Source organism: Thunnus maccoyii, chromosome 2 (genome assembly GCF_910596095.1).
Source record: "Thunnus maccoyii chromosome 2, fThuMac1.1, whole genome shotgun sequence".
In the NCBI taxonomy this organism is placed as follows: Eukaryota; Metazoa; Chordata; class Actinopteri; order Scombriformes; family Scombridae; genus Thunnus; species Thunnus maccoyii.
The window spans coordinates 1,826,539-1,878,891 of NC_056534.1; the positions used below are offsets into that span (position 1 = coordinate 1,826,539).

At 40.2% G+C, this 52,353-nt stretch overlaps 2 protein-coding genes across 2 annotated transcripts; one reads left to right on the forward strand and one right to left on the reverse strand.

Moving 5' to 3' along the window:
• Positions 1-414: 414 nt before the first annotated feature.
• On the forward strand, positions 415-34,647 carry LOC121911257 (apoptosis-stimulating of p53 protein 2-like). Its single transcript, XM_042432573.1, has 18 exons — positions 415-892; positions 16,324-16,471; positions 16,627-16,740; positions 18,590-18,666; positions 18,961-19,062; positions 20,173-20,353; positions 21,571-21,773; positions 23,464-23,628; positions 23,726-23,945; positions 24,542-24,664; positions 25,116-25,222; positions 26,189-26,591; positions 27,673-28,442; positions 29,278-29,415; positions 29,770-29,903; positions 31,079-31,245; positions 32,456-32,655; positions 33,995-34,647. Exons 1-18 carry the CDS (start codon positions 884-886, stop codon positions 34,034-34,036), a joined length of 3,303 nt encoding a protein of 1,100 aa, XP_042288507.1. The 5' UTR covers positions 415-883; the 3' UTR covers positions 34,037-34,647.
• A 1,783-nt stretch (positions 34,648-36,430) lies between these two features.
• On the reverse strand, positions 36,431-50,208 carry gtpbp2b (GTP binding protein 2b). The gene is made up of 12 exons (XM_042398561.1): positions 49,841-50,208; positions 47,727-47,753; positions 47,078-47,262; positions 46,496-46,607; positions 45,587-45,784; positions 45,329-45,503; positions 43,064-43,283; positions 42,507-42,642; positions 42,080-42,138; positions 40,683-40,854; positions 40,418-40,582; positions 36,431-39,222 (listed from the first exon to the last, which is right to left on the reverse strand). The coding sequence occupies exons 1-12, from the start codon at positions 50,033-50,035 to the stop codon at positions 39,022-39,024; spliced, it is 1,845 nt and encodes a 614-aa protein (XP_042254495.1). The 5' UTR covers positions 50,036-50,208; the 3' UTR covers positions 36,431-39,021.
• Positions 50,209-52,353: the final 2,145 nt, after the last annotated feature.

A 52,353-nucleotide genomic window follows, 5' to 3' on the forward strand; every position in this document is an offset into this window, starting at 1 on the left:
AATCTTCTTTGAAGTCGCTTCTGAAAACTTTTATCATGAGGATTTTCTTATAATCTTTATTTATTTATATATTTCTAAATGTTGTATATGTGGGAATGTGTGTGTGTTTGTTTACTGTGTCATGTCTGTCCAGTAAAGCACTTTGTAATTACTGATTTTGATTTACACAGCAAATAAGCTTCTTTTTGTTTGATTTTTATTATTATCCAGGCTATTTATCAATAAATATTTATGTTTTCTATGTTATATCATTTATATATTCCATTATTTACAATTTATATTATTCATATATTTATTATGGAAAATCGGTTTAAATTGTTGAACAAATCTGAGATGTAGGTGATGATGGCAGTTTGGAATCGGTTACTTTAGTCCTACAAACGACGCTGTTATTCTGAAAAGCCGCACCGGAAGCGCTGTAGCTCTCCCGTACCGTGCCTCTGCCGGTCACCGGTCTGCGCTGATTGAACGGCCGTGATCCAAACACACGTACAGTCAGACTGATGCTCAGCAGGGAGCCGCCGCAGCTCCGCCCGCCGCGCTTTGTTTTCTGCTCACACCTTCAAAAACCTGCAGCGGCTTTATGGTTAAAAGCTGCTTCCTGCCGCCTCGTGCTCAGCAGCTCTGAACATATAAATCATCTTTTATTCTCTCCGGAGGGATCAGACAGATAGAAGAAAGGGCCTGCTGGTTCACTGCAACAGGTCGAGGAGGAGCTGAAATATAAGATATAAATCAGATGTGAAGAAGAAGAAGAAGAAGAAGAAGAAGAAGAAGAAGAAGAAGAGCCAGACGGACTGCAGAGAGGAAGAGGAGGATGATGGTTTGATGGTTTGATGGTTTCAGCTGCAGTCTGGATGCGACAGAGCGGAGAAGTGCCAACATGATGCCGGTGAGTTCAACACTTCATTTACTATTTGTCTCCATAGAAACAGACAGCTTCCTCTCAGCTTTCATTCTTATTCTTCTATCAACACAATCCGGTAAATTTACACGTTAAAGCTCCTGGAAAAAATATCTGAATATGATCGTGAATAGAGCAGGTTCTGCCCTTCTAATGATGATATGAAGTTTCTATCATTTAAAGGGCAAGTTCACAGTTTTTTAAAGTGTGTATTAAAACAACACGCAGACTGAAACTGGCTTTACTCGCTATAATTGTTCCTGTTGTTCATACTGACCATTAAATGATCCGTTGTTAATGTTCTTTCATTAAGATGGTGGAATAAATCCACAGCCCTCCTTCCTGTTAATGATTATTCTCATTATTGATTCATCTGCCGATTATTTTCTCGATTAATCAGTAAGTCGTTTGGTCTATTGAAAGGCTAGAGATGGTGAAAAATGCACATCACTGTTTTCCAAAGTCCCAAAGATATTCAATTTATTATCATAAAACCAGAAAATATTCACATTAGAGAAGCTGGAATCAGAGATTTATTTTGTTTGTTCTTAAAGAAAATGACTCAAAACGATTAATTGATTATTAAAACAGTCGCTGTTTAATTCTCTGTCGTTCAGAAGTTTATCTGCAGTTAAAATGAAGCTTCAGCTTTTCAAACGAGTCAAATCAAGTGTTTGTCTTCTGCAGTTGCAGCTTGTTTTTAGTCTTTTGTTACTGTTACAGAAGATTTCTACTATATTTGATTAATAATTAATACGGCTGAAGTTTCATATTAGCTTTTAATTAACTTTTAAATACATTTTTGTACAAACTGAGGACTGATGTTAACTGATGGATATGAATATCAAAACAAGTTAGACTCTGATACGAGGCTTCAGCAGTCTGAGTTATTCATATTGAACAGACGTCTTCTAAAGTTTCAGCCTTCAGTAACAAAAAGAAGGAAGTTTGAACTAAACAGACTGTAACTTTGGATAAAATCTACTTGGTTTGTTTAAGGTTCTTTAAATGTGTGTAAAGACTTTTAATAGCAGCGCTGAAACAGTTACATGTTTAATCACACGTTTCCTGAAGTAAACACATCATGACGGTCTGATCCAATAAAAAGTTAAAAGGATGATGAACTTTACTTGCAGGATCAGACGACGCTCTGAGATCAGCACTAATAATAGAACTATTGTACCATTGTCTTCACCGTGAACGGAGGTTTATAAGGAAAGAAAGAGTTTTGACCTTTTCATCCAGACTGCAGCGGCTCCTGAAGCCCCGTTTCACTGCGTCTCAACACTTTGACATTTTAAGTTTAGTTTAGCAGCCGGATTTAAGACAATAGTCTGTAGTGTAAGAAAGGAACTAACAGTTAGTTTCAATATCAATCAATATGTTGATTATTTTCTCCATTAATGGATTCATTGTTTCATCTGTAAAATGTCAGAAAATAGAGAAAAATGCACATTGTAATTTATTAAAGCTCGAGACGACGATTTCAAATGTTGCTTTTTGTCTGATCAACAGACCAAAGTCCAAAGATATTCAGTTTATTGTCACATATGAGACAGAAAAGCTTCAAATTCTCACGTTTGAGAAGCTGCAACGACTGAATATTTGGTATTTTTGCCTTAAAAAAACTACTAAAGTGGATCTATTATTTTAAACTCTTTTAACTCTTTGACTCTGAACTGTCAGTTTTGCTTCCATGGTTACAATCTGTGACACTAATCATGTCTAATAATCAGTGGTTTATTAATAACGTTGTGGAGGGAGTAATAAGAGTAATAAGAAGAGTTTTTACAGGAGCAGAAACTAGTTGGAAACATTCAGCAGTGAAGAGGAAGAAACTCTCCTGAGTCGGACTGTTGGTTTGCAGAAGTTTTGCCACATGAACAAGTTTCAGTCTCTCAGTTCTGCTCCGACGTTCAGTCTGAACAGAAATCTTTTGTTTTGTTCTTTGCTGAAGTGTAAAAGTGTAAAACGTCCTCGAAACTGTAGAATTAGACATCAAACATTTTCTGCTGGAGTGAACGGAGCTGAATGTTTTGGGATGGTTACGTCAGCCATGTTTTTTTTTTTTTAGTTTAGTTTAGTTAATTTACCCAGAATTCATAGCAAAGTATTCCCACTAAAGACATGTTAGAACTGGATGGTTTTGTGCTGATGTGACGTCTGTTTGTTGGATCTGAGCCGCAGTCAGTCGGGTCCTGATCTGGTCGATGATTATTTTCCTCTTTATGATTGTCTTAATGAAGCTGGGTTGGGTTTGTGTGATTGTTCTCACCAGTTTAACCATCTTACTGGACCAGAAACAGCTTTTTTATGAAGTGAAACTTTCACAGTGCAGCTTTATGAAAACAGTAAAAACTTGTTTCACTTTTTAAATACTTCAAGCTTCCATTTATTCATCCATAAAATCAGTGGAAACCACACCGACCCTTACACAGACAAACAGCAGTAACTACAGAAACATTTCTGTTCTTCACAAGAGTAAAAACACCAGTTTGACACTAATTTGATCTGAAACCATAATGAGTTCTGGTGAAGACCGACTGGAAGCAAACAAATCACGCATCAAGGCCTCCGGAGATGTTTACATCACAATAATAACACGTTTTATCCTGCATTTCTTAGCAAACATTGTGTAAATAATCAACTCACCACTTTTCTCTGACAGTTTGTGCTACTTTGTGCCAAGTCGCATTTCTTCTGTCATCTGGAGAAAAGTTGGATAAAAGCAGAAACTATTACAACAATCTTCCCAGAGCTTCCTGGTCTAAACCTCTAAACCAAGCTACAGTTTCACTGCATCATCACCTCCAGGCAACGTCCGCCAGTCCTGCGTTGCTCAGAATCCCATAATGCCTCGTGAAGCAACTCACTCGTGTCCCATAGAAGATGAATGAGGGTGAACTTTGTCTTTAATCTGGATGAATCTGGAGTTTAACTATGATACTAAAATAAAATATATAACTAAAACAAACATGGCTGCCGGTTCACTGAGAGCTTTATTTGATGTGATGTTTCTGTCGATAGTTCAGCATCATGTTGTGTTGCAGCTGACTGTAACATCACCTACTGTAGGCTGTAATATTCTCCTCTGATAACTCTGACTGTCACATGACCGCCTCTCATATCAGTGATGTAGCGCTTTGCTACGTTTTTTAGCATCTAACTTCATGTCAAAGTGTTCTCTCTTTATTTTGAGGTTACAGTAGAACATGTTTTAGGAGCATCAATGATGCTGAAATCTCAGGAACCTTCATGAACAGGTGACGTTCACCAGGCTGAAAGCAGAGATTCACTTCAAGTTTGTGACGTTGAGATAGTTTGTTAAATCCGACCTTGGCCCGTGTGTTTGATGTATGGTGGTTTATCTTTTACCTTTTCATCATGAGTTAAATGATCAACAGGAGCAGCATCTGATGGAGGAGGAAGGTCTGTTTTGAGGAAACTGAAGCACAGAAAGGAGGAAGTGAGCTGAACTTCTCTCAGCAGCATCACCGTTGTTATTCACACAGTAAAATCTACCTTCCACATAATGACTAACATTCAGCTGCTTTGAGAGTGTGTGTTTGACTGAAGGTGAACTGCTGTGTGTATGTGTGTGTGTGTGTGTGTGTGTGTGTGTGTGTGTGTGTGTGTGTGTGTCCTTCAGTTGAAAACACTTAAATGATCTCTAAGTGTTTCATACAGGCCTCCTCTCAAACACACACCCTGATCATTGTCCTCATCATCTTCCAGGCAGGGCTCAGTGGAGCTCGCCGTGCTGCTTGGTAACTGTTGCCACAGTGACCAGAAACACACACACACACACACACACACACACACACACACACACACGCTGTTCAAGGTCATATGGGAACAGTATTATTTTAGTATTCTTGAGCCGATGAGGAACTAAAGCGGGGAAGTTGTAACCTTCCTGTTCATTTGTAGTATTGGCCTGATGTTGACCATAAAATCAGATATCTTTTTCCAGCATTGATCGTGTTTCACTCGGACCGTTTTCACAGCCAGCAGCACTGTAGGGCTGTAATGTTCATTCTCTCTTTCCCGTATGAAGGGCAGAAGATGTTGGTTTGCTCTGGAAAACGTTAAAGGGGATGTTGAGGAAGCAGGTCAGTGAGCAGGTGTACATGCAAAAATTTCCAGCTCTATATTTATATTCTGGGGCTCTACTGGAATATCTTTACATGATTTCCAGTTAAAAACTCCTTATTTATCTTCTACTGGTCCTTTATGCAGCCCCTCAGTTCAGCCTCTGTCTGAAACAGGCCGTTTTAGCTCCTGTCTCTTTAAAGCCCCGCCTCCTGATGAGCCCACTCTGTTCTGATTGGTCAGCTTCAGGAAGCTTCCTCCAGCTCCGGAGGCTACGTAAACAAACTATAGTAGCAGGATTTCACTTCTTTTTCTCCTTCTTTACTCCAAATGTCAACTTCTCAAATCCATCCGTACATGTTGGAGCTGAACAACACATGGAAACACCTTAGCAACCACCTTAGCAACCACCTTAGCAACCAAGGCTACAGAATGGACATGTAAGCGAGGTAGAAAAAAAACATAGCAAACAAAGCGTTCAGAGCAGGTTGAAGCCCTGACCTGCGACTTGCAGGCAGCATTTCTACAAACATTCACCTCAAGTTTTAGAACTTTGACCATGTTTAACATCTGATGTCACAACAGGATATAAATGACAGAAAACCACAAAAGCAGAATATGTCTCCCTTATCAAAATATATCAACAAAACAGAGGCAAATATGAACTCCGGGAAATTCAACAGAGATAACTCAAACACCGTCCGTCTACTCTGGTAACCACAGGATGAGCTGGACCAGTACAAAGCTTTAAAGCATTTAGAACTACATTGATTCGAGGATTTCTTTGTTACTGCAGACACAACATACGTACACACACATACAGCCATGAATGCACCAAATTTAACAGAATGTAATTTACTAGAAAACAGTTTTCCACGGAGCCCCCCTGGGGTCACATGGTGGAAGGAAAAAACTTGATGTGTAAATCCGTGTGCACAGATTTCTGCCCTCGGATTCACAATCTGTGCACACGGATTACGTTTTGTTAAATCATATTGTTAAATCTGCAGATAAATCGAGATAAAATTGAACTTACTGGGTAAATGTGGTCACCGCTGTCCATGCAAGGCAGGTCCATCCACTGAAGAACAGAAGAGGACATGTAATCCATGTGTATGGATTGTGTGGATCCGAGGGAACAGTTTAGAAATCTGTTAGCACAGATTTATACATCGAGTTTATTTTCTACCATGTGACCCCAGGAGGGCTCCGTAGTTTTCTCCTTCCTAAAACAAAAACTTGACAGTCTGTCAGAGTGCCAGGTTTGCAATTTTTCAAGTGTTTTAAACCAACAGTCAGGAGCTCAAATGAACATTAAAGCTGTTTTTCTTGCTGTAATCATTCCTCCTGTTCATACTGACCATTAGAAGATCCCTTCATAATGACCTTACAATGGAAGTGATGGAGGACAAAATCCACAGTCCTCCTTCTGTGCAAAAATGTATTTAAAAGTTTATCTGAAGCTAATATGAAGCTTCAGCGTCCAAATGAGTCAAATCAAGTAGATATCTTTCAACGTTACAGTCTTTTTAGTGCCAAAGTCCCTTTTTTTGTTACTATACTTCCACCTGCAGCTCAACAGGGAAACACTGTCCGAGGAAACACAAAGAGGGAATTTGATGCTAAAAAGACTGTAAATGTGTCAGATATCCACTTGATATGACTAAGTCAGACTGCTGAAGCTGAATAGAAGCTTCACACAGACTTTTAAATGACTGTGTGGACACACTGTGTGTTTTGGCCTCCATCACTTCCATTGAAAGCACATTTGAAGGGGATCTGATAGATTGATTGATAGATAGATTGATATGTACAGTTCAGTTCAGCATATCAAGTAGCCCAACAGACAGAAAGTACAATGATTGATGTACCAAGTCCAGTCTGAGTTCAGTCCAGAGCACACAGAGAGATTAATATCCAGTATGAACAGGAGGAATGATTACAGCGAGGAAAACCTCTTTCACTGTTCATATGAACACTGTAAACCTGCCAGAACACACTGTGTGTATCCTTGAGGTCTAACAAAAATATTGAACACATTTCCTTCCACAGAAAACATTTTCAAAGCCACATTTTTAAGTATTTTAAATCCTGCATTGTTCAGTCTTCTTCACTGCCTGGTGCTGGTGCAGAGTATAGGAACATGCTAACTTTAACCTCGTTAGTGTAATATGGTAACAATGATGGGAATATGTCTATTAGGTTTATAGGTATGTTTTAGTCTTTATCGGCTGCTGGTTATTTGTTTTTATTGGTGACGTCTTCAAAGTTTGTCAGAGCTTCAGAAGCCAACTGATAACTCAGCTGTTAGTGACTATAATCACCGATACGCTACACCAGTCATCTGCTGCTTGGAAAAATGAAAAATATGCGATTTTAAAAACAGCTGGCAGCCAATCAGAGAATGTTTCTGGCTTTTCAGCATCCTGAGTTGTTGATGTTGTTGTTGTTGGTGGTGGTGGTAGTATCCTGAACAGCAGGCAGGGTTTAGGGCTCTGTGTGTGTGTGTGTGTGTGTGTGTGTGTGTCTTGTTAATCCAATATTGTTGCGTCACATGATGCTGTCGGCCATATGGCTCCAGCCGTCCACGCCGCCTACAAAACATTTGGGATGTGACCTGCAGCGTGCCAGCTGCCACCACGTTTCCCCCGAGCAGAAATAGAGCAAAACTGAAATCATGCATCTTACCGGCACAGAATGTTTGAGTTCATTCAGTTTTAGTTCTGGAGCTTCTTCTTTTTTTTTTCCTCAAATCATTTTTCCCTCATGTGCCTGATTTTCTATTTCAGTCCACTCATGTAGATCTGAATTCTGATTGGACAACAGCTTCTCTGCTGTTTACTCTTAAATTAAAGCTGCCATATGTTTCATTTTGAGAGTCTAAAAGGGGATTTTTGTAGAAATCATCAGAGCTGCAAAGATAATAAATTGATCAATTAGTTGATCAACTGAAAGATAATCTGCAGCTGTTTTTGATAATCAAATAATTATTTCAGTCATTTTTATAAGTGAAAATGTCAAACATTTGCTGGTTTCAGCTCCTTAAAAGTGATGATTTAATGCTTAAGATAGTAAACTGAATATCTTTGACTTTTGGAGCTTTGATCAGACAAAACAAGACGTCATCTTGGTGTTTAAGAAATTACATTTTTCTCACATTTCAAATGTTTAGTCAATCAATCAAGAAAATAATCGGCAGATTAATTGATGATGAAAATAATCATTAGTTGCTGCCCTAGAAATCATATATCTAATATAATATATAACTTCTTCTCAAAACTTCCTCACAGACTTTAAAACAGAACTAGAAATGGTTCAATATTCTGAAGTAAATGTTTGTGCTTCTCTTGTTTTGTCCAAAATCCAAAGATTCAGTTTATTTTCATGTATGAAACAGAAAAGCTTCAAATCCTCAAATTTGAGAAGCTGCAGCCAGGAAATATTTGGCATTTCTGCTTAAAAACAAAGACTAAAAATGATTAGTTGATTAAGATAGTTACTGATTAGTTTCCCATTGATCACCTAATCGATTAATCTACTAGGCAAGACACATTTCAACAAGAAGGCAATTGAAAGTGCTTTACATAGAGTATAAAAGGCATCAAGATAGAATATAAAAGCAACACAAGGTATCATAAAAAGACAGAATAAGACATAAAACAGGAGAATAAAAGTTACAGTGTCGTGCGTGATATTAAACAAACAGAAAAGTCTTCGGCTGTGATTTAAAAGAACTGAGAGTTGCAGCAGACCTGCAGTTTTCTGGGAGTTTGTTCAGATATGTGGAGCATAAAAACTGAACGCTGCTTCTCCATATCCAGACCTGATCCAGACCTGATCCAGACCTGATCCAGACACTTACAGTAGTCGAGTCTACTGAAGATAAATGCAGGACAAGTGTTTCCAAATCCTGCTGAGACATAAGTCCTTTAATTCTTGATATATTCTTCAGGTGATAGTAGGCTGACTTTGCAATTGTCTTAATGTGGATGTTGAAATTCAGGTCTGAGTCCATGACGACACCAAGATTTCTGGCTTTGTTTGTAGTTTTTAATATTGTCGATTGAAGCTGAGTGCTGACTTTTAAATGATCTTCCTTGGCTCAAAAAACAATTACTTCAGTTTTGTCTTTGTTTAATTGAAGAAAATTCTGCCACATCCAGTCGTTGATTTGTTCAGTGCACTTACTCAGTGCTTGTATTGGACCAGAGTCCCCTGGTGATACGGTTATGTAAATCTGTGTGTCGTCTGCATAATTATGGTAACATATTTTGTTGTTTTCCATAATCTGAACCAGTGGGAGCATGTAGATGTTGAACAGAAGAGGCTCCAGAATGGAGCCTTGAGGAACTCCGCAGGTCATTTTTGTCTGCTCAGATGTGTAATTAACTATTAGTCATAAAGTAATCCCTGTCCTTTAAGTTTTTGTTATTATTATATTTTTATCTTTTTTATTTATTTCTTTTAGTCCTTGCTAGACGTGACATAGAACTGGACCAAGTAAGACCAACATCTCAAAACGTCATGAGGATCAGATTTACATCAACAAAATCACTTTTTAGATTCTTTTTCTCTTCTGTGTTTTTATGTTTCATGTTTTTATTGTAAAGGACTTTGTAACTGTGTTTTGAAAAGTGCTACAGTATATATTATTATTATTAGTAGTAGTAGTAGTAGTATTTATTGCAGGATTGTTGCATTCAACTGCAGTAATTTTAACAAAAAGGACCTAATAAACTTAACAATGAAACAGCAGATGTTAATTAAAAGGCTCCTGTCCAAAAGAAGCATCTCATAACAGAAGAGTTTTTGTTGATAAAGTTCGACACACAGATGTTCTTTTGTCTCATTTGTGTAGAATCAGAGGAAGTCGACCTGTCGATGTGAACGTGTCGGTCTGTTACAGCTGGTGATGTCTCAGTGGTTGACTGCGCAGCGACAGGATTAGGAGACGACTTCGTGTTGATGAGTCTTCATTGTTCTGAAGAAGCTGCTGACGTCTTTCAGACAGTCGATGGATCATTAGTTTCCTCCTTCACAGCGGTGGGGGGTTGTGGGTGGTGGTATTAAAGCTGCGTGATGCTGCGCTAATTCCTGGCTGGATTAAGAGCTGCAGCCTCAGGAGTTTAATGAGGCCTCAGCCTGTTGACAGACAGACAGGCGGACAGACAGACAGACAGACAGACAGGTGTACTCTGCTGCTCTGTCAGTTCTATTGCAGCTTCCTGTTGTTAGTTTTCACTGTCAGCATCATGGTGTTTATGGCAGTATGCCAGCGACTCAGCCCTTCACCCTCTGCATATGTTGGAGAAAAGATTATCGTTAAGCTAAACTTAAAGGCCTCGTGAAATGAAAAATACATTTTCCCAGTTTTAATCCTGCGTCCCCCGTATTAATAGTTCATTTATCTCTTGTTTTATGCCAAATATATGTCACAAAATCAGTATTTTTATGTCTTTTCTCTTCCTGTAAAACGGTTTCAAATGTTTGATGACTCATCCTGCACTCAGGGGTGTTTACAAAAGTTCATCCAATCAAATGTGACTTTGTGCGAGTAGCAGCCAAACCGCACGTCATTGTTTGTGTGTCGTAGAGGCTAACAGAGCGATGAGGGGAGCCGAGCGTCGACCTCCTGATCTAACAGCAGGTGAGGCCTCCGCAGCTCCGTAAGCCCCGCCCACATTTTAGTGGTCCAATCAAATGCGATGATTTGATTTAAATAGCTCTTGTAATTGTACACCGCTCAAATATTCGGTTTCACTGGGAAATACGTCGCAGTACAGAAGCTAAAGACGCTCTAACTTGGAGCCTTTAAAGGGCCACTCCACCTATTTATCATCGGACTTCATAAAGTTGGAGAGACAGATTAAAAAATAATGATCAAAATAAAAGCAACTATTCTGACTTTGCTGGATACTAAAACTCCCATATTGCAGCTGGATGGTGTCTTATATGTTTGTATCTCCAAGCCCAAGTTGAGATGACCCTGATGACATCACATCACTATGACATCATCAGGGTTATTTTCTCCACTGAAGACGCTGTGCAGCTGTTTTCACAGGCTGAGTAAAGCTGGACGGACGGTCGCTCAGAGCTGGTTGTTAGGATGTGTTGTCTGTTTATAGTCGTTCCAGACGGCTTCACTCAAAGGTGACCGTCACAGAGAGGGGAGGGGGGCGGGGCCAGACGTGATATCATTAAAATATGGAGATAATGGTGCATATTTTCAGACAGTCTGTCCTAGAAGGCAATCATAGTGTTACACTCTGTTGTTCACATGAAAAGTTACAGAAATAGTTGTGTCATGGATGAAAAAGAAGAGCTGGAGAGAAAAGAGATTTACTCAAGTACAGTTTTGAGGTACTTGTACTTTACTTGAGTATTTCCATGTGATGCTACTTTCTACATTTCAGAGGGAAATATTGTACTTTCTACTCCACTACATTTATTTGACAGCTTTAGTTACTTTTCAGATGAAGATTTGACACAATGGATAATATAACAAGCTTTTAAAATACAACACATTGTTAAAGATGAAACCAGTGGTTTCCAACCTTTTTGTCTTTTGACGTCTTACAAAAAGCAGTGTGTAGTCGGGGTCACATTTCACATGTCTATGAGTTGTTAACAGCTCCACCAAATAGTGATTTTTCCCTCTAAACTTCTCACATGCTTTCATTTCAATAAATGTTCAAATGATCCAATATTTCAGCAAAAATCAAAGATTAGAGAAAAAGTCCAAAAACTGAAAACAGATTTGTGTATCAGAACTTTGTTTTTCCTTCTTTCCTCTCCCATTAATCATCTCACCACCCCTCAGATTTATCTGCTGACCCTTTGGAGGGGCCCGACCCCTAGGTTGGGAACCACTGGACTAAACTAGCTAACTGTATATAAAGTAGTGTAAACTAGCTCCACCTCCAGCAGCTACAACAGTAACATGCTGCTCTAACACTGATGCTTCACTATTAATAATCTAATGATGTCATATATAATAATATATCAGTCAGAGGGACCAAACCACTACTTTTACTGCAATACTTTAACTACATCAAGCTCATAATACTTATGTACTTTTACTGCAATACTTTAACTACATCAAGCTCATAATACTTATGTACTTTTACTGCAATACTTTAACTACATCAAGCTCATAATACTTATGTACTGTTACTGCAATACTTTAACTACATCAAGCTCATAATACTTATGTACTTTTACTGCAATACTTTAACTACATCAAGCTCATAATACTTATGTACTTTTACTGCAATACTTTAACTACATCAAGCTCATAATACTTATGTACTTTTACTGCAATACTGTAACTACATCAAGCTCATAATACTTATGTACTTTTACTGCAATACTTTAACTACATCAAGCTCATAATACTTATGTACTTTTACTGCAATACTTTAACTACATCAAGCTCATAATACTTATGTACTTTTACTGCAATACTTTAACTACATCAAGCTCATAATACTTATGTACTTTTACTGCAATACTTTAACTACATCAAGCTCATAATACTTATGTACTTTTACTGCAATACTTTAACTACATCAAGCTCATAATACTTATGTACTTTTACTGCAGTAAAGGATCTGCTCCTTTCTCATCTCCACACAGCTGAACAAACACTGTATGAAGTGAGTATGAATGTCAGCTTATCTGTTTCAGAAAGTTACAGAAACGGCTGCAGTTCATCTAAATTTGATCTAAACACAATCTGCAAAGACGGAGGGTCAACAGGTCCTGTGATGCTCTGACAGTTTCCTACTTCACTGAGTATAAACACACACCTTCAGTCTTTATTCAGGACATTTTGAGGGTCCGTAACCTGCCCTTCTGACGACAGGAGGTCTCACTCCCCCTCCCTATTGTCGTCCTGAGGGACAGACGGCCTCACCTTCCCGAGCTCTGATTGGCTCCGGTGTTTCCTGGCCGACCTGCATTGGGTGAGTGACGGCGGTGACCCACTTCATGTGCATGAACCTGAACGAAGACGGCACTGCTCCAGTTTTCCTTGTGAGCTGAATGTAGGACAGCAGGCCGGGCCAGACGGCTGCTTCTCCCCGAGACGAACTCATCTCTCTCACTTAGCTTCAGCCTCTGATTATCTGATCTAAAAGATTTATTTTGATTTTCTGTTGACAAGAACTTTGGGGTGGTTACTTTAGCTGACAGCATGACAAATCTCGCATGAGTCACGTCTGCAGACGAGCTAAACGACGCCCTTTTTTGGATGAGACACTTCGTTTCCATTCGCTGCAGTCGAACAGCTCGCTGTGGCTGACTGCTAACCTTTTAGTTTGAATGTGAACCAGGACAGAGCTGACAAAGTGAATATAACTTTTTTTTTTTTTAAAAAAAAGCTTTTTCCAGACTAATTAGGACTTAAAAAGAGAAACATTTACAGTCTGACTGGCAGTCCCTCCTGGTGTTTGACCTGCTGTTTAAAAACTGGCAGCAGGAAGCTTTTGATGAACTCGTTCCAAAAACCCAAAGAGCAAATTCTCTCTGCCAGACTCACACTTTATCTGTCCAGTCTGAGTGAGAGATTTTATTTAACGACGAATCAGATCCAATTTCATACAACTGTTATGAATCCCAGGTCACCAGACTCCCTCTGACGACACCGAGAAGAACATTTCTGAATTTTTACAAGTATTTTATTTATTCAGTCGTCTGTTCAATTATGTTTTCTGCAGGTTTCATTTAAATGAAGCAGTTTTTAAAATGAAACTCAACTGTAGCTATAATAACTGTAACCTCTGTTTAGATTAAATAGCTGCTTCCAGGAAACCTCCAAGGACTTTATTAGGAAATTTCAGAATAAAGCATCAACATTTTGTTTCCTAATATTAAGGTCTAAATGAATCTATATAAATATAGTTTGTTAAAAGAAGTTAAATTTAAATCTAAAAAATGTCAATTGTAAATCACTTTGGATAAAAGTTAAATATAAAAAACAGACATTTAGCTCAAAACACAGCTGTGCTTACGTCAATATGTCAATGTGTTGTATTTTAAAAGCTTGTTATATTATCCATTGTGTCAAATCTTCATCTGAAAAGTAACTAAAGCTGTCAAATAAATGTAGTGGAGTAGAAAGTACAATATTTCCCTCTGAAATGTAGAAAGTAGCATCACATGGAAATACTCAAGTAAAGTACAAGTACCTCAAAATTGTACTTAAATACAGTACTTGAGTAAATGTACTTAGTTACTCTCACTGCTGATTATCTGCTAGCTGTATTTATGACCTGATACCTGTTTCCTCCTCATATCGCCTCGTTCACACACCTGTGACACATGCTATTGTGCATTAGCTAGTTCTGGGTGTTAGCGTGTTGTGTGTTGATGGTGAATACAGATGAATCCAGAATTCTCCATTAAATCCTCATGTGTCATTCTAAGCGCCGACCGGGGGGCCGCTATAGATCACATGATCTGCCTACACGAGGCCAATCATGAGCAGCCATCCCGCTGGTCTGTTAGCTTGGTGCTAGCGTTATGTTTCCTGACTGAAATTCCACTTTTACAATATCATGTAGAACTGAAATGTTGAGTTGATTGACAGAAATAGTACCTCAAAATTGTACTTAAATACAGTAACTTGAGTAAATGTACTTAGTTACTTTCTACCACTGATGTACAGTGATGAAAAGAAAATATAACTGTTTTAGTATTTTGGTGGAAACAGCTGAGAGTCAGAATGAAGACAGAAGAGTGTAAACCATGACAAACCTGTTTGTCTTGTTCTTCATCATGTAACTACTTTTTAAAATCTTTTTTCTGCCATAAAGAAGCAGTGTGACTTGATTTTTGTGTGAATCAAATTCCGTTTCTCTGGTATTTATGTACCTGTGCATCAGAGGAACATCTGCATGTAAATGATGCTGCAGTCGGTCTCACCCTGTGAGACCAAAAACCACCAGAAAGGTCGAAAGGAGGCAGCTCGTTTTTCAGATTCAAACCGAGAGGGGAAAAAGTGAAGCCAGAGAGCAGACGAGAGCTGAAGAGGACAGCGGAGAAACCAGCTCAGGACTGTCAGGTCCAAGGTTCAGATCCTGTAGAGCAGCAGGAGGAGCCGAGGAGCATCGACACCACCTTCCTCAGGATAAATAAAGACGCTGAACGCTGCCTGCCTGCCTGCAGGTTGGCGGGCTGTGGGAGGCGATCTGGCTCTGGGCCTGACGGCAGCAGATACCCTGCTGGAGTAACAGATGGCCCAATGCATCATGGGAGTTATGTCCACAAATATCTATTATGGTCTTAAATAGCACAGGAAGCTGCAATAAAGGTGGAAGAGGCAGGTTTGTTACATACTGGTGTACCAGCACAATCTGTTACAGGAACATTAACCGTCCACTAGTTTCCATCAGAAACAAGCTGTGAACACAACTCTGACACATCATCATCTTTTAAGTTGATGTGTTGAACTTGTTAGCAAACAGTTGTTTATTTCCACATCCAGCAGTTACGGAGCAACATTATCATTCATGTGGTGAATGTGAGTCCAATATTCACTGTCTTTTAGTTCTGTTTTTGCTCTCTACCAACTCCTGAGGGAAATATCTGGCTCTTTATCTGCTAAATGCTCCACTATGTTCACCAGCTAGTCTACAGCTAACTGTGTCTGTTTGGTGCTGAGCAGGTAGTGTACAGCGGCTTTTTACAGCTTTTTCTCTGAAAACGACGCTATGAGACGCTGAGAGTGAACCAGAACAGTAAAGTTGCAGCCGGACAGATAAACAATGAGCTGAAACTCACTATAAAGCTCCGTAAAGCCGAGAGGAGCTGCAGAGTCACTGATAATTCTCGGTAGGTTTGTCACTACGAGACACAACCAACACTGTTACTGTATAGATCAGACTGTGGAGTCGATTATAGCTGCTGTCAAAACACATCATATATTGCAAACATCATCCTACCAATAATACTGTGGTTAGAGGTTATGAGTGATAATTCTGTCAGAAAATACTGATCTGACTCCAAAAACAAATATTTTCATTATTTGGTTTTGTCTTATTGTGTTTGTTCAGTTCTGCACGCTGCCAGCAAATGCACTTTGCTTCATTAGTGAGTCTAAATATTGGATTTAGACTATAAATTACCCACCATGTGTTTGTTTTTAAAAATTGTGGCATGATTTTACCCCCAAATTCCCAGAGAACACACTGAGGACGTGACCTCAGTGTTGTCAGCAGCAGCTACAGTCCTGATCTCAGTGTTGGAAACAGTCCAACAGTCACCGGACGTTGCAGGAACCTGGATGCCACGTTGTTTATGATGTTCCTGCTGTGTTTTTTTTCTAGATGTTCCTCACTGTGTACCTCAGCAACAACGACCAGCACTTCAATGAGGTTCCCATCACGCCGGAGACGCTGTGCAGAGACGTTGTGGATCTCTGCAAGGAGCCCGGCGAGGCCGACTGCTACCTGGCGGAGACGTGGAGAGGCTCCGGTCAGTTCCCAAAAAATCCCTCAAATCAAAAATGATTGTTTTTTACAGAAGCAAAAAGCACCCAAACTTTTTTTTAGGACTGTTATCTTGAGATCACAATTTAATCATCTGATTTTCTCGAAACAACAGAAACTGTTTGTTTTTAAACCAATCAGAGCGCGTTGTCGGGGAAGGGGAGCGGATCCTGGAGGTGTTGCAGCGATGGGGGCAGCAGAGAGGGGAGGTTCGTTACCTCCTGCGTCACCAGAGAGCTCCGGGACGAGAGTCCGGTAAGAAACACACACACACGAGCGAAACACCTGCTGCCATCACAGAGTTTATTATAACTTTATTATAAATAAAGAGTGTGTGTGTGCTGACCGCTGGGAAGCCAGTGAGGGATCATGTCCTTGTTGCTGCAGTAGTGAGTTGGACTGATGTGAATCTGCACATTTCAAAGAGGGAGCCTCTGAAAAAGTAATGTCTAACTGTAAAAGTAATCAGTTTCTCTTTGAGAAACAATGGAGCGACTTTATTGATGACAGAGTGTCGTGATCCCATCGGGGTCACCTGCTCTAGAGGCGTTTGGTTTGCTTGGATTTATATTTATCTTGCATATGTATGTTTATGTACAGGCACGTATAGGTCTCTATAGGTTTATACTCTTTACCTTAGTGCATGTAATATAAGTAATATTGCCATTAGTTGTATTATTCTTTGAAGACTTTCAGGTGAAGGAATGCAGGAAAACATATGTTATATATTCTTTGTTGTATTGTATTTCATTATCTATTAATCTGACTATTATTTTCTCAATTAGTCAATCTATGAAATATCAGAAAATAGTGAAAAAAATATTTAAATTGCATTTTTTATCCAATCAAGAGGCCCAAATGTTCAGATATTCAGTTGACTATCATAGAATAAATGTGTATATATATATATATATATATATGTGTGTGTGTGTGTGTGTTTCAATAATTACTTAAACAATTAATTAATTATCAAAATGTTCGCCAAATCTGTCGATGAACAAACTTTATTCAAAAATGACAAATGTCTCGTCGGCCAGTGTATTCTGCATTATTTCATGTCATATTCTGATTGGTTGCTTTGACTTAACAGTCACATTGTGAGAATTTGGTCTTAAATTTCTGACTCTGTCAGTTTGACTCAGGATGTTTTTGGTCATCAGTAAACATGTCAGTCAGATCTCGGACGCTGTTCTGGATTGATGACTAAAGATTTCACCACGTTTCTCTCACGATTGTCAACTTTCGTCTCAGGCAGAACAAAAGAGAGTTTCAGTGAGAAGTCCAGAAGGCCACATTATGTATTATGTAAAATTAAACCCAATAAAATTAATCAGTGTTTTATTTTGCAGGTCTAGAGAGGAAATATATCAAAGCCACATCTTATAGAAAACTGCTTCAATCAAGTACTTTGAGGTTTAGTAGAAACTGCACTTTGTTCGTCTTATTTAACTTTGCTGAGGTTGTTGCTGCTTTTCAGAAGTGGGATCATCATGTAAAGGAAGATGATAAACATGTACAAGAAAGTCTGTGAAAATGAGTATAAATACTTGAATTACACGTCTGCTGAGTATTCACAGTAATCCAGTTGTTTTAGTGCACGTGGAGGTGCAGATCACCAGCAGGATCTGCTGCACAGTAACAGAGGAGCTTCAGTGTGTAACTACAGTAGATGACAAACTGTAATCAGCTTATGACTGAAGGGAGTGGAGGAGTGTGCAGCTGCTGGGCTCTGTGGGGGTTTTCAGGGGGAATTGTCATTTGTGTGGGTTTTTTTTTTTCTGTCCTAAAAACCAGGAAATCTCCCCCGAGGATTTCCTGAGCTGATAAACAATCCACGTCGTACGGTTTAACTCTGTCGGGTCATTTTTTACTGATCTTAAAACCACTACAGAAAAAAACCATGACTTTAAAGTCGCCTCTGGTCAGGTTTTTTTTTTGCAGAATGACGTGTATGCAGAGTTTTTTTTACATTCATCTACTGAAGGAGGAAAGTTTCTCTGAGCTCACCTTATATCTCAGTTTAAGGATTTGTGTAATATCGACCCACTTTGGTGTCCAAAGAAAAATTGGACACCATCGAAACTAAGTGTGTTTTCTTGTGCAGGTGGATCCAGAGCTGCAGATCACATGATGAAGAGGAACCAGGTGAAGACTTCTGTGGAGAGGTGTCTGGAGAACGGGGTGAGAAACTGCTGGATGAGTTTGTTAGTCATATAGTTTCAGATGGATGCAGGTCCAGTTTAGCCTAGCTTAGCACGAAGACTGTTAGCAGGAGGAAACTGCTAGCCTAGCTTCATAAAAACAGCTCCAACAACTCGTCTATTGAACATGTGTAGAAACAGAAATGTAAAAAGGACACATTGTGGTTTTATCACTTCACAAATACCACGTTAGATCTTCTGTTATATTCTATGAGGACAGAGTCCTGTGTGAGTGTCCATGTGAAGGTGAACTCTGACTCTGTGTGTGTTGCAGGTCTCAGCTTCTCACCTGGACGTGACTCTGAACGAGCTGCAGGATCTGGCAGCGCGACAGCAGCAGCAGATCAACGCCCAGCAGCAGCTGCTGGCCTCCAAGGTACAACTACTGATACTGATACTGATGTTTGGAGTCTTAACTCAGTCACATCTCAACACACAGACATGAAACATATCGATGTCTTTCAGTGTGACTTACACCTCCAGAGGATTTCATCATCTCTGATGTCCATCGCCAATAAACATCCATGAATCCATCTTAGATATCAGAGAAAAAGAGGCTGCAGAACTCGCTGTGGTTTTCTTCAGTATCACAGTGATCAGTGATAGTTGTCTGTACATCAGGAGCTGCTAACAGCTGATTCACAGGACGTTTAATGGAGACTATTTGTGTGAACGACTTCTATCATTTTCACACAAAAGTCAAACGTCACACTGAGCCGGAAAAATAAAAGTAAACAAATGAAATATATCAACAAAGTACCGTCAAGTAACAATTACTGGATCACCTGATCCTCGTGCACTACTGCACTCTGTCTAGTCTGTATTATAGCATATTAGCCTTACATATTGCACAATCCATGTTCATAAACGCTGCTACAGTTTTCAACCTTGCACACTATATTCTTTATATTATATTTAAATATGTTTTTAAAACCTTTATCTTAAGTTTAAACACCTCTTGTATTTACGATACCTTTTCACCAAATCCCAGGAAACACAACTCCATGTCTTCATATGTAGCATTTGAAACTGATAAGTATAAATGTAACTGTGCTGAGACGACAATAAAGGTCCTTGAATCCTTGAAGTATCTCGTCCTGCGGAAAAAACTCAGAGATCCGCTTTAAAACACGAGGACGTCGCTCCGGACAGGATTTAATAAGAGGAGGAGCAGCGAGTTCACTGATAAACAGACGCCCGTTGCAGCTGTAATTGTTTCTGGGTGGAAAATGAGCCACATACAGAGAGAGACTGGATTAAAATGACTGAACAGCAGGTGATCATCACACCTCCTCTCCACACACAAATCCAGTCTGAATGAGGCTTAATTCTGCTTTCATTCCCACTTTCTGCACACACCTTTCACGCTGCTTCCACTAGCGCTAGCTTAGTTTGTTTTAAGCAGCCTTTAGCGTCTCGCTGTGGGCGGGCTCTACCTGGCCAGGTGTGACCGGCGGCTGCTGAGTGTTTTTCTGGCTGTTTGCAGGAGCAGCGTCTGCGGTATCTGAAGCTGCAGGATCAGCGGCAGCATCAGCAGCAGGAGGCATCTGAACAGGAGCGACTGCGGCAGCTCAGAGAGAACGCTCACAACCAGGAGGCCAAACTGAGGCGAGTCCGGGCCCTCAGGGGCCAGGTGGAGCAGAAACGCCTCAGCAACAGCAAACTAGGTGAGCGTGTGGTGGAGGTCGGGGTGGAAGGAAAATAATAATGGATTAATAACATATATGAGGTCAAGCAGCTTCCAGGTGGCGTTATTACGGATCCCACTGCTTTTCCTGGCAAGACCCGCCCTTACTCTGCCTCTGAGGCCAATCAGAGGCAGAGTAAGGCGGGTCTTGCCAAAAAAAAGCAGCAGGAACAATAATAAAAACAGATATGACCTGAGCCACGTGACCTCCATCACCATGGAAACCAGGGGAGAGGACAGACTACACATACACACGGGGGGGAAACTCACATCACAACGTTCACACACTCAGGTGTCAAAGACGTGTGTTTCTCTGTGATGTGTTCAAGGACCACTTTGAAATCAGAGATAAAGTGGCTCCTCATGACTTGAGATCTTTGCTTCATAATCATCAAGTTCTGAACTTTTTCTCCAGTAAAAGTTTTTCGTAGCTACATCCATGATCTGTGTGTTGTTATCCAACAGAATGACGTCACTATTGATCCTTTGCTGGCTGATACAGAACAATTACAAGCAGTAAATCAATCAGAGTGATCAAATCAATGAAAATGTCGCTTTGGCTTCGATCAATACATGTTTTGACATCACTAAGGCTCAGAATGTCCCATCAACATGGATCTCATCTCCCTGGAACTCTGACAATCTCCTCTAAACATTTAGATATGCAGATTTATGCTGAACTGAAAACTTCTGACATAAAAACAAAAAAATGCAAAACCTCAATTTAAATTTTTAGTTTTTTTCCCCATAAAAAGTCTCCCAGATTATGTATAGTTATACTCACATACAAAATTATAGCATTTCTGAATAGCCTCAGTCTCAGTGAAAACAAAATATGGCTGCCTGGAGGACACATATAGTGACTCTGCAATATGCAATAAAATGAGCATCAAGGGTTAAACTGTCTCATCTGTAACAGCAGGACGTAAACATCAGTGTTTCTGTCCAGTCAACACTAAATATTCTGCAGCCATGTGTGATGACAGAGCTGTGTGGACCAGATCAGATCAGATCAGATTAGATTAAATAGATTTGACCCTGATTCAGGCTCATCATTATGGAAATTACAGGATTACTGTTGCGTTCCCACTAACTGTGGAACAAAATGCTGAATCAAGTTCAAGTCTCTGCACAGTGTTCACTGTGCTCTTCTGTAAATATACGTGTACGTGTGAAATATGTGTGTTTGTGTGTCAGTGGAGGAGATCGAGCAGATGACCGGCCTGTTCCAGCAGAAGCAGAGGGAGCTGCTGGTCGCCGTGGCGAGGGTGGAGGAGCTGAGCGACCAGCTGGAGGCGCTGAGGAGCAACAGACTGGAGCCTCCTCTTCCTCTACAGCTACCTCACCTCCACAACACCTCCTCCACGGTGGAGCTGGAGCGCCTCTATAAAGAGCTGCAGGTGAGACAGTGGTCGATGATGCAATGAGGACCTCCAAAATGGCCTCCTGACCTGCAGGTCCTTTGTGGGTTATTCTGGGCATCCAGGGTTTCTACAGTAGAAGAACTTCTGCGTACAGTACAGTTCAACTTTGGTGAGCTTTGACATTTGTGCTTTTGACCAACATCGACTTCACAATGCTTTCATTTAAAGCGGCTATAATCTATATTTCTATAACTCCACAGTCTGATCTATACAGTAATGTGTTGGTTGTGGCTCGTAGTGATGAACCTACAGAGAATTATCAGAGACTCTGCAGCTCCTCTCGGCTTTACGGAGCTTTATAGTGAGTTTCAACTCATTGTTTATCTGTCCGGCTGCAACTTTACTGTTCTGGTTCACTCTCAGCGTCTCATAGCGTCATTTTCAGAGAAAAAGCTGTAAAAAGTCACTGTACACTACCTGCTCAGCACCAAACGGCAAACAGACACAGTTAGCTGTAGACTAGCTGGTGAACATAGTGGAGCATTTAGCAGCTAAAGAACCAGATATTTCCCTCAGGAGTTGGTAGAGAGTAAAAACAAGAGCTAAAAGAGAGTGAATGTTGGACTTACATTCACCAGGTGGACAGAAACACGACTGGGAAGTACTTTAACACAATGCTGATTTAGCTTATCACCACCAGATAAATCTCTCTGTATTTGACAGTATATGGAGTTTAATCATGTGGCTCTTCTAGACTTTCCAAATGTTATGGGACCGAATGGATCAAATTCTGACAGTGAAACAAGTCATTCTGTGGGGGTTGTGTGATGTTCAAAACAATTCATCCACCGTTTTACAGCCGCAACAGTAGCAACAGAGTAGGCTATGGCGGAGTATATGAAGTGAGCAGTCGACAGTGCGTCTGTAATTTCTCTCACTGCTAGAAGGGGGAGACAAAAGTCCTGCTCTCGATCTTAAAAAAGCTGATATAATTACAAATTTTACACCAAATTGTCACTGATTTTGCTTCATACTTTCATACTTTGGCCGGTATGACCATGGTGTTAAATTACATTCTATGTGGAATTAAAAAGGTTGTAAAAAGTCTTGATTTGACTTGGGGAACCTGCAGAAACCCTGTATTTGCTGTGTGGGTAACTTATTGTGAGGTTAGCGACTGAGCTATCACTTGCTAACTGGCTTAGATAGCTGTTGTAGCAGGCTAGCGCTAAAATGTTCCTAGCTAGCTACAGTAGTGCTTGAGAATTTGTTTTTTGAGTCTCTGTCCACTAATACTTGATTGTCTTGCCTCGCTTGTAAGTCGCTTTGGATTAAAATGTCAAAATGTCAAAATGTGAAGTTTTAATTTATTCACTCTTTAATTTAGATTAATCCAGAAACTATTGTGCAGTGTTTTATTCCTAATTACAGCAACAAACAAATTACCCAGAAAACTGAATATATGTGTTTGTGACTGTTGAGGAGATATTTAAACTTTACTATCAGACTGTATATTAGGAGGAACATTTATTACTGTACAATTTTGCAGTTGATCACCAGAAAAAGAGCAACTCTAGATCCACAAATCTCTGATGATGTAATGTCAGCTAGCTAACTATCTTACTAAACAGTAACAGGCTTGGTGAACAAGCTAACGTAGGCTTTGCAACATTAGCATCCTTTTTCCTTACCTGTCTTACACTAAACTTCATCCCTGACCTTTCAGCTGAGGAACAAGCTGAACCAGGATCAGAGCGCCAGGCTGCAGCAGCAGAGAGACGGCCTGAACAAGAGGAACCTGGAGGTGGCAGCGATGGACCGACGGCTGGCCGAGCTCCGACAGCGACTCTGGAAGAAGAAGGCCGCCCTGCAGCAGAAGGAGAACCTGCCGGTGAGGAAACTAGCAAACTAATCAATCAGTGAAAGGTTGTCATTAACATCAACCAACTATTATTATAAACATCGACCAAAATCTTTGTTCCCTCCAGGTGGTGTCAGAGAGCGCGGCCCCTCAGCATGGCGTGGGCTCCAGAGTGGCGGCGGTGGGGCCGTACATACAGTCGTCCTCCACAACAAGCTCTCAGGGGCCCCCGGTTCCGGCCCGCCAGGAGGCTCTGGTGAAGCCGGCGTACCCGGACGGCACCGCCACCCTGCCGATGCCCGACTCGTCCCTGAAGCCGCCTCCCAGACCAGTCAAACCAGCCTCAGGTACGAGAAGAAGTTAATACATTTATACATATATGTTTTTCTTTAAGCTGTAATTTATTTAAAGTTGCAACGATTAATTAGCAACTTTTCAGCTATTAAACCATAGAAATATGTCACAAAATGCAGATAAAGGTTGCAGTAACTGCACTAGAGCTGCAATGATTAGTTGATTTATTGATTAGTTGCCAAATATGATATCAATCGTTTACTATTTTGATAATTGATTGATCATTTGAATCATTTTTTAAAGTGCAAATTCTCTGATTCAGCTTCTTAAATGTGAATATTTTCTGGTTTCTTTAGAGTCTGTGACAGTAAACTGAATATCTTTGTGTTTTTAACAAAATAAGACATTTGAGGTTTGAGGAAACAGTGATTGACATTTTTGATCATTTTCTTACATTTTATAGACTAAACAACTTATCGATTAATCAAGAAAATAATTGATAATGAAAATAAGTGTTAGTTGCAGCCCTAAATTTATTAAATCTCAAACAAAACGTGTGACGCTCCGTCCTCTGTCTCGAGTGCTGAAGCATCATTTGGACTAACATCTACAACAGCTTATTGGATCCATATTTTTCTGTTGTTTACAGGTTTCAACACATCAAAAATAACCAAACTCTCTGACTGGAACAACTCATTTTCTGAATCCAGTGGAGGTTACAGCCACGCCTCCACCCTGCCGCGCATGTCCAGCCTCGGCTGCCGCAACTCAGGTCGGTTATGGACAAAACAACAGCAGAAGCTGCTCATTTCTGGATATTGCATTAACAAGGAGGATCTATTTTAAAAACTCTCAATGTTGGTGTGTTCAAGGACACTTTAAAGGACAGGTTCACAAATTGTGAGTCTTAAAACAACAGTCGGGTGTCCATATGAACAGTGAAAGAGTTTTCCTCCTCCCCCTGCATTTAAAAGTCTCTGTGAAGCTTATATGAGGCTTCAGCAGTCTGAGTTAGTCATATCAAGTGGATATCTGACACTTGTGAACCTGTCCTTTAACATCCCAGATGTGAGAACAGGGCTTCTAGAAAGCTCTGCAGTCATCAGTGAGTTTATAATATTTCATAAAAGGAAACTTTCCATCTGGCAGATGAAAACTCTGCCGGCTGTGTTCAGGAACGAGTAGAGTCGTGTGTGTCACCAGGATGATTTTCTCTCCTGCAGGTGGTGAGACCCTCACAGACCAGAAGGGGCTCTCTGGGTCCGACATCCCGCCCCCTGTCCCCTCACGGACCAATCACATCACTGAGAACCTGCTCAGGGACAATCAGGTACCTGTGGAACAAACGTCATGTTTAAAATATGTTTAAATAAAACATGTAAATGAGATCCTGTCATCATCTCTAGATCTGAGACTTGAGAGGGTTCGGGTTAGATTCTGTCCCCACAGCAACATAAAATTAAATAAGCCACTGACAGGCAGCATAGGCTGACAGCTGGAATATTTACTCATTAAAGTGGATGAATGTAAGGAACCTGGTCTATAAATGAAATGCTGCGTCATCTTTAATGTGCAACTTTCAGAGATCTCAAACACTTGAAACTGACTTTCCATTTGCTGATTAAAGGCCCGAGACTGGAGTTCTCCCAAAAGACTTAAAAGGCCAGATGTAGTCCAAAATGTTTGATCCTGCACTGGACGTCTGCATACAGACTGCACATGCTGCATGCAGACGTCCACACAAACACACACAAAAGCATTTCATTTCCGTTTCAGATGCATTTATTTTTAAATGCATGGTGTACATGCACAGTATCCTGCTTTTTCAGCACAAACTCATCTTTAAGTCTAACTTATCATTTTCTTGATTTAACAAACTATAAAGATACCAGCAACTCAAACGACAAGAATAATGACACAGGCACAAATCTTTACTGATAATCAAACAAAATATTATTTTGACAGTTCAAGGTTGCAAAAAATATAGTTTCACTGTTCATACACACAATGTAAGACATAAAAGTATAATATGTAAAGTGATTTGAACTCTTTTGTGTCATCCAGAGTTGAACTATTCAACTGTAAATCACTGAAAATATTAATAATTCAGTTTTAAAAATGTCTTTAGAAAAATATTTAATGGTTGACAGACTTTACACTAATATCTTGTATTAATAAAGTTATGTTACTATAAATACATGTAAATACATCCATAAAACTGTATATTCACAGTCGGGTTAAAATCTGCCTTCAGTATCATCACTCTATGTCAGTATTTGCTCTGTGTGTCACTCAGGCTTCAGGTAAAGGTCTGGCCAAGATGGCGGGACCACCTCCAGTTCCCAGTAAGCCCAAACCGTTCTCCTCGTCCGGCCCGCCAACCTTCTCCAAGCCCCCCTACAGCACCGGGACCTTCCCTGGGAAGGTGCGTCCGGTCGGGGGCCACCTCAGGGCTCCGGTGCCCCTCTCCAGCCACAGCCACACCCTCCCACTGCCGAACAAGCAGGAGAGCCCGCCGGCCGCCGCCGTGCGACCTTACACCCCCGACCACTCGGACGCCCCCCCACCGGTGCTGCAGAAGCCTCAGACTCTGGCGGCTTCATCTACGTCCATCTACTCCATGTACACGCAGCAGAGCACGCCGGGGAAGGGCTACCAAGCAGGCGGCCAGGGCACGCTGCCCCGCAGCCAGAACCGAGGTGACTACTGTTCATACTGCAAACACTCACAGTTACCACTGATGTACAATATGAAGTACAACTTTTAGGTACTTTTACTTAACTTGAGTATTTACATTTTGTTCTACTTTATACTTTTTACTTTATTAATTTCAGAGCTACAGTTTCATGGTTAACTGTAGTTACTCTTCAGATCATTATTTTATACATAACCAGCAGTAGAAGTTAACATTAAATCTGCCTTTACAACATTTAAAAAGCTGCTTACATGTGTAAGTCAATAAATATTAATAAGTGTGAGTATTTCAATCATAAATATATGATAAATATATAACTAAATTAGGCCATTTTGTGTAATGAAGTCCTTTACTTTTGATACTTTAAGTACATTTTGCTTTCAAATACTTCTGTACTTTTACTTAACTAAGATTATGAACGCAGGACTTTTACTTGTAATGTAGTATTTCTACATTGTGGTGTTTCTACTTTTACATAAAGTTATAATCTCAAAGATTTTCATTTAATCATCAGTCCGCTGATGAAAGCTCTTGCATTTGTAGTATTATGATTACTATGAACCAGATGTCAGTGGCAACTTTCCCATCATGTATTCAAATCACAAGCGGCGCATTAGTGACGTGTTTTCCATTAGCCAGCGAGGGTAGGCGGAGCTAATGCAACAGACTCGCTTGTCAATACACTCCGTCATACAGCGTCATTGTTTGGATCTCTGGGAGTGAGGTCGAGTGAGGTCCAAAACACACCTGCAATTACTGCTTATCGCCACAGGTGTCGCCAAAGAGAACAAAACTCGCTCTTCAAGATTGTTACTTTAAGTAAAAGGTCTCAGTGCGTCTTCAACCGCCGACGTTCTCACCGCTCGACTCACAACTAACAACTAACACAAAAAACTAAATTTCACATTAAATTCTTTGAAAAGTGATTACATTTACTTATTTTACAGTAAGACAACTCAAAACAAGATAACAGGTGAATTAAGGTTGTATTTGTTGGACTGACTGTTTAGTTCAGTTTTGAGTTGTACTGTGATGAAACAGATGTTGGTTTGTTGGCGTTGCCTCTGATGTCTCTGTCCCCCCAGTTTATGGGAAACCAGTCCTCCCAGCCAGCAGTGGGCAGCAGCCTGTCGGCTCAGACAGCACCGCCGTGAATTCTGGGTCTTGTGTGACGGACGGGAGCGAGTTTGACACTAGTTGCCTTGGTAACAGCGAAGGTGTCGGAGCGGAGACGTCAGACCGCGCCACCCCTCGACCGCTCAGCCCCACCAAGCTCCTCCCCTTCCTGTCCAACCCTCACAGGAACCCGAGTGACGCCGACCTGGAGGCCCTGCGCCGCCGGTTGCACCACGCCCCCCGGCCCCTGAAGAAACGCAGCTCCATCACGGAGCCTGAGGGGCCGGCGGGCCCAAACATCCAGAAGCTGCTCTACCAGAAGACCACTCTGGCTGCCATGGAAACCATCCCCATGGAGACGGTTGGTCCAGCGGGGGCGTACATCCAACCCGCAGCCACAGAGGACGTGATGGGCGGCTTGGACATCCACACCGCTGGACCTGGTTTCACCAAGCCGCTTGCTGAGAGTCCAGAGGAAAACCTGACTCCTCCCCCTCTGCCCCCCCGCTCACCCATCTCTGACCCCGCCTCCTGCCGCGTCCTGCCTCCCCCTCTTGAGGACAAGGAGGAAGAGGAGGAGGTGGTCTGTCCGGCCGCCTCGCTGCTGCAGGACCGCTTTGCAGAGGATTTCCCGCCCTACCCGCCCCCACCTTACCCCACCTGTGGGGAGGCGGAGCAAGGAGACGACGCCCTCAACCTGCAGCCGCCAGAGGTCACCGGACAGGTCACAGTGCCACCGGTGAGTGTCGACAGTCTAACAGTACACAGGGACAGTGGTATATTGCTTTTTTGCAGCTTTATTTTTGTTGATATTTTCAGGTGAAGAGAACAAGTTCATACGGGAAACAAAATACTCGATTAATCAATCAGTCAATTGACAGAAAATCAATTGTCAACTATTTTGATAATCAAATAATCATTTTAGTCATTTTTTTAAGCAAAAATGTCAAACATTTGCTGGTTGCAGCTTCTCAAATGTGAAGACGTTTGATGATGTCACCTTGAGCTCTAAAAAGTTACAACTAATATTTTTCATTAATTTCTGACAATTATAGACAAAATGATTAATTGATTAATAGGAAACTAATCCCATTACTTTTTTATGTATTGTTTTCTCCAGTATCGGTCATAGTGAACTCTTAAGTATCCACACAGTTTGTTATTTCACATGATGAGGATCCCTTAAATTAGATTTTTTTTTAAAGAATTGTGACTAAGATATGTAGTGAATGGGACATTTTACAGTGTAAAAATAAACTTGTCGTTCTCTGGTGAACAATACGTCAAACATTTCTTTGACATTTATCTACTCACACGTCTTGTCACATATTTGTTGACATAAACACTAGTACTGATATATCTGCACCTGTAAATGTGTCTATTCGACAGTGAACACATATCACGCTCTAAACATTTAGCTGCTAAAATAGAAAAGTCCCATTTTAACCAGCCGCTGTGTCTGGAGGGTAAACACAGCTGCTCTCTGTCCAGATACAGTTTTTCTGACTTGTTCTGGTCGTACTCTAATGAAAGTTGTTCTTATTTCCTCTCTGTGTGTCTGTCCCATGTTTCAGGGTAAGAGGTCGATCCTCCGTAAAGCCGGCTCCGAGCGGATCGACCACAACATGCGGGTCAAGTTCAACCCTCTGGCCCTGCTGCTGGACTCGTCCCTGGAGGGCGAGTACGACCTCGTCCAGAGGGTCATCTACGATGTGAGTCCCGCTGTCTGTTCCTCCAGGTGTAGACAACTCTGTGCGGGGGTGTCCCTGATAAATAAAACAACTACAGCTACTGTATTTATGCTAAAATCTGGTACTATGTAAGCAATAAGTGATCTCCATGAAGTCCTGCATTCACAAGTTTATAACTTCCACTGAAAAATAGCACAAAACATGTAATGCCGAGGTTGTGTTTGGGGTGGGTGTGTCTACAGAGAACACTTGAGATGTTTTTAGTTAATATTTCATTTATTATTGTTTAGATTAAATATCAGAAATCAGCAGCTTCACTCCAGAATATATAAAAACCTGCCTCAGACTAACGTTGAACACATGTCCGTCCTGCAGGTGGACGATCCCAGCATGCCGAATGACGAGGGCATCACGGCGCTACACAACGCCGTCTGCGCTGGCCACACCGAGATTGTCAAGTTTCTGGTTCAGTTTGGCGTCAACGCCAATGCTGCTGACAGCGATGGCTGGTGAGTCTGAACCAACCAGCAGCTTCCACGTCTTGAGGCTGAAGTCCCTTAAAAGGCCACAGACAGCTGCTAGCTGCTCCAACGGACTCCCATTCAAAAAGCTTCAACTTCTCTCTAGAAATACTGAGTCAATGATTGGTTTCAACAAGTCATTCTGGTCTCCATCTCTAAATTCAGGCCCTCTAGTAAGTGCGCTGGTGGTCATTTTGGAGATTATTGCTCCATTTAATAAGATTTGAAGACTGAGACAGAGACATGAATGAGCTGTGAATGTGTGTACCTAATGACCAATCTTTGATCCCCATTGTTTTTATTCTAAATGCTTTAACTTTACTATCTAAGTTTGATTTTGTTTTGTCAAAATAGAATTAACAACAGAAAATTTATTCCAGTGCATAATCATCTCTCTATTCATGATACTTCAGTTACAGTTTTTTAATATTACAGGTAGATTTAGATGCACATTGAGGAGCTGCTTGAAAAAATAGCTAATGATATAGCCAGTCACAGTTAATTTTCTTGTAATAATCTTGTATGTATATAATTACATCATGATGTCATAGATATGCAAATTAGCATGTGACATCATCTAGCAACATCTAGCGACTTTTCCGGCAGGCTGTAGCTACTCTCCACTGAAAATAGTTGGCAACACTGGGTGTTCACAGTAAGCTAGCATTAGCTTGGGTCCGAGCTAGCGAGGCGTGTTTGATGGTGCCGACTATAGACTGCAACTCACGGCTTCAAACAGGCCCCAATGAAAGCAACGGGTGACGTCATCTCGCTACGTCCATCTTTAAATACAGTCTGTGGTCATAACCAGAACATCCGTCCAGTTCTGCCGACATCATTGTCAGTTGACACAGATGCCGTGGTAACGGTTGCTGTACAGCTGCAAACATCTCATCCACGCTTGTTGCTATTTTCCCTTCACTGTTTTAATGAATGTAGCTTGGTAGCTAGCTCTGTAGGGAAATGACATCCATGTTGTTAATCCCTTCTACGAAGCTCTGATTAGTTGTTTCTCCACCTGAGAAAACAGCTGTCAGGGAGAAGAACACCAGACCTTTTTGAATCACTGAATGAATCTGAGAGATGGTACAGAGGTCTGGGACCAGGCTAGTGAGTCTCAACAAGCCTTACAAACCTTTTTCCCCTCTTCTCTTTGTCTCCAGGACTCCCCTCCACTGCGCCGCCTCCTGTAACAACGTTCAGGTTTGTAAGTTCCTGGTGGAGTCAGGGGCGGCTGTGTTCGCCACCACCTACAGCGACATGCAGACGGCTGCAGACAAGTGTGAGGAGATGGAGGACGGCTACGCCCAGTGCTCCCAGTTCCTCTATGGTGAGACACAACACAACTCAAAATGGATCTTCAACATGTTGACTGGAAACATTGAAGAGGTTCATGATGGGTTCAGGAGATGTTCTAAGGGTCTATGGGAAGGTTCCATGTTTCATGGTCATCTGAGGGTATTTTGGATCCCTGAGGGAGTTCAGGGGGTCCATGAGGCCTGATTGGATTTTGAGTTGTTAACTTGTTTCAAGGAGTTAGAAGAGGTTTAATCAGTTCGGTGAAAGAGGGAATTTGGACTTTTTAAATCCATGAGAAAGTTCTAGGGATGTGTGAGGTAGTTTCAGAGGCTTTTCAGAAGGGTCTATGATTCATTGAGGGGGTTTTGGGAACTATGTGGGAGTTTTAAGGTTAACTTGAGAAAGTTTGAGTTCTAGGTCAACGTGAGGAATTTTTGGGGATGTTTGAGGTGGTTAAATTGATTCTGGGAGTCGTACTTGGGTTACAGATGAGGTAAGAAACAGAATTTTGGAAGATTTTAGGGGGTTTCAGAGTCTATGGAGAAGTTTTAAGTCTGCGAGGAGGTTTCAGAGCTTTTTTGGAACACTTTGAGGGAGTTCTAGGGCAACATGAAGAAGTTTCAGGGATGTTTAAGATGGTGGATTTGGAATTTTTTTTTTTATTGACACCCTGAGGGCCTTCCAGGGACCATTGTTGAGGTCCAAGTGGTCCCATTGAGGTTACAGGGGTCCACGGAGGGTTTTGAGGGGTCTCTGAGGGAGTTTCATGTGCAAGTTAAGTCTTTCACGACCCTTGACGAAATATTAATATTTTATATATTTGTATGTATATTATGTGTGTATATATATATTAGGTATTTCTATTTCCTGTTTGGGAAGAAGGTCAGGAGCAGTGGAGGAAAAATCAAGGTTTATTCTGTGGACACTTTTACTGTATATATGTAAATGAACTGTATATGACTGCAAGTTTAAATATGTGGGACTAGGTACATATGTGCTTAAACATGTATGTATTTTCATTCTTTTCTTATTAAAGTCATGAAAAAAGGCAAAAAAAACAAAAACAAGAATAAGGCTCAGACCATCTATTCTAATCACAGATTATTGATCTCCTGCTACACTACCTCTTACAGTCGTGGTTTGATAAAAACATCAAACACTTTATTACAGTTCTTAGTCTGAAGGTGATTTTGATTGTTGATGATCCAGTTGTAAATGGTTCCTCCTCTGTGTCCCGGCAGGCGTTCAGGAGAAGATGGGTGTGATGAACCGCGGTGTGGTCTACGCCCTCTGGGACTACGAGCCGCAGAGTGACGATGAGCTCGGTTTCATCGAGGGCGACTGCATGACGGTGTTGAGACGGGAGGACGAGGTGGAAACGGAGTGGTGGTGGGCGCGATGTGGCGACCACGAGGGCTACATCCCCCGCAACCTGCTGGGGGTGAGCTGACATCCAATCACAGTCCATCTTAACAACTGATTGATGTGTTAACAGCTCAACAAATGTTTTTAGACTGAAGCCGCTGACAGTTGATGGTGGTCGTCCTCCCCATGTTTTAAATAGATACTACAGTACTTCCTTGTTTTATGAATGAAGTTGAAGCAGCCGCACTGTCTGTCTTTGACCAATCAGTGATGGTCCTTACTGGAAACCCCGCCCCTAAAGTTCCTGTACTCTGGAAAGTAACCCCCCTCAATTATTACCAAATAACGCACTACCTTATAGGAACCTTCATATAAGTATACCGTTAGATTTCAGTACCTTTCTAGGAACTTACTGGGAAATTATGGGACTTGTAAAATAAAGTGCTAAAATATGCTGCTTTCAACTTTAAAGTTGACAACTTTCTCACAGAAATGTTCAACTATTCAGTGTCTCCTGAAGATTTATGTTATCTAGAGCTGCAACGATTAGTCGATTAGTCAATCGGAAAAAATTAATCAGCAACTATTTTCATAATCGATGAATCATTTTGAAGCAAAAATGCCAAATATTTACTGGTTCCAGCTTCTCAAATATAATAAATTGCTGCTTGTTTTTTTTCAATCCAATCCAATCCACTTTATTTATATAGCACAATTTTAACAAACACAAGGTTTCCAAAGTGCTGCACAGCAAGATAAAAAACACAATAAATAGCACAACAGAACACAATAAAACCATGAAGGACACAATAGGATAAAAGTAATAAAATAAGATAAAATCAAATAAAATAAGATAAAATCAAATAAAATAGGATAAAAACAAAACAAATAAAATAAAATAAAATAAATAAAGTGCACTGCTCACGCTTTTATCAGATATGATAGTAAATGTTATGTTTTGGGGTTTTGAACTGCTGGTTGGATAGAACAATTAAAGGACATTACTGAGGGCTTTGTGAAGTTGTTTTCTTCTTTTTGACGTTTCATAGATAAATAATCCGCTGACTAATCAGTAATGAAAATAATCGTTAGTTGCAGCACTGATGTGTTCTTTAAGGCAGGAAGCTTCTGAAAACACGTTTAGAGCTTCATCATACATTTATCACACAGTGTTCATACATGCAGACATCTAAACGTTTCATCTGATTAATGAAGGGAATAAGTGAATAATAATAGAACCATCAACCCTGCCTCTGTTAGTCTGCTGCTGCTTCTTCCACTTGTTCTGAATCTGATTTAATCAGGTTTAAAGCAGCTCTGAGGATCCTGTTACTCAACAGTCTTATATAAGAAGTTAGAGTATTTAATGTTATCTTGATGGTGTTAATGAAAAACTTTCCCTTTTTATTCCTCAGCTGTATCTGAGGATCAAGCCGCGGCAGAGGACCCTGGCTTAACCGACGGCTGACGAATCCTTCACAAGACCAAAACGTCCTGCGAGGAAGAAACAAATGAAGCTCTGATCACGTCCAGCAGGAGCACAAAATGTTAGAGATTGTTGTTCAAAAAGAGACTGATGTACCTCTGGTTGTTTTTTTAGCCTCAGCACAAAGAATGTCACAGTGAAGTTTTGTTGATCCAAACTGCTGAAGAGGAGACAGAAACGGTAGTTTCAGCTCCTCCTTGTGGAAGAATTAACAAATGACCAGTTTACCGAAATGTATCAGCAAATATACGACTTTAACAGTTGCTATCGTTGGAAAAACATCCAACAGATGACTTTACTAAAACAAAATGTGAAATTCTTTTGGATTCATGTTGTAAGATTCTTTTTTTTTTTTTTTGGTATTTTGTCTTTTTGTTGATTAGCAGTTGAGATGAAGACAAGACAGGAAACAAAAGTCACAGACTGGAACAGAACAGCGGACATGACGGTTCATTACAGCGTTGACTGTTTCTACCAAACATAGCATCCAAAATATGTAAAAATATTGGATAAATCACATAATAGGGTTGCTGTACCAAATCTGGCAATTAGGAGACATTAAAACTCCAAGTTTATCTTAAAGTTTGAATCATCTGTGATGTTCTTGATTAAGTTTCCGTATTTTTTTCTGATCCCCAAAGTCTCAAAACAAGATATTTTTGTGTGCACAAGTTAATAACTTTTGTTAATGAGATGATAACTTGCGTACATAAGACAGAAAACCTTCTGAACAAGACAAACAGAATTATAACTTTTGTGAGCAAGATAATAATTTCCTGGGAACAAGAAAATACAAACAAGATGAACAAGAGAACTTAGATCTGGTGAACAACAAACTGTAGTAACTTGTGCAAACAAAAGATCATTTTTCAGGACTTAAGTGGCTTCATAGTACGTATAATTTTCTGATTCGTCCATTTTGGGGACTCAAACAGTTTGCCAGGTGTTCATGTTAATGATAATTTTGTTGAAAGGAAAAGCACTTGTTTTTATAAAGCATAAAGAGGATTTTTCAGTTTTCTTTTAGGTTACAAATGTTTCTTATGTATTTAATTGTCATTTTTATTAATAAGTCCCTGTTCTGCTGCAGCACAAGAAGTTTGTGTCATTTTTAAAGTCAGTAACAGATTTTGTTTAATTTTTTCATCAAATTCTTTAAAAAAAAAAAAAGACAATCTACATCAGCAGATTTATCATTTAGTGAAAATTAAAAGTCTGAATCCAGTTTTGATCTGTTGAGTAGAAATGAAAGAGTTCATCCCAAAAATCCTAAAATATGGAGGCTCAGTGTTTCTTCAAATATGTGGGAAACATTTTCCTAAATAAAAACCTGAAATAAAGATAATCAAGACTCAATAAACTGTCTGTTAATCTCACTGTTTGTGTCCTTTCTTTCTGCTTCTGACGGACAACAAGAGGATTTATGAATGATTGACACCATCTGTCAGTTTAATGAGCAACTTCAACATCCTGCGAAAAATAGCAATAATGTCAAATAACTATGGCTGTAGTCAACCAAAGAAAATCTTGGTCAACTGAAATCATACATAATCTTCAACTAATCGATTAGTCGGGGGTGGGTTTCTCTGTTCTGTATTTCTCTGTTTTGTGTCTTCAGGTTATGCTAACCCATTGTTGCTAACTTTGGAGCTAACCTCCTTTACTTTTCCAGCATTTGGGGAAACAACAGACGACTTTTTAGCATTTATTAATTGAAACATTGTAGTCTGTACTGTACATTTACTGCCAGACTGACAACTTACAACTAACCTTTTCCTCTGCTCCGCTCGCATCCACCGTCACTTCTCTGTCCCTCGCTCTTTCCCGCTCGCTACGCAAACATACTCCTTAACGGAGCCGCGCGACCAGTGGTTTCCCAGGCAACGACAGAGGTTGACTCACGTACCGGAACAGCGCTGCTCAGAGACTCCCAAACGCTGTCGATTTTCAAATGAATAGATATTCATTCAGATATCAGATAATAATAAATATGTTTTTGGCGGGAGTTCTTGTTGTGTTAAGATGGAGAAACACAGATTCAGTAAACGTTCAGTAAACGTTGAGTACAGTTAGACCCTGCAGGCTCCGTTAGGTTGGGCGAGTTCAAAGTTGTGAAAACAACGGGGGTGTTTTGAATACACCCCCGTTGTTTTCACAGGTAATTTGTTAGTCTGTCCCCCCCGCCGCAGGAAATAATGGATTAATCCTGGAAAGCTGTTGATGTAGCACTTTTCTCCTTATGAAAATAACACGGAGATTATTCGACCAATGAGAATTTAGTCGGACGAGAGCATATCGACCCACTAATCGACCAGTCGACCAGCAGACTACAGCCCTAGAAATAACAGAGGTGAGATATTTCAGATCACTGTAACAGTTTATTTATTAACTAGAGGGACGGTCAGGAAAAACAAAATCCACTCTCATGTTTAAATGTGTCTCAGCGCTGCATCGACACACATGCAGAACCAGAAGACAAAGTGCAAAGTCGACAGTAACTCCATCCGAACAGTTAAGCAGTTTCAAATGCTACACAGGATCAATGGAAAGTACATTCAATATTTAGGTTTTCAATTGCACAGAACCTCAAAAAAAAAACAAAAAAAAAAACTTCATACATATACATATTTTCTATCTTGAAATGAGAATTAGAGGGTTTTTTTTCTCTGCCAGTCAGTGAGCATGCAGGTTATGTTTAGCTGGGAAAAGCTGTTTTATATGGTCACTAAACATGAACTGATCATTCAGAAAGAAACTGGAAACCCAAGATGCAAATATTTCAGTGTCAGTCGTTTGTAAAAATGCAGATTTTTCCTGCAGAATTTGACAGGTTTTATTAAGGGCTGAACAGACGGTGATGAATGTACAGTAAGGCTGTGATGTGAAGGGAAAACCTCGGCGTTTGGAGCGTTTCATCCCCCAGAACACATTTACATAATGAAACTTTTATCTTCCTCCAGTATTCCACCAATAGAAACCAGTTCAGAGAATCCATCAACCTCCAGAATGTGGTTCATATCATCTGTCGAAGTCGCTGCCAGAAAGAAAATAAAGCAAACTGCAAAACAAAGAGGGTGAAGAAGTCGACGTGTGATTGATTTAACAGGATTCAAACTGGATAAAGTGCAAAAGAACAGAGAAGAAGACGATGAGCTGCAGGATAAAAATCATTTCACGTTTCCACCGAATCCTAAAAAAACCTCATCAGTCTAAACTCTTGTGGAATGTTTGCAGGTGTCAAGAATACTTTTCTTTTAAAAACTTGAACACACAGATAAGTAATTTATGCTCTCCAGTTAATAAATGAGTCATATATGATCTCCAATAAGTGACCTGAAATTTTAAAATTCATCCAAATGAACAGAGTTTGCTTCAAGACATGAATTTGTATCGTTAGTTGAAGCTTTAATAAATGAATCTGCAACTACTCTAATAATCCAATAATCATTTCAGTCATTTTATTTAAAAGCAGAAATATCAAATATTTGCTGCTTGATTTGATGTTTCTGTATTGAACAGTTGATCAGACAAAACGAGGCTCGTTATAAGAAATTATAACGAGCATTTACACTGTTTTCTGACATTAACAAGATTAACTGAGAGAATAAAACTGCAGATTAATTAACAATGAAAATGATCATTTGTTGATAATCATAAATATATCAGCCCGTCAGAATCAGTGACTGTAGCAGCTCGTTACAACTAGTTGTCTTCAAATTAGCTGCAGAGATGCAGTTTTATGGACCAAACACCTAATTGATTAATTGATCATGAAAACAATCGTTAGTTGCAGTCATGAACATCATAACGTTCTCTAGTTTGGACTCTTTGTCTCTTCAGTGTTGAGACGGTTTGTTCAGCGACGCTAATTCACCTCAAACTTCACCGAAGTTAAAGACTGAAGTTGACTTCACCTCCATGACTGTATCCACAGATCAGTAATTCATGCGCTAAAGTTAATATTTTGAGTTAATAGTTAAGGAATTAACATAATGTTACTCAAGCTGTTATCCTATAAAACATGTTTAACACATCATTGTGTGTTTAAGAGGTCAAATCTGACTTCTATAATGTTTTCTCTGTTCTGTATCATTGTAAACTAAATATATTTGGATTGTTGGACAAAACAACACATTTAAAGGCATCAGTTTGAATTCTGGGAAATTATAAATAATAATAGTTGCAGCGTTAGCTTTCACTGCTGTATGAAAAACACTTTATTTCTTTAAAAAAACTACAACTTGGAGCTGATTCGAGAGCAAAAATGACTTGTTTGTGCACACAAATAAAAAAAAAAAAAGATCCCTGACACCAAACTGGAGGGAAAATACTCAGCAGAGAATCTTTATGATGTGAAGTCGACGAGCTGAAACATGCAAAACCATCGTAAATGTTCTGTCCACTTCAAAAGAACATCCTCACATTCAGTTTCACGTCCAGTCTGAGCATGTGGACGTGTCGGGAGATGAATCTTCAGCTCACATCTCATCTCATCAGCAGTCGACACGTAAGCTCTTCAAAAGCGTTCCTCAGATATAATCCTGCCATCTTCTCATGACAGCAGCGCAGATAAAAAGGAGCCTCTTAAATCAATCTGTGGCACAACATCAGATTAAGCGTCCGGGCTTAAGTCCGCAGAGGTCAGCCGGCTTTAACTCCAGGACACAAACGAACGGCCCGGCGGGCGAGCAGCCGAGCAGCAGATTGAGCTGCAGGGAGGAGGAGGAAGAAGAAGAAGATGAGATGATGATGATGGACTCGTTTCCAGAAGAGTTTAGACTGTGACATCACAGCAGGAGCAGAACAGAACTATAGATCCGAGACGGGGAGGATTAATGCGCCGACATGTGGCGGGAGAGTTAACCCGTTAATCAGAGATGCATCGATGTGACGTCCGACTGGTCCCGAGTTCTCACGGGAGCTCCTTCATCTGTCGCCGGAGGACGAAGGAGGTCTTCAGTGCTCCTGCAGGTTCTGGTCGTGGTTCTGGTTCTGGTTCTGGTCGTGGTTCTGGGAGGTGGGCAGGAGGCGGGTGACGTGGCCGATGCCCTTGGTGACGCCTTCCCTGAAGAGCAGCTTGGCGCCCAGTCGCAGGTACTCGGGATGTTTGATGAAGCGGAAGCGAACGACGGCTCTCTCGCCCGTTCGCAGCTCGTCCTGCAGCGGGAAGGACGAGGTCACATGACCACGTCACATTAATACAACATATACACACACTTCATACTTCATACAGTCCCTCCAGGATTTCACTGAGGTTTTTGTCATTATTGAGGCCAAAAATGTTTGATTTTGCAGCAGCTTTTCTCAGAAATTGTGACAGTTTGTGATGTTTTTTATCTCTTTTTTTGGTAAAATTGTGAAGATTGATAACAACTCCTTGATCAACAAGATGCCAACTGTGTGTCTTTCCTGCCTTTGACCCCTGCTGGTTTGACCTATTTGATCCTGTCCCTCCCCCCCCACTACGCTGCCTTGATCCTGTATGCAGATGCCCTTCCTACCTTTCGGTTACCAGTTGTTTGATCTTACGGTTTAAAGTGTTTCCTTCTGCTCTGGTCAGTGAGCTATTAAAATGCTATTAAACCACTTCTACTGCAGCAAACTTTGAACAAGACTTGAGTGATTTTTCTTCAACAACTGCAAGCAAAGGAAAATAATAAAACTACTACCGATGAAGAATCATATGTATTTGGATAAAAAACATCCTTCATATCACAGAAACAACTAGAACTCAGTGAGAACCATGAACTCAAAGTTCTATAAAGAAAAGAAAATACTGCACATGACTTCCATCAATCAATCAATCAATCAATCAATTTTTATTTATATAGTGCCATATCACAACAGAAGTCATCTCAAGGCACTTTTCACATAGAGCAGGTCAAGACCGAACTCTTGAATTTACAGAGACCCAACAATTCCCCCATGAGCAGCACTTGGTAACAGCGGTGAGGAAAAACTCCCCTTTAACGGGTAGAAACCTCAAGCAGAACCCGGCTCTTGGTCATTAATAAGCCTTCTTTACATAAATTATCACCAAATAAAATCAATAATACCATTCAAATAAATCAATTAACATAAAACTATAGTCAGCCAGGAGCTTTGATGCAGCCGCTTCGCTCACAGTGAATCTCTGATTCTCTGGTCGACCACGATGTGAAACTGTTTCCCTCCAATCTGCAGCATCATTTTCTTGGCAGGTGAGACGTGTCCGTCTTCCTGCACTGACATAAGTTACCACGACATGAATCATAAACCGTCTGGAAGTGGAAAAGTTCAAGCTCTTTTAAATATTAAGAGAGATTTCTTGAACTTCCTGGAGGGACTGATTAAATGACGCACACACACTGACCTTCCCGTGAAGGCACTCCACGGTTGCCGTCTGCCGGACGTTGCCGACGTGAACGGTGACCTGTGACCCCCGGCGGAAGGTCTTGGCGTGGAAGAGAAGGACGATGGCGGCTTCGAACTCACAGCAGATGGTTGGATTCATCTTAGGACTCACCATCACCATCCCCTGCAACACACACACACACACATCAACACACACACATCAACACACACACATCAACACACCATCGTCTCATCACTGTCTTTAGGTTTGCGTGACCTCTGACCTTGCGTAGCAGCGAGCGGTCAAAGCTCCCCAGAGCCAGCGTGGCGGCCTGTCCGGCTCTCAGCACCCTGCAGGCCGAGCGGTTCCTCTGGATGCTTCCAACCTTCAGACGCAGGAAACGACCCTCGTCTGTCGGACCGACCACCAGCCGCTCGCCCTCCCGACACACTCCGCTATAAACACACACACACACACACACACACACATAAATACACATTATTACTGCAGTTTACTGCGCTTCAAGTCAGATCAATGAACACTACAGAGAACTGGTCTGTTGGTTCTTTATTCCCTCAGAGACAGTTTGAGTTTATTTAGAAGACAAATTAACATCAATAAAAAAGAAGCTGAAGTGAGAATCTGAGATCTGAACAGAAGCCTTGATATTTAAAAAATAAAACATGTGATGTTATGAGATTAGAGCTGCAGCTGATGATTATTTATGATTACTATTGATTCATCTATCGATTATTTTCTCGTTCAGTTTCGTCCATAAAATGTCTGAAAATCAGTGTGTCCCAAAGTGACGTCATCAAATGTCTTGTTTTGCCCCAGTTTACTGTCACAGAGACTAAAGAAACCAGAAAATATTCAAGTGGCAACTAATCAATTTATCGTCCAGCTCTATATGAGATAATGATGTCATTTCAAGAATAAAAGTCATAATGTTACAAAAATAATCGTATTTTTTTTTTTGAGTAAATATTAAGTGAGATCTTTATGTAATATCACAACTTTTTTTTCTCAGAAAATTAAGAGTTAATTCTGAAAATACTTCAACTTTATTCTGAAAATCTCAGATTGTTTCCTTTATGACAGAAGTCCAAAATGTATCTGTTGTCTCTCAGGTAACAGATTATTTAGCACTTTTTTTTTTAAAGTTATAATCTGGAAGATTTTCATATAAATAAACATCTGTTCAGTCACACAGGAGACTGAGTTTATGTCCCGTTGATGCAGCAGCAGCGGGTCCACCTGAGAGGAGCTAACACGACAGACTCACTCCTCAACTCTGACGTCACACAGGCGACACTGTTTGGATCTCTGCGAAGTGACGTCCAGAAACACACCTGTAATTACCGTTAATCGCCACAGGTGCCGCCAGAGAGAACGAAACAGAAACCTTCAACGCTGTTACTTTAACCTTCCAGCCTTCATCACACAGTCAGCTCTGAGAACTAAACACAGAACCGTCGGCGAACAAACTTTGAAACTTGTTGAAAATGTTTCCCAAACTGCAAATACTTGACTTGAGATATCCTGTGTGATTGCTTACTACACTGTAAGATAAGATAAGATGTAAACTACATTAAATACCAAACACTTTTAATGTTTTTGCTTCAGATTTGTTTAAGCATGAAGTAAATCTGTGGTTATGATCTGTTGTGACGTTCTGACCTGTACAGAGTTCCTCCCACCACAGTCCCAACATCAGGAACCGAGTAGATCTCATCCACCTGCAAACACACACAGACGTGATGGAAAACAGGCAGATTATTAGTTATAGTTTCATTTTCAACAACTTAACCAATCATGGTCATCATCACGTCTGCAAATGAAACACAGTAAACTGAGAATTACAGTGTAAAATATAACTGACTGACATTTTATCAGCTGACAGCATGTCAGTGTTCATGTCACTGCCGCCAGAGTGTTACAGAGACGCCAAACATGGCCGCCAGAGTGTTACAACATCACCTGAACACCTGGTAGGGGAAGGCTTGTGTGTGTGTGTGTGTGTGTGTGTGTGTTTATGTGTGTGTGTGTGTGTGTGTGTGTGTGTGTGTTTATGTGTGTGTGTGTGTGTGTTTATGTGTGTGTGTACCTGGAACTCAGTGAGCTGCTGCATCAGCTCTTCCTGCTCTTTGCTGTTGCTCAGTGGAGGAAGGATGTTGAGGAAAACCTTCAGGAGGTCCAAACTCTCTCCAGACACACTGGACAGGGTGAAGATGGGCGTGATGCTGCACACACACACACACACACACACACACACACACACACACACACACACACACACACACACACACACACACACACAGGAAACTTCATTATACTGCCAGGTGTTTCTAATATTATGACCACACATTCTGACATGTCTCAGTGGGAGAAGCACAGATGTCATTAATGAAATGAACGATGCTGAATTATATCAATCTGATTCAGTTTCAGGGTCCCAGTTTGTTCTGTCATGGTTTACTGGGACTGTTGAATAGAACAGACTCCTCATTAACGGTGTAAGTAACACCTTTAATTCTCCTGCTGTGAAACGCAACGACGACCATAAAAAACAAAAATGTTCCTATAAACAGATGCAGTGTGAACTGTAGTATTAACAGTAGTATTAGTAGTATATTAGTAGTATATTAGTAGTATTTTACCCACCATGCAGACTGTGTGAACTGCTGCGCGGCCGTCACGGCGTCGTCGGGACTCGACACCACCATGGGAACCTTGTTGCATCCCGGCTGCTTCAGGACTCGCTCCAGCTGTCGGACGGTTCGCTCCACGGTGCCGCGAGAACACAGGTCCACTTTACTGACCACGATGAAGATGGGAACTTTCAGCGCCATGGCCAGACCCAGGTGCTCCCGGGTCGTACCGGCTGGACGGAGGAGAAGAAGAACGCTGTGAGCATGTTGACGACGTTCATACATCAAAGATAAATACTTTATTATCTGACAGACTCCAGCAGTAAACGATACACTAAAAACATTCAGATTTGTTACATTTTTATGGTTTATTGTATCTTACTTACTCTTTTCCTTCTTAAATCACAGCTCTTATCAATAAAGGTATAGACAATTAGCTGATTAAACGATTAGTCGATTGAAAGAAAACTAATCAGCGACTACTTTGATAATCAATTCATCACTTGAGTCATTTTTTGAGCAAAACATATTAAACGTTCTTGTTCCAGCGTCTTAAATGTGATGATTTGATACTTTTCTTTGTCATATTTGATAATAAACTGAACAAAAATTATAAATCAATCAATAAAAAAAACTATTGCAGATTAATTTGTAATAAAAATAGTTATTAGTTTCCTGCTGCTGTCTTTAAAAACACATTCACTGCAGTTCTTCACAAACAAACAGGAGGATCTGTTGGGGACTATTTCCAGCAGCGGATGAATCCACGTTGTGTTGTGTGTTCACAGTAATCAGGCTTTCACACTCACACACTCAAACAGTAGTCGTTATAGATCAGTTCATTGTTGGTTTGAGTTTGTTAAATAAATATAATATCTGAAGCTAAAATGTTATTTTTCTTTAATAAACATCATGTTTAACATCAACTAAACCTTCAGAACAACCAGCTGATCAACACTGACCTCTTCTGACCTCTAGTGGCGACTCGCAGGTGTTGTTAATATTTCACCTCCAGCAAAGAACTTTATATTAACGTTACTGCAAGAAATCTTTAGACCAAAAGCTACAGAGTCTGTGTGATTTCACTCACATGTCACATGATGCAAATATCTGTGAGGAGTGAAGTTATGATGTAACACTACTGTACTAGTCGATTCTTGCTAATGTGAGAAGAGATGATTCAGTTCAACAGTCAAGATTTTTCTTTTTAAGATGATTTTTTGGCATTTTTGCTTTTGTTTGGGGTCAGCGGGGGAGGAAGAGGAGGAGGAGGAGGAGGAAGAGGAGGAGGAGGAGGAGGAGGAGGTGATATATATGATATATGATATGAACTTTAACCATGAGGTCACCAGGACGATCCGTCACGCTGTGATTTCAACTGATACATTTACTGTTTCTATCTGAGAATAAACAGTCGTCTTATTAATGATGCGAGAACATTTCATCAAGTTTAGTTTCTAAAGACACATTCTCATCATAACGACACTGTTCAATGTTTCTGGTTCCATTAGTCAGAAACTTTATTCAACATGACAGGAAATGATGTCATATCTTTTTATATATAGTAGAGCTGCAAATAACAATTATTGTCATTATCAGTTAATTAATGGATTAGTCGTTTGGTCTGTAAAATGTCAGAAAAATGGTGAAATAATTTTGGAGAGATTCAGATTTTATCTCTTAAACACTTGACGACTCTTCGACATGTTTAACAGGATAACAGATTGAGTGACGATATGTTCAAATGATTCACTTTATGGTATGAATTATTAGTTTATGGACACGTTCATGGAGATGAAGTGAATTCTAGTCTTTAATGCTAAAGAACAGAGGGACAAAGAGTCCAAACTGGAGGAGGTCATCATATTTAAAGATGAAACTAACCATTATTTTCATGACCAATTGATCAGCTGATTATTTTCTTGATTAATCAATTAGTTGTTTGGTCAATAAAATGTCAATCGGTGTTTCTCAAAGTCCAAGAAACCAGAACATCTTCACTTTGAGAATCTTATGAATAAAAAGAATGAACCGATTATCAAAATAGTTCGTTCTTGTTTTGAAATGTTAAGTGTGTCTATTTTATTGTGTGTTGTAAATGTTAATATGTATATATATATATTTATTTCATCCAGTGACACGCATGTCACTGACGTGTTTTTAAGTTTCTGGACAACGACGGACTAATTTCAGATAAAAATATCAGATTTTGTGGTTATCGTCCAGCTGGATCAGCAGCCAAAACGCCGGCTGCTCTCTGTGTGCGGCTGCAGCTCACCGATGCCCGTGTTGGCGCTCACCACCAGCATGGCGAAGTCGGGGCAGTAGCTGGTGAGGCCGAAGATGGTCGTCTTCAGGTACTTGTGGTGTCCGGCCAGGTCGATGAAGGTGATCATCTTGGAGGAGCTCTCACAGATCTCCTCCGCTGTCCGAGACTCGCTGTAGTTCACCACCTGCACAAACACACGTCACGCACCAGGAAATCCAAATTCTCATCAATTAAAAGAAAAAGTGAACTGGACACTGGTGCTCTCACCTCTCCTTTGCTGTTGAAGCCGAGGATCTCGAAGCTGATGCTGGAGGTTCGTCCCGTCTGGATCTCGTGCAGATGTCTGAAGAGGTTGAGGCGCGCTCGTCCTCGGCCGTTGTCCAGCTCGCCCTGCGTCAGGACGCCCAGCAGGGTCGACTTCCCCGAGTCCACGTTCCCCAGCACCGCCACGCGCAGGTCCAGGAACTGCTCCGTGATGTCGTAGTTACGTTTTTCCAAGTATGGAAAAAAAATAAGATGCTTGTGAAAAACTAGAAGTGTTTCAAATGAAGGTCAGTCTCAGAGTTTTATTGTGATTATTGTGGCCAAAAAATCTTTCATTCGCTGTGTTTGATGTGCTTGTTTTGCAGTAAAATTGCAGGAATTGAGAAAAATTGCAAGCAAAGGAAAATAATTTTTACCATTTTACCAATGAAGAGTCACAGAAAGCATCCTGCACATCACAGAAACAGCCTTTACGTCACTGATATTTTAATGTAATTTCTGAACATGAGCTCAAAGTTCTATAGAAAAGTAAATACTGTACTTGAGTTCCATTTAAAAGCCTTTATTAATTAACTTTCAGCTCAACTAAAAATATAGTTTCATTTCCAAAGAGCCCATTTTAATGTTTGAGGTAGATGATGTTCATCTTTGCTGTCTGAACATCAGCTCGTGTGTCTGTGACATCATTGTTTGTTATAAATCATAAGCATCTGTTGATTTGGACGTTTTATGTGGAAAAGTTAATTATTGTGATCACAAAATCATAATTTCCTGAAGGGACTGAGAGATCTGGTTCTGTCTGCAGTTCAGGTAGATATTTATAGTAAATCATGCTGTGATCTATAAACTCCATCCAGTCAGAAACATGCAGACCGAGTCCAGGATCCAGGAACCCGGAGGACAAGATCTCACCTGCTGGTCATCTGGAACCTTTCGAACGAGGACCTCTGCGATTTTTCTGGTGTTTCTGTCGGAGTCGTAGTCGACCTCCCTCTCTCTGAGGAGAGTGATGTCAGCTCCGACCCTGTCCGCACACGGAGACACCAAACCTCATCAGACTCATCACAGCTGACACCACAGCGCTGATAAAAAGGACCAAACCAGTCCTTTATTCATGTTTTAACCCCTTAAGTACAAACTGCATTTAGTTGCCGACCTTTCCCCCAAAAGCATCGATCTCATACTTGAGGTCACACTGATCAACTCATCAGCTTCATGTTGGGTCAGTTACCTTTTCATCATGTCAGTCATGCAAAGTGGAAGTTTGGAAACGTTTGCAGCAGCAAAGTTTACGTTCTAGGCTTGTGTCTGTAGTGCTTTACAGCAGATGGCTTAAACATCGTAGGGTCCTTGAATGCATCACAGAGACGGTGCATTTTCTATTGCACTGAAATGATTTCACAGTTATTGAATAAATCTTTATGATGGAACAAACCTTCGCCACAGTTAAGACTCATAAAACCTTTCAAACCTCATCAGACCAAGGTGACCTACTTCTCTGCCATCCTCTTTAAGGTCCTGAGCGAGGCCTTCATGTCGGCCTCGGTCAGGCCGACCAGCAGGCCGTTGTCTTCCACTCCGATCTGGTAGACGGCCTCGCCGCGACCCTCCTGCAGGCGCCACTTCAGCTGCGTGGCCAGATGCTCGAAGCGATACTGAGTGGGGTTGACCAGCTTCAGCTAGGACGACGGCAGAGAGGAAGACATGACGGTAACAGGAAGTAAACATCCACACACCTTATTATCACGACGTCAGTTTCTCTGAATGTAAGAGCAACACTTGAATATAAGTCTCCCTGTTCACAGCAGCATTTATAACCGTTAACATGCATCAACATCTTTCACCCTTTTCTGACATTTTATAGACCTCACAACTAAATGATTCATCGAGAAAATGATCAACAGATTAATCGATAATGAAAATAAGTCGCATCGCTAAGTTATCATTATCAAACCAGAAAAAAAAGCAGAAATGTGTTGTATTTGAGAGTCTGGAACCATCAGCTGTTTGGCATTTTTGCTTAAAAAATGATTAAAAACGTTGAATCAATGATCAGAATCATTGCAGATTCATTTTCTGTTGATCAACTAATCAATGAATCGACTAATTGTTGCAGTCCTGATAGGGATGAAGAGTTATTTACCTTATATTCAATGTTTCCTTCTTCAGCCTGGAAACAGACAGAGAGACAGAAGACAAATAAGGAAACATAAACACACAGACACCCCCGTCCACAGACTTCAGTCTAGTTTTGCTCTGTGGCTGTTTTTCCTGGTTTGTGGCTCTTAGTTCAGATGAAGGGAAATGTTAATGATACAGATATTATAGACAACGGTGTGTTTCCAAGTGTGACCATCTGCACAACTATCAACTGGTTTAGGTGTCCACATACTTTTGGCCGGTGAGATCTACTACAGGACACACACAGCACAGTGTCTTCTCGTCCGGAGTATCTTGACCTGACTGTCAGACATCTACATGGACACTTTATCTTGACTTCGTTCTTTCCTTTTTCTATTTTCTTCTCACAACATAAAGGGACATTTTGAAGAATATGTATCCAAACCTGTAATATTTCTCTTATTGATCGAACCATTTCCATCACCGCTGTTATCATCGTTTTCAAAGGGAAACCATGAACCTTCACCAGCAGGTTGACTTCAAGAGTCCAGTATGACTGTTAATATGTTCTCTGTGTGTTTATAAATGTTTCTGCCTTTTAAAAACACAAAATCAACCAATGTCATCAGGAAAAATGAAAGTCTGACTGTGTGTGTAGAATCTAAGAGACGCTGAGTAAACTGTCTTCAACTCTGAACAGTATTTAACTGCAAAACTGCAATAAAACTGTATTCTACTCGAGTGTCAGCACTTTTATATGAAGGTGAGTAGGACTGAGTATCGATACCTTTAAGATATCAACTGAAATAACCCAGAACCAAGCAAGTATCGAAACTTCTCCATTCAAACGATACCTGCATTCACTCCGAGATCTAGAAACAAATGACTATTTGTATTGTTTTGCTCGCAGCCAATCACTGCAAGCGTCCTTCGATTTAATGTGACGTGTGATTGGCTCATTACTGCAGCAGGTACAACTAATACAGTCTGTGGTGATGATACTTGATTGTACAGTTTTGTAGTCATTTCATAAATATTTCAATAATAACACTTTCAAAATGTATTTGTGTAAAAATCATTTGGATTGAGGAGGAGTGATGACATTTTACCCAACTGAATGAATCATTAATATGATGAATGAAGGAGAAAAAAAAGTATAGAATTAAATACTATATTGGTATCACTTTAAGGGTACTGGTATTGGTGCTGGTATTGTCATTTTTTAAACAACACCCGCTGCACACTGTGCATTTCTAACATTAAATATTATCATAATTTAAGATTTCTTTGATAAAAACTGGGTTATTTTCTACAGAAATACTAGACTGACTGTTCTTACTTTTTAATTAGGCACACAGTTAATTATCTGTTTATACAACTGCTTCCTGTCTGTTATTACTGATTTCTTATTGAGTGTCAGCAGTAGCAGAAAGTGTTAAACTATTCTGAAAGATGTAAGCAAATAAAGGTAAAGCAAATATAAGGTGTTGATCATTATTGTGTATGAAATAATTATACCCTTTGTTTTTGTTTGTTTTGTTTTAGTACAGCCTAAACCTGGTAGTGAAAGGGTGGCCTATTAAAATGTAAAAAGGGAAGGTTAATATATTTTGTTGTTTTCCTTTTAGTTTAATGCCTTATTGTTATTTATTTGTATCTGCATTCTTTTTGAAAAGTTATGTTATTAAGGACAGAAATAAATTACTACTACTAATGCCGAATTATTACTTGGTTATTGATGTTTAAGAGGACATATTTAGTCTTCTTCTGTGGTGTTTGTATCTTTACCAACCAGGTGAGTTTGTTTAATTTGGCAGATATTTGAGTGCAGTTTGGCGAGATGTTTTCACCAGACTGGAGAGGAGCAGACACTGAGGCTTCGAGGTCCAATATGGAGTCTGACTCACAACAACAGTGTTTTAATGCCATGTTATTGATGTTTTATTGGTTTGTTGTGAATAAACTGTAGCAGCAATTAGCCTGCGACAAGCTAATGTTAGCCGGCTAGTTCAGCGGGCTGACCTCCGTCCTTTAACGGGCTTCGCTATTGGTTTACCTCGGCGGGTAAACCAATAGCGAAGCCCGTTAAAGGACGGAGCACTGTTAGTTAATCCCCGGATAAAGCCCGGTAGCTACCTCCGGTGGTAAATACGGTGGCGGCGTTTTATTGTTCCTGTTGTTCTTTTTATTCCGTCTCCTCCTGCCTCGTTTCCCTCTTCTCGTTCGCGACTTTTTCGACGTTTTCCTCCCGTTGTTACCGGAGCCGGAGCCCTGCTGTCCGTGTCTGCTGTGTCCGGGCGACACTGCAGCACTTTCTGATAAATCCACCATGGAGCCTGAAGCGGGAGATCACCGGCAGCAAACTGAGCTAACGTTAATAAAATAACGTAATAATATTAATTATCTTTCTGACATCACATCTACCAGAACACACGGCCTGCCGGAGAGGAGACCTGCCGCGGAGGAGGATGCTCTCTCTCCTCAGCATCATCCACGCTGTCAACACTAGCACAATAAACACATTCAGTTTCCGGCTAAGAATAATTTCAAAATAATTTCAGCAGCAGTTTTGCCAAATAGAAAAGAGAATACAAGTTTCAAAGTAAAAGTACAGCAAGGCCTAAGAATCGTTTTCTCTGCAGATCTTCTCCAGACATTTATATAAAATACTCTGCTCTTAATAGTTTATGTCTGATATGGTTTTTCCACAAAAAAAGTTAAATTATATTGATAAAATCCTTAAAATGACATCTGCTCCTCCTCTGTCATTACAAATCCAGAACCAATGAAAATGCAAATATATTTCATTTCAGAAGTTTAACTGCTGGACACAAGATATCTCTTACTGAAAAGTCACAGCCTTCTAGTGTGAAACTGTATGTGACTGCACATACATCATTCTGCACAGTGAAGTTCAGACATTCAACTGTAGGAACAAGAAGAAAAAAATATTTTTGAGTGGAGGGGGACTTTAAAAAACATATTTTAAAACTAGTTTTGAGGGATACGTCACTCAGAAAACTGAGTAAAAGAACTCAAATGAAAAAGACGAATTTCATTTCCCTCTTCTTGTTTCCTCGGACAGTGTTTCCCTGTTGAGCTGCAGGTGGAAGTATAGTAACAAAAAGAGGAACTTTGGCACTAAAAAGACTGTAACGTTGAAAGATATCTCCTTGATTTGACTCATTTGGACGCTGAAGCTTCATATTAGCTTCAGATAAACTTTTAAATACATTTTTTGCACAGAAGGAGGACTGTGGATTTTGTCCCCCATCACTTCCATTGTAAGGTCATTATGAAGGGATCTTCTAATGGTCAGTATGAACAGGAGGAATGATTATTATTAGAAGATATCCACTTCATTTGATTGACTCATATTAGCTTCTCATAACCTTCACTTACAATAAAAGCACATTATACATTTTTACAGCTGCATTGTTACTTCAAACAGAAATATTATTAAATGATCATTTCAGCTTGACAAATGTGGTATCTTTGGACACTTTGGGATCTCCACTTTCATTTAATGCAGAATGATTTTATGAATTAGGGCTTAAACTAATTATTTGCACTATCGATTCATCTGCTGATTATTTTTTTTAATTAACTGTTTATATAAAATGTCAGAAAATATTCACATTTTAGCTGAGTCTAAGTCTAAAACCCAAAGACTTTCAGTTTACTGTAATGTGAAACAATATAAAATAGCAGCGGCATCTTGAACTAGAGAATATTTGGCATTTTTGTCTAAAAAATTATTAAAATGATTAATCAGTTATCAAAATTGTTACAGATTAATTTTCTGGAAATTGATTAATTGACTAATCATTGCTGCTCTATGATGTATTTCCTTTTTATTTAAAGTGAATTCCGGCTCTGATCCTATTTTTCATTAAGTGGGGGTGAAAACTGGGGGTGCACTAACTCTGCCTGATGCACTCTTGTACTTGCCTACAGATTCACTGCTTGCAGTTTCATCTTTAAAATGAAATGTGTATATTCTGTTTCACTCATCTCATCACAGAGGAAAACAGTACATTTCTGTGTTCTGATCAGTAACAAACTCAACTGAAAACACCAAAACTGTTTCCATTTAATTATAATTATTTGTGTAAATGTTCTTACTGTGAGGAACACAAACTACACAAGTCTGGTTTTACATTTACAATCATCACACTTTATAGAACAACATGTCATCATGTTTCAGTGATTCTTTGCTTCTCATTGATACTTACAGACAGCAGTTATGTTATATTTGATTGTAAAACCTCTTAAACCCCTGAACATGTCTAAGTAGCTTCAAAATTGTAAAGAGAACATATTTTCACCCTTTGTAACAGAGACACATACTCTACTCTTCCTGTTCATGTTCAAACCTTGAAGCTAAATGACACGCAGTGAAATATTCAACCTCAGGACATCATGACTGTTATGGCTGCATTATTACATCTGATGAAATAAATCTTGATATATTTTACATCACAGCAGATACATTTCCCTAAACTTCAGTCTTGATACAGATTTGGTATCTTTGTAAACTTTGGGATGTTCACTAGATTTTAAAGCTCTGTTGGTTTGAACAGAGTTTCTCTTCACATGTGTTTCTCATGATGGATCCATCACCACTGAAGAGGTTAATGAATGAATAG

Excerpts from the sequence above, each read along its gene's own strand:
- LOC121911257 (XM_042432573.1), top strand. Across the intron at positions 23,629-23,725 it reads AGCAGAAGGAGAACCTGCCG|GTGGTGTCAGAGAGCGCGGC; the intron begins GTGAGGAAACTA and ends TGTTCCCTCCAG. Across the intron at positions 25,223-26,188 it reads ACCTGCTCAGGGACAATCAG|GCTTCAGGTAAAGGTCTGGC; the intron begins GTACCTGTGGAA and ends TGTGTCACTCAG.
- gtpbp2b (XM_042398561.1), bottom strand. The coding sequence starts at position 50,035 with ATGGTGGATTTATCAGAAAGTGCTGCAGTGTCGCCCGGACACAGCAGA. Across the intron at positions 45,785-46,495 it reads AGGTTCCAGATGACCAGCAG|TTCCTGGACCTGCGCGTGGC; the intron begins GTGAGATCTTGT and ends ATCACGGAGCAG. Across the intron at positions 42,139-42,506 it reads AGCAGCTCACTGAGTTCCAG|GTGGATGAGATCTACTCGGT; the intron begins GTACACACACAC and ends GTGTGTTTGCAG.